The 72,089-nt window shown below is 40.2% G+C and overlaps 1 protein-coding gene across 1 annotated transcript; it reads right to left on the bottom strand.

Moving 5' to 3' along the window:
• Positions 1–17,874: 17,874 nt before the first annotated feature.
• LOC126259919 (retinol-binding protein pinta) lies at positions 17,875–67,458 on the bottom strand. Its single transcript, XM_049957013.1, has 8 exons — positions 67,258–67,458; positions 66,711–67,154; positions 63,904–64,063; positions 53,122–53,380; positions 44,017–44,127; positions 25,480–25,585; positions 18,469–18,538; positions 17,875–18,380 (listed from the first exon to the last, which is right to left on the bottom strand). The coding sequence occupies exons 2-8, from the start codon at positions 66,865–66,867 to the stop codon at positions 18,371–18,373; spliced, it is 873 nt and encodes a 290-aa protein (XP_049812970.1). The 5' UTR covers positions 66,868–67,154; positions 67,258–67,458; the 3' UTR covers positions 17,875–18,370.
• Positions 67,459–72,089: the final 4,631 nt, after the last annotated feature.

The raw sequence follows: 72,089 nt of genomic DNA, 5'->3' as shown, positions 1-72,089 counted from the left end.
GCTGACGTCACGGAGGCGATCGTCGGGGCTGATCTCCTCGCGCACTACCACCTGCTGCCGGACGTCGCGAACGCACGCTTGGTAGACAGCGTCACTGGCTTAGCTGTCACGGGTTTCCGTCGCAACACCGCAACGCACAGTGCCAAGTTGGTCCATGCTACGGAGGGTGAGTACACTGAATTACTGCTTAACTATCCGAACTTGACCAGGCCGCCCGGCGCTCCCAGGTTCATACCACATGACACGGTGCATCACATTCAAACGACTGATGGTCCCCCAGTAGCATGCCGACTTAGGCGTCTCGCTCCGGACAGATTGAAGATAGCGAAGGCAGAATTCGACGCCATGATTCGCGAGGGCATAATGCGGCCATCTAAGAGCCCGTGGTCCTCCGCATTACATCTTGTTCCGAAGAAGGGTGGAGCTTGGCGCCCATGCGGTGACTACCGTGCGCTTAACGCGCGAACGGTGCCGGACAGATATCCCGTTCCGTTACTGAGGGATTATAATCACGCTTTACATGGTGCCACGGTGTTCACAGTCCTGGACTGCGCTAAAGCGTATACACAGATTCCGGTGGCCAATGACGACATTCCAAAGACTGCAATAATAACGCCTTTCGGTTTATTTGAAAGTAAATTTATGACTTTCGTTTACGCAATGCCGCTCAGACCTGGCAAAGGTTTATAGACTCGGTTCTCCAGGGGCTGCCGTTCTGTTTCGCCTACCTGGACGATGTGTTAGTGTTCTCTGCTGACCACGATCAACACCGACAACATCTGCGAGAGATTTTCGAGCGATTGGAGCGTTACGGTGTCGTCTTGAACGTGGACAAGTGTGTTTTTGGGCAGTCAGAGGTGACAATTCTTGGCCATAAGATTTCTGCTGAAGGCTCTCTTCCTCTGTCCGAGAAGGTGGACGCTATCTTGCAGCTACCCCGACCAACTACAATCAAAGAATTACGTCGTTTTTTGGGGATGCTCAATTTTTATCGACGACACCTTCCTCACGCTGCGGAGCTGCAGGAACCTTTGACGGCGGCATTATCAGGCCCTAAAGTAAATAGCAAGTCTTTGATACAGTGGACAGAGGACATGTGTTCTGCGTTCGAGGCAACAAAGAGGAGTATGGCCGACGCGGCGCTTCTCGCACACCCACGACTCGACGCGCCATTAGCAATTGTCGTAGATGCGAGCCAGACGGCGATCGGTGCCGCGTTACAACAATGGTCCGACAACGCATGGCAGCCACTGGCGTATTATTCTCACAAGCTTTCGCCTGCACAGAGAAAATGGAGCACATACGACCGTGAACTCCTGGCAGTATACCAAGCAGTGAAATATTTTCGCCCTCAAGTGGAAGCGCGAACTTTCACGGTATATACAGACCACAAACCACTCACTTTCGCCTTCCGTCGGAATAGTGTCAACTGCTCTCCCCGTCAATTTCATCACCTTGAGTTCGTGGCCCAGTTTACTACCGACATTAGACATATTTCTGGGATCGACAACATTGTTGCGGATTGCCTTTCACGGATCAGCAGTGTTTCCAGTAACATAGACTTTCCTGCACTGGCACAGGCACAGAGAGACGACGAAGAACTCCTTGCCTATGTTAAAGACACGGCTTCAGCATTGCAACTGAAACTTGTTGATGTTCCGGGGGAGGACACACAGCTATACTGCGACGTTTCTCGCGGCCGACCTCGTCCCTTTCTGACGCCGGCTTTTAGAAGGCAAGCCTTTGATACGGTACATGGATTGTCCCATCCAGGGGTACGCCCGACATTCCGCCTAGTATCGCAACGTTTCGTGTGGCCAGGCATGCAAAAAGACTGCCGCGAGTGGGTCCAATCTTGTCTTCAGTGCCAACGCTGCAAGATTAACCGCCATGTACACGCACCGATCGGCGATTTTCCGGATACCACCGCCCGCTTTGCCCACGTTCATTTGGATGTAGTCGGACCACTTCCACCTTCGAACGGGCAAAGATATCTGTTTACGATGATCGACCGTTTTACGCGTTGGCCGGAGGCAGTGCCGGTGGATAATATCACAGTAGACACATTAGCTTCCGCTTTTGCAATGACTTGGTTGGCAAGATTTGGATGCCCACTACATATTACCACTGACCGCGGACGGCAATTTGAATCAGACCTGTTCTCACAGCTGGCCAAGTTTTGTGGTTACACCCACCATAAGACCACAAGTTATCACCCAGCAAGCAACGGCATGATCGAACGCTGGCACCGTTGTGTGAAGGCCGCGCTGATGTGCCACGAAGAAACCTGGACAACCGCACTACCAGTGGTCTTGTTAGGCTTACGGACGACTTTCAAACCAGACCTGGGGTCGTCAGCGGCAGAACTGGTTTACGGAGAAACACTGCGCCTTCCTGGTGACTTTGTAGACGCCGATGCCACGGAGACAGTTGCTACTGGCCAGCCGGATTTCTTGCGACGATTGAGGGACCATGTATCAAAGATTCGCCCTCCGAAAGCCACACGTCATGGCAAGCCGCCCACTTTCGTGCGCCAGGACCTGGAACAATGTCGTCACGTCATGCTCCGCACTGAGGGCGTTAAACCGCCTCTACAAGCTCCTTATTCTGGTCCATATGAAGTGCTACGGCGCAGTGCCCACACCATGGATATCCTAGTGAACGGCAAAACGACGACTGTCGCGTTGAATCGGGTTAAACCTGCATATGTTTTTCCTGACACCCCACTAGCGGCACCTCGTCGTGGGCGTCCACCTACCGCTGTTCCAGACACTGACGCCACATCTCCGGCGCCGGCTCTTCAACATTCGCCGCCCAACGCAGCACAACATCCGCCTCCTGACGTTGTTCCTCCTCCTCCGACGAGGACGACCCGTTCTGGACGTCGGGTGCACTTTCCGGCGCGGTATCTCGACGCCGACGCTCCGCTTCCGCCCGGGGGGCTGATGTAGCGACGCTGCCGCGCGCTAATTCAAGCTCGCCAGTGTGTGTGTGTGTGCTGTGCGCGTGTGTCAGTACAGTGATGTAGCGACGCTGTGTAGTTCCGCGCCCAGCCTCTAGAGGCGCTGTGTTTTATAACTTTTATATACGTTCTGTTTCTTATGATTATTATTCCTTGTTTTTTAGAGTTAGTGAGTAGTTCCTTGTCTCCCGACTTGTGTGGACGGATACTATTTTCTCTCCTAACTACAGAAGTTCCCGAGGATTGAGGATCCTCTGTATAGATCGGAAGCAAAATTTTATAGCCCCGAACTGTCCACGCATGCCGGGCGTCGTCAGATACGCGCCGCAATAAAGTTATTATTACTCAACTGAAGGTCTTCATTCTTCCGAATCACGTCAAGCAAAAGTCGGACAGCCACCAGTTTAGCTGTACCCGACAGGTTATACAAGGTACCGAAAACCTGTCAGTGCAGCCCGGGTGGGAGCAAAGGGCGTAGGGTGCCGGTCAAAGAATCACACAACACCTCGTTGGAAACGCCAGGAAATTTAGCCTTTGTCAAAAGCTTGGAGGGAGGCCAGATCGTAAAGATCAACGATTCGGGAAACAGCACTGATTCGCGAGAAGAAATCTGCAGCGACGTTACCTGCATCCTTGTTGAGAAACAAGGTCATGGGTTGCAGATCTCTTCTGCCAGTGGTTTGTGATCAGTGAGGACGAAAAATGAACGTCCCTCGACGTTGGGATGGAAATGTTTGATTGCCTCGTAAACAGCAAGGAGCTCTCTGTCGAATGCAGAATATTTTCCCTGAGCCGTAGATAGTTTCTTGGAAAATAAATGAAGAGGAGAAACCGTGTCGTCCTTGCGTTGTTGCAAAACTGCCCCCACCGCGATATTGCTGGCGTCCGTAGTGATGAATAACTATGCCGAGGGGTTGGGGTGGGCGAGTGTCACAGTGTGAACTCAGAGCCTTGAAGGCCTCTAGCATCGGAGCAGTCCAAGAGACGGGTTTGATACCAGAAATTTGTTTGCCTGATAGCACATCCGTCAGGGGTGGCTGAACAGCAGCGGTGGAAGGCAGGTGGGGAAGATAGTAATTGATGGTGCCGAGGAAATGGCGTAGCTCTTTGTAAGTAGCCAGGAGCGGCAGAGACGTGATAGCCTGCACATGAGATTTGGGAGGCTGTATTCCATCAGCGGAGACGGTGTAACCTAGGAAGGAGACTGATGCCTGGCGCAACTGAAACTTGCCTTTGTTGACCTCGACATCATTGGAGTTGATAAGGTCTGGAGGACCGTAGACAGATGACTTTCATGTTTCTCCGCTGATCTGCTGAAAACGAGAATGTCGTCCAGATAAGCAAAGCAAAACTCGAACTGTCGCAAGATAGAGTCAATGAAACTTTACCGTGTTTGTGCCACGTTCTTTAGGCCGAATGGCATGAAGTAGTATTGGAATAAACCGAGCGGCGTGATAATAGCCATCTTAGGAATGTCTTCTGGCGCCACGGGAATCTGGTGGTAGGCTCGTTGTCAATCAATAACACTGAAAATTGTGGCACCCGATAACATATGAGTGAAGTCATTGATGTTCGGCACTGGGTAATTGTCCACAACAATACGAGTGTTTAAGCATCTGTAATTGCCGCACATTTGAAAAGATCCGTCGTGTTTGGGGATGAGGCGGATTGGTGAAGACCAGTTGCTGTCTGAAGGTTGCAGAACACCTGCCGCCAAAAGTTCATTAATCTGTTGCCAGGCTGAACGCAGCTTGATAGAGTTGAGGTGTTGGACCTTATGCCTAATAGGAGGGCTGTCAATGGTAACTACTTGTGTGTCATTCCATTAGTGACGGAAGAAACTGAGAACTGCACATGAGATTGGTTAACATCCTGGCGCTGAGTCTTCGGACGAGTAGGGCGCGACGAGGTGTAGCTGTTAGCTTGAGTGGGGAAAGGTAGACAAAAGTCACATGTCTCTTACAGGAGTGTGGTGTGCACTTGTGTGGAGGGGTGTGTGTGCTCGCACAGCGCCGAGCGAAGGGAATGGGCAGCGACTGTCGGCTGTTAACCTTGCACTGGACAACCAGCACGGGTGAGAGCAGTGCTGGTGTCGCACGTGGGGCCACAATGGCTGCTGGGTCATGTGGCCTGTGAGTGAGAGAGGAGGAACTTTTATCAACACGCGCGGTAGGTGTCCGAGAGGTGGGCGTGGTCGCAAAACACGTGTATCATTAGCAGCACTGTTTGAAACACACGGCACTGGATGAGGCGAGTGCGACGGGGTAGGGTTGCAATGTCACACGCAAGTAAAGTTTGTGGTCTAACCTGCTGAGAGTTCGAGCTAGGCTCGGCTGAGCAATCTTGTTTAGGTGGCGGCACTGTGGACTGCAGTTGCAGAAGCGAGGTACGAGCCATGACGAGCTCGCTGTAAGTGGATGCAATGTGTTGTTTGAACTTCTCATTGTCCTGGCGGAGTTGCGTTGCCAAGTCATATTCTGACAGTAGGTCGGTAATGCATGTCACAATGTTGCCCGCGAGCGTGGAGCACTCGCGTATGATATCGTATATTGTGGTGGAAACAGAGCATTGGACATAGGTGTGGGTGCACGATATGTGAGTTTTCGTAGTATGGTGGAGCACTGAACCCTGCACGCCATTCGGAGATAGTTTGTAATGAGATAAAAAATCCATACCAAGGATCAGTTCATCAATGTCGGCAATATAGAACGTCCACAGAAAACGTAGAGAAGGAGATGGGGTCACTGTAACCTTTACTGAGCCTGAGGTAGGTAATGCCGACACGTTAACAGCTCGTAGAAGTGACTTTCTCTGTGAAGAAGCGGGTGGAGCCATCGTAGTAGGTATGATCGACACATCAGCACCAGTGTCAACCAGAAAAGCCAGACCTAACGCAATGTCAGTCACATAGAGACGACCACTGTGCTGGGCGGATGAGTAAACAGAGTGTAATGTAAGAGGACACCTGTTAGGTTCCCCGCAGGACTCTGTGTCTCTTAGTTCCTGCGGTTAGCGTTTGGGTATTGGCATGGCAATCTGCACTTCTTTGCATTGTCGCCGAACACATTGTGGTACCAGCAGAAAGGGTGAGCAGGGTGAGGAGGAGGTGGAGACTGCGACAGTGGGGGTAGCTTGTCCTCGATGATTTGTTTCAGTAAATAGACCAGTACATAAGGTCTGTGGGCGATCCTGGAGTGTTCAGACAGCAAAGAGAGTGAGCCGATGCTGCCAGGAGAAGAAGATGAGGTGACGGCAGAGCGAGTCCTGCCTCTGCCGGCCAAAGGTTGGTATGTGGGGGCAGCTGTGCTGACGAACGGTTGGAATGAACCGTTTGATGTTGCCGCAGCAGCGAATACAACTGGCCAGCAATGCGTAGGCGGAAGCCGATGGACTGGAACGAGTGTGGTAACAGATGGATCTGTAGATCGGGAGGTAGTTTGGCCGACCACACAGCCCATAGCTTGGCGTCAGGCATGGTACGCTCATTCACGAGGAATCAAAGATGGCACCAGACTTGGGAGGGGGTGTGTTCCTCCAGGTGCTCCTTGTAGAGAATCGTGATTATTAACTCTTGTGGCGAGCAGGCAAGTCGTTCCATTATAGTCTTCTTTGCAAACTCGTATTTTGGTACAGGCGCGGCAAAAGGAGCAGGTCACAAATCAAATCTGAGTGGTCGTGGAGGCGTGTGACGAGGCAGAGAAACTCTGAGCTGTCGTCAGACGCATGATGTAACTTGAACAGAAGCTTGATGAGTGCGAACCACAATGCCGGGTTGTCCTCGTATAAGGGCGGTAGCTTCGCCAAGGGTCAGGAGGGGGTGATGACGGTGGCTTCGGTGTCTCCTGCGGTAGCGGCTGAACTGAGGGTAAGTCAGAGGCCGGTGCGGTAGGCCCGATTTAAAACCAGGCGAGCGAATCTGTAGTAGCGTCAGCTGGCATAGTTGACTGTGTGTCACGAACATATGGCGTGGCAGGCACGGATGGTACTGTGCAAACGGGCAGATAGACGGCACATGACGGGGTCCTGGAAACTGGACCGTGAGTGATGAGTGCTGGATGGAAACGACCCGCTTCCGGAACAGGGCGAGAGACCGGCGCGGCAGACACAGGCGGTGCCATGGGAGCGGCAGACGGTTGAGCGACCGGAAATGGGGAACCCCGCAAGTGAGGGGGGGATTGAGAACGCCACCTGCGTGGAAACTGTCTGATGCATAACATGCCTGTAGTGCATGTGGCAGGCCACTGAGGCGAGGTAAGGGGTCTATGTTACGCAAAACACTGAATTGTGCATGTAAATTAGACACAGCTGGAACACCACATGCACGTAACGGATCCGGCGTGGTTTGTAGTAATGGTGGCATTGCACACTGCCTGACAGTATCTGATGTAGCATTCCAGTGGGTGGCTAAACATGCGTTCGAATGGAGATCACTTTGTTCTTGAAACACTCGATTTGAAGAGACACAATTCGAAATATTGTTAAGTTCACGTTTCACTATCGGATGGGCAGAATCTGGTGATGTGAAGCCTGAGTCAATTGTTAGCTCTAACAGTGTAGTTCTTGACCATTGAAAATTAATGAGGTTAGCACATGGCGTTGGTTGAGAATGCGAATCACTGTGCGTAAATGATGAATATGCCGTTGCCAAAAATCGCTCGTGTATATTTACACTTGAGACTGCGACTGTACAGAATGAAGTATAACAAAGAACTCACTAAAGTAAAGTTAAGGTGGAGGCTCGACAGAGCACTTAAGAGTTCACAGATACTAAGTTTCGTGGTTGATACGAACTATCAATGCCACACCTAAAATTAACAATGTGTGGCTTCAGTTGCCAGAAACTGCAGTTGTGTGTGAGAGTTGCTTCTGCATGAGTGTGTGTCTGTCGTCTATTTTGGCGAGGACCTTGCTGCCGAAAGCTTATTTGTGACAGGCTTTTTGTTGTGCCTATCTGCAACTCAGCATTATATGGTGAACAGCAACTTTCGTTTTCATAACATTGTTGAAATTGACAATGGGAAGAGAAGGCGAACAGAGGTACCAACTGAAAACTTTTAAGTATTACATATATTCACAAATAGTGAATAACATAATATACTACGCCTACATCTACATCTACATTTATACTCCGCAAGCCACCCAACGGTGTGTGGCGGAGGGCACTTTATGTGCCACTGTCATTACCTCCCTTTCCTGTTCCAGTCGCATATGGTTCGCGGGAAGAACGACTGTCTGAAAGCCTCCGTGCGCACTCTAATCTCTCTAATTTTACATTCATGATCTCCTTGGGAGGTATAAGTAGGGGGAAGCAATATATTCGATACCTCTTCCAGAAACGCACCCTCTCGAAACCTGGCGAGCAATCTACACCGCGATGCAGAGCGCCTCTCTTGCAGAGTCTGCCACTTGAGTTTGTTAAACATCTCCGTAATGCTATCACGGTTACCAAATAACCCTGTGACGAAATGCGCCGCTCTTCTTTGGATCTTCTCTATCTCCTCTGTCAACCCGATCTGGTACGGATCCCACACTGATGAGCAATACTCAAGTATAGGTCAAACGAGTGTTTTGTAAGCCACCTCCTTTGTTGATGGACTACATTTTCTAAGCACTCTCCCAATGAATCTCAACCTGGTACCCGCCTTACCAACAATTAATTTTATATGATCATTCCACTTCAAATCGTTCCACACGCATACTCCCAGATATTTTACGGAAGTAACCGCTACCAGTGTTTGTTCCGCTATCATGTAATCATACAATAAAGGATCCTTCTTTCTATGTATTCGCAATACATTACATTTGTCTATGTTAAGGGTCAGTTGCCACTCCCTGCACCAAGTGCCTATCCGCTGCAGATCTTCCTGCATTTCGCTACAATTTTCTAATGCTGCAACTTCTCTGTATACTACAGCATCAACCGCGAAAAGCCGCATGGAACTTCCGACGCTATCTACTAGGTCATTTATATATATTGTGAAAAGCAATGGTCCCATAACACTCCCCTGTGGCATGCCAGAGGTTACTTTAACGTCTGTAGATGTCTCTCCATTGATAACAACATGCTGTGTTCTGTTTGCGAAAAACTCTTCAATCCAGCCACACAGCTGGTCTGATATTCCGTAGGCTCGTACTTTGTTTATCAGGCGACAGTGCGGAACTGTATCGAACGCCTTCCGGAAGTCAAGAAAAATAGCATGTACCTGGGAGCCTGTATCTAATATTTTCTGGATCTCGTGAACAAATAAAGTGAGTTGGGTCTCACACGATCGCTGTTTCCGGAATCCATGTTGATTCCTACAGAGTAGATTCTGGGTTTCCAAAAACAACATGATACTCGAGCAAAAAACATGTTCTAAAATTCTACAACAGATCAACGTCAGAGATATAGGTCTATAGTTTTTCGCATCTGCTCGATGACCCTTCTTGAAGACTGGGACTGCCTGTGCTCTTTTCCAGTCATTTGGAATCTTCCGTTCCTCTAGAGACTTGCGGTACACGGCTGTTAGAAGGGGGGCAAGTTCTTTTGCGTACTCTGTGTAGAATCGAATTGGCATCCCGTCAGGTCCAGTGGACTTTCCTCTGTTGAGTGATTTCAGTTGCTTTTCTATTCCTTGGACACTTATTTCGATGTCACCCATTTTTTCGTTTGTGCGAGGATTTAGAGAAGGAACTGCAGTGTGGTCTTCCTCTGTGAAACAGCTTTGGAAAAAGGTGTTTAGTATTTCAGCTTTACGCGTGTCATCCTCTGTTTCAATGCCATCACCATCCCGGAGTGTCTGGATATGCTGTTTCGAGCCACTTACTGATTTAACGTAAGACCAGAACTTCCTAGGATTTTCTGTCAAGTCGGTACTTAGAATTTTACTTTTGAATCCACTGAACGCTTCACGCATAGCCCTCCTTACGCTACTTTGACATCGTTTAGCTTCTGTTTGTCTGAGAGGTTTTGGCTGTGTTTAAACTTGGAGTGAAGCTCTCTTTGCTTTCGCAGTAGTTTCCTAACTTTGTTGTTGTACCACGGTGGGTTTTTCCCGTCCCTCACAGTTTTACTCGGCACATACCTGTCTAAAACGCATTTTACGGTTGCCTTGAACTTTTTCCATAAACACTCAACATTGTCAGTGTCGGAACAGAAATTTTCGCTTTTATCTGTTAGGTAGTCTGAAATCTGCCTTCTATTACTCTTGCTAAACAGATAAACCTTCCTCCCTTTTTTTATATTCCTATTAACTTCCATATTCAGGGATGCTGCAATGGCCTTATGATCACTGATTCCCTGTTCTGCACATACAGAGTCGAAAAGTTCGGGTCTGTTTGTTATCAGTAGGTCCAAGATGTTATCTCCACAAGTCGGTTCTCTGTTTAATTGCTCGAGGTAATTTTCAGATAGTACACTCAGTATAATGTCACTCGATGCTCTGTCCCTACCACCCATCCTAAACATCTGAGTGTCCCAGTCTATATCTGGTAAATTGAAATATCCACCTAAGACTATAACATGCTGAGAAAATTTATGTGAAATGTATTCCAAATTTTCTCTCAGTTGTTCTGCCACTAATGCTGCTGAGTCGGGAGTTCGGTAAAAGGATCCAATTATTAACCTAGCTCGGTTGTTGAGTGTAACCTCCACCCATAATAATTCACAGGAACTATCCACTTCTACTTCACTACAGGATAAACTACTACTAACAGCGACGAACACTCCACCACCAGTTGCATGCAATCCATCCTTTCTAAACACCGTCTGTACCTTTGTAAAAATTTCGGCAGAATTTATCTCTGGCTTCAGCCAGCTTTCTGTACCTACAACGATTTCAGCTTCGGTGCTTTCTATCAGCGCTTGAAGTTCCGATACTTTACCAATGCAGCTTCGACAGTTGACATTTACAATACCAATTGCTGCTTGGTCCCCGCATGTCCTGACTTTGCCCCGCACCCGTTGAGGCTGTTGCCCTTTCTGTACTTGCCCATTGCCATCTAACCTAAAAAACCGGCCAGCCCACGCCACACAACCCCTGCTACCCATGTAGCCGCTTGTTGCGTGTAGTGGACTCCTGACCTATCCAGCGGAACCCGAAATCCGCCCACCCTATGGTGCAAGTCGAGGAATCTGCAGCCCACACGGTCGCAGAACCGTCTCAGCCTCTGATTCAGACCCTCCACTCGGCTCTGTACCAAAGGTCCGCAGTCAGTCCTGTCGACGATGCTGCAGATGGTGAGCTCTGCTTTCATCCCGCTAGCGAGACTGGCAGTCTTCACCAAATCAGATAGCCGCCGAAAGCCAGAGAGGATTTCCTCCGATCAATAGCGACACACATCATTGGTGCCGACATAAGCGACCACCTGCAGGTGGGTGCACCCTGTACCCTTCATGGTATCCGGAAGGACACTTTCCACATCTGGAATGACTCCCCCCGGTATGCACACGGAGTACACATTGGTTTTCTTCCCCTCTCTTGCTGCCATTTCCCTAAGGGGCCCCATTACGCACCTGACTTTGGAGCTCCCAACTACCAGTAAGCCCACCCTCTGCGACCGCCCGGATCTTGCAGACTGAGGGGCAACCTCTGGAACAGGACAAGCAGCCATGTCAGGCCGAAGATCAGTATCAGCCTGAGACAGAGCCTGAAACCGGTTCGTCACACAAACTGGAGAGGCCTTCTGTTCAGCCCTCCGGAATGTATACTTGTATGCCCATATCTTTACGTTTTACGATTGCCATTTATTATTACAGCTGTACTTATTTTAATTAATAACTATATTATATAATGCACTGTTTGTAAATATCTGTAATATATAAAGGTTGTTAAGGGGTACCTCTGTTTTCCTGCACTTCCCACTCTTAATTTTAGCTATACATACTTTATTTTTGTGGTAAAACTTAATAATATTCTGTCTTTTGTAAAATGTATATATATTTGCTTTTTTATGTAATACAACATAAGACTACTGTGCCACTCAGCTTTCATTTGTTTTCTCCCTATCCTTTACCTTAGAGTTCTTTCTATTTTTATTGTAATTCTCTTGTTTTTGATATATTGTACCAATGTATTTTATGGTTTTTGCTGTATAATGTCCTACCTGATAAGCTTTATTTTTAAGTAATTTTGCTTGTCGAATGTGTTGGGTGCTTCCTTGTGCTTCTATTCACACCACTTGGTGGCCATGTTTGCACATGTCATATTTTCTCACTCATTTGTACTCTAATGTTGCTATTTTGATACCATATTGTGGTTATGAAGCTTCCTACCTCCTTTGGTATGTTCATTGTAATTTATGTCCTTCTAAACTTTTGTCAATTTTATTTGGTAATTACTGAAATAAAAATCCACGTTCTCATAACTTTTGTAATATTTCTGCAGATATTCTGAAGATGAGATTATTCAAAACATGTCTACATTTGCTGAGTTGCTAAACATCACGTGACTTAAATTTTTCCTCCAGCGACCATAATAGCAGTGTATAAGAAATCTCTATATCTATAAAACGTTCACATGCCTCTTACTTTACTATACGTCACACCTTAAATTCATCAGCATCAGTTATTATGTGAACATGGCAACTATATTCCTGTTTACGGTGGTGGTTTCTCTGTGGTTTGCAATGACTGTCATCATGATCTGTTTACCTAACAAACTCAATGTCTATGTGAACATACATACTATTTTGCCAGTACTGGAGCTGATTAAAATTCTTTGAGTTATGAAATTCATCTGTTCTGGCTACACTGAAAGCCATCCAATACATGTGCCCAGCAGAGAAACCAGTTGACTCAATCCATGAAAACTTTGCCTAAATCTAGGAAAACTGGTCTTATTTTGTTGGTTAATAGTACGTATTGGATTGCATGGCAACGAACTGTTGATGAACTAATTAAAGAGGCTTGTATAATGCTTGCAGCGCACAATGTAAAGTCCATGTAGTGTCAAAGCAGGGCAAATTGCAGCTGGTACCTTCCCAAACATGGTGTAGCTCTTTCAGCCATTGTGTGGGAATATAGTCCTGACTTTCTCCTCAAATGTATCCTCCTCTAAAATACACGATTGTCTCCTCATGTGATAGGACCTATCGGTGTGAATAGACTGTGAGAAACAGATGCCAAATTAAAGAGTTCACCCAGTTTACTAACGGGATGGCAAGTCATAAATTGGATGGGAAATTACCTTCTGTTTTCAGCAATTATAACTTAATGTAAAAAAACTTAATATGTCTTGTTCTTTCTTTCCATCTGTTACAAAATGTGCTAGAAGTCTTGTAATTTGTAGCACTTAATTTTTAATCATATTTTTGCATCTCTATTCTTTTCAAGAACTTTTACTATGGTATTACAAGCATTTTTTAGTTGTACCATATGATTTGTTTGCTGTGGAACTTCACATTTTAGTGACTTGTTGATAATGATGTAGTGTCATTTGCCTTTGATAGCAACATTAACAGGACATGTAGAAGACTGCTATTCAGATGGCTCCCCAGCTTTTTAATATTTTAGCTTTCAAATACTTTAACAATTGTTTGTAGTAATATTTGCTATAAACGTAATTTACTAGTTGATTTACATTCATCTCTGACTATCTTGTGCTGTTATTACTTCAAACAAGGTGTTGTCCATTAGTTTGTGTTTACATCTTGCATTGAAGTTTCCTTGCTACATGCTTAACATTTCATGACAAACAGTTAGCTGTTGGGTTGGGTCTGAAGGCTAAGTGCCAATAAAGTTGTTTGTGCATTTTAGTAAGTTGTAAATTTAGTAGTTTTCAGTATTTCTTGCTGCTTGCTCAATGTGTGGCATTCAAATTTGCTGATTGTACCAGTGGTCATGTGAAATGTATGTCCTAGACAAGGACATGTGGAGTATTTGTGGTACTAATGTTAGTGGTGGATTATTGATGTTACCTAGTAGTTAGTTTGTTTATAGAGAGTAGAGTTTGAAATTACTGGAGTTAGCTCATAAAATGTTCTGTAGTAGCATAACTTATGTAATGTAGATGTATAGTCTTTTTTTAATACAGTTATAAAATTTTTACCATGAGTGAAAAGTGTGGGCTTTGTCATAGACAGGCGAGTACTGGGTTACTGTGAAAGATTTATGTGAAGTGTTTTCATTTGGGAGAATGCTGGGGTGGGGGGTGGGGTGGGGGGGGGGTGGGGGGGAGTGAGATACTCTCCTGGCACATAAGATCTATGCCCTTCAGGTATAGTTACAAAATGCAATGGAGGAACTAGACAGGATGAGGAGAGAGAAGGGGCCTGAAGAATGTGAAGTGGCAGTTGCTACGAAGGCAAGAGAAGGATATATTCAGACAGCTGCACTTCGTGTATGACCAATAGATTCGACCAACTGTCAGAGGTGTAGGAAACATGCAGAAGACCTCAACAGTTTAGAAGGGTAAATCAGTTGTAAACTCAAACAGAAATGATAAGATCCTGCTGTGAGGTAGTTCTCATGTCATAGGTGTAGCCCAACAGTTGCAGAGACTGTTGGGGACTGAGTATCAAATCACCCGCATTGTGAAGTCTAGTGCAAAGTTGCCTCTGTCTAGTGATGATGTAAGGGAGTTATGTAAGAATTTTACAAAAGAAGATCAGATGGTAATTTGCTAGAGTTCAGAATATTTTTTACAGGGGCAGAAGCATGACATAATTGGTGACCTGGAAGGCTGGAGAAGACTGTTGCTCAAAGTGGTCTCACAAATGTGCTCTTTGTGCAGCTGTTTCCGTTTCCAAATTATCTTCATGTTAAGACAGCTGTTAGGTGTGTTAACATGGCGCTCGAGAAAACACTGATGACAGAGAGTATGGCTCACACTGCAGTGGTCCCAGTTGATTTACTCATGGACCAAGTTTCACTAGGAATGGTCTGCACCTCAGTAAGTAGGGCAAAGGTGGGGTCGGCAAAGCTTATAGGTTACAATGTACAGGTGGTTGGGAAGATTCCTGTAGTGATTGGTGTTAAAGTTGCACCTCTCTTAGACTGAGGAATCTGCACACACACACACACACACACACACACACACACACACACACACACACACACACACACACACATTTTAAATATAATTACAAACTACTATGGCTATACGGTCCAGAAAGTAACAGATGTTCCAAAATAAAAAATTAACAATATGAAAAATCCAAATTTTGTTATATACATTTCAAACATACACTTATGCTATTTTTCTACATAATTGCCATTCAAATTGAGGCATTGATCATACCATGGCATATTTTTTTTAATACCATCTCTTTGAAATCTGCTGTCTGCGACTGCAACCACTGGTTTATATCGGCATGCAGTACAACATCAGTATCAAAGTGTTGTATAGCATGCCATGTCTTCATTGCTGGGAAGAGGTGGTAGTCACTCAGTGCCATATCTGGTCCATGTGGTTGACAATCACATGCCTCCCATGCAAAACCCTGTAGGAGCTCGCAGGTACAACTGAGGTGTATGGATGTACATTGAGGTACAAAAAACAAAATATTTGGACTAAGTTATCTCTGAGACTTGTTCTGTATCACCTACTTTAACTTTATCAGTGTCACAATCATGAAATGATGATTTTCACAAATTTTATCATTGATTTTCATCACCAGTTCGTCAGTCACAAGGCTAGGCTTACCACTGCAGTCCTCATCCTCAACACTGGTATGGCTATTTTTAAAGCATAGGCATCTTATGAATGGAATGAAATGTGATTTGATTGGCTTCTACATGAAGACTGAGCTGTGGCTGACTGTAGCTATTACAATAGATGACTGTGTATGACTTTGGCCTAATACTTAGTTGCTTTCAGTTGTTACCAATCTTAGTTTTCAGCATTATGTGTCAAAGAGTATCTTCATGCAACATATCAGTAAATTCAAATCATTTTAAATCCAAATGCACAGAACATTTCTATTACTACTGATCCTTGCAGTATACTAAAGCACTGTGCTGCATATGTTTGCCCAGTAATTATCCACATTTGTAATATTTCATTTCATATTGGTCAGTGATAAATGTTCTTATTAGTGAAACTTCTATATGAAAAAGCAGAAAGGGATAATTTTTACAGTTTTAGAACTATTTTTATGTCATCTGTGTTTCTTAAAGTTGCTGTAAAGGCTATATACATCAGGGCACTTGCTCATTTCAGTTCACATAATTCGCTGTATAAATGTACAGTTTTGTTTTAGAACTGGTTTAACAACTGAAAATGCTATATTCTCCTTCCTCTCTAAGGCACTGGACAGATTAAACAAAAAGTTGCAAATGCCATGCATCTTCTTTGATTTAAGCAAGGTGTTTGGGTTGATAAAAATATTACTGCAGATTTGGACCATTATGGAATAAGAGTAGCAGCTCACAATTGGTTCGTCTCATATCTTAAGAACAGATAGAAAAATGTCTATAAAGAGAAAGGCTGTGACATGGGGTTTGATTGGGGGAGGGGGGAGTTGTCGTCCCTCAGGGCCCAGTGCTGGGACCATTATTGTTTCTTGTATGCGTATATAAATTTTATATCTTTCAATATCACAGGTGATTTCGCAATATTTCTATTTGCTAATGACACTAGCTTGGCGGTGAAGGATGCTGGTTCCAATATAGGCAGTGTATCAAATAGTGCAGTTTGACATAAGTTCATGGCTTGCAGAAAATAAATTGACACTAAATCACAATAAAACTCAGTTTTTACAGTTCCTAACACACAATTCAACTGAAACTGATATTTGTATTACATAGGATGGGGATGTAATTAATGAATCTGAACAATCCAGACTCTTAGGTTTTCAGATATGTGGTAAGCTGTCATGGGAACCCCATGTACAGAATCTTGTTCAAAAACTGAATGCAGCCATACTTACCATTAGAACAGTATCTGCAGTAATTGATAATCCAACATTAAAATTGGTCTCCTTTGCTTATTTTCATTCGCTTGTGAAATATGGTAACTATATTCCGGGCCAAGTAGTGGTGTAAGTTCTAGTCGACCCCTGTTAAGGGGTCTGGGAATTCTGACACTGACCTTTCATTAGACATTTTCTTTGATGTTGTTTGTTGTTAACAACATGAGCTTATTCTCAAGAATTAGCAGCGTTCATTCAGCTAATACTAAGCAGAAATCCAACATGAATTTGGATTGCACTTCCTCAGCTCTTATGCAGAAAGGTGTGCAGTATTTTGCTATGTCCACTTTCAATGAGCTGCCATAAGAAATAAAAAATCACAGCAAGTCATCCATGCATTTTCAAATCTAAAGTGAACTGCCTTATGGCTCACCCCTTCTGTTCTGTTGGGGACTTCCTGGAAAAAGTTAAGCAAATTCCTCTATTACATTGTTGATTAGCTAGTATATATTTAGCAGCTTGTAAATCTGCCACAAAGTGTAAAAAAATCCATTTGAAGAAATAAAGTGTTACCTAGACAGACGATTTTGTGTATAAGTGCCATCATGGTAGCAGACCTGTGGAAAGATTTTGTCTTCCTTGATAATTTAGTGTTTGAAACAAATTTTTATGACACCACTGAGTTTTCACAGTGTAAGACATATAATGGTAAAAGAAAAGTCAAAAGCATGGAAAAACGTACCAGCTGAATTAGAAATAGAAAAAGATCTCCATTATTTTTCTTCAAAATTACAGAAAAAAGTGCTCACATTTACTGACTTATCCTTAGATGTTATTAACAAGTCATTATTTTTTGACTGAGATCTATTTAAAATGGCAGTCATTAACAAAGGAATGCACAATCATTGCTGAACACTTAAATCATATTTTTGGATTGCTTTTCTAACATTCTTAATGAGTGCTAATACTAATCACTTTGATGTGAAATGTGTCACTATAAATCACTGCAAACAAAAAATTCATTGTACAGACATACAACACTTTATATTAAAGACATTTAAAAAAGTAAAGGGAGAAAACCATTTGTCAAAAAGATCATTATAATTTAATGGTAATAACCTTAGAAAAGGCACAAGCTGATAAATAATTACAGCATAAATTGTTTCATGTTAGCACGAACAGACAAGTCTAACCACTATGAGATCACAAGGACTGCTGCTGGCACAGACATTTTTATGTTTTTTTTTTTGCTTTTTACTATGACTTAATGCCAGTGTAAAAACATCACCAGTACTTCATTGAAAGCTTGGCAATGTGTGTGACATATCACTACTACAATATCATTTGCAATAACTGTCCACTGGAAATTACTTTTCAGTAGTGATAATATTTGAGATCTGGACAAGTCTTGTTACTTTTATCAGATCCTATATCACAAGGTGTTGCATTAGTTGTGAGTGGTGCTCAAATGATAAAACTGCAGGTACTAGTATTTTCAACTCGCCCCTCTTCACTCTGAACTCTTCAGTAAGCAGTTTCTCTGAAATCTTGCATTGAAGATTGGTGTTCATGGGAGCTTCACTTGATTCTGTAAAGATGAATGTGAGTTGTTATTATAAAAGGCAGAAGCAAACAATTTTGCAGGCATGAATAATTATAATAGCATATTATCTTACTTGGTGGCCTTGTGTTTTTCATCCTGAACAAACCAGTCTTGGTTTTCCATCAGTTCACACTTCCAATATTCTGGAAAAGAGGAAAAGTGATTTTTTAAAATAAAGGCTAAATATGAGTGTTGGAACTGTTGTAGTCAGAAATATTTTAAAAATTTCACAACTTGTGTAGCCTAACATTGGTGTGAGACAGTTCTCAGTTCAAAGGAAGGTAAAGAGCATGCCATCTTCAATATGACAATGTCATTTACTACAGCACTGTGGTGTTCAAACAAATCTTCAAGTTGATGTTCACTCTAATATAAGCTATGATGAATGATTAATAAAATTTTGACAAGGACTACAGGTGTCTGTAAAACAACAAGTTTTCAGGTGAGAGAGAATATTATAATCTTAAATCAGACAACCCTGCAGGTAGAATAATTAGCCTCTTACTGCATTTTATGATATTGCTTCATTTGGTTTCAGTTATATTTGAGTTATGAACATTCATTGATTCATTTATGCAGAATGTAGAAGTTATTTTCCAAAACAATTTATACAAGCATCAGACACCATCCAATGAGAAATTTGTGGATAATGCTTTGTAAAACATTAATGTGGACTTCACTCACTAAACTCAGCTAATTATTATTGTTGTGTAGCCCACCAGTTATTAGAGGATCCCTCACTAAAGCAATCTAAGAAGGGTGAAATGTAAATACTGAAAACATGATTTCAATTATATAGTACCACTTTTACTTTTTATTGTCATTAGAAGTATTATTCCACCTCATGGTTCAAATGGCTCTGAGCACTATGAGACTTAACATCTGAGGTCATCAGTCCCCTAAACTTAGAACTACTTAAACCTAACTAACCTAAGGAAATCACACACATCCATGCCCGAGGCAGGATTCGAACCTGCGACCATAACGGTCGCGCGGTTCCAGACTGAAGCGCCTAGAACCGCTTGGCCACACCAGCCGGCTTCCATCTCATGGCTTTTACCTTGTAGCAGTATTAGAAATGGAGATTTTGCTGGCACAGAGCATTTACAGTGCCTGTTTACAACTTACAATAGACAAATCAATGAACAACTAATATGACTGAAGAAGTGTCAACTTTTTTTCAAAGTAACAGCTTTCTTTCTGATATGTTTCACTAGATGTAATGGGTACAAACAGGAATAGCAGGAAGCAATATAGTGATGGTTCACTGTTAATGCAGCATACAGATCGAAAAGAAGGAAACGTAAGGCTGAATGTCCAATCGATGTTAAGGTCATTAGACACAAGGCACAAACTCAGATTTGGGAAGCCATGTGCTTCCAAAGGAACTGTCTTGTTATTCACCTTAAACAAACTATGGAACTCACACGAAACCTAAATGAGGATGGCCAGAGGGGGATCTGGACAGCTGTCCTCCCAAATATAAGCCTACTGCTTTAAATATGTGCCACCTCACTTGATGGTGCAAATGAAGGTTCTGTGATCTGCCTTTCATTAATGGATGCACTGACTCATCCCACACTCCTGAAGTCTCTTCTCTTTGATACAATCTGCGAAACACGATCAATGAGTGAAACACAATAAAACAATGTTTGTAGCATATTATACAGGATAACTGTAATTAAAGTTCTATTTTCAAAGTGCTATTGAAAGAGAACTACTACTCAGAATGACATAAAATTTTAACAATACTTAATTGATGCAGAGGGTAAGTTATGGGACAGTAAAATTACCAATAGATGGCACTGTAAGCATCTTAATGGAAATGTGTTTTTAACATAAATGGGGTCAACTACAAATAACCAATGGTTTCAGTTGCACGTGTGCCATCCATACTGTTCAATATGCATGACTGCACAAATTCACCAGTCAACAGTTCTGGCATCGTTAGTCAGGTAAGCCCATCCAACATGGCTAGATCATACCACATTGGATGGGAAAAATTTGTCTTTAATTGTCTTGAGGCCACGAACCACATACGAAATCAAAATGACATTAGTTTTTAATTGTCCTGGGGCAAAAATACACATAAAAAGCAAAACGACATTGGTTTATAACTGTCGTAAGACTGGTGCAACACATGTTCAATATGCTGTCTACCATTTTCTGCCCAAAGTTGAAACCGAGAAACAGCATGTTCCACAACACATCGGAGTGTCTCAGGGGTCACATTCAGAATGTGTTGCACAATGCTTAACTTCAGTTAATCTACATTCATAATTGGGGCACTGAACACAACATCTTTCTGATAACCCTATGGCCCGAAGTCACACAAATTAAGATCAGGTGATCTGGGTGGCCAGGCTGTACGGAAATAACCACTGATAATTCTAGCATTTCTGAAATGCTTCTGCAGCAATTGAATCATTGGCTGCACAATGTACAGAGGAGCACCATCTACCATAAAAATAATCTTACCCACACGTCCATACTGCTGAAAGGCTGGAATAACATTTGTGTGAAAAAGACTCGTAGCATTTACCAGTGACAGTACAGGTAAAATGACTCACAGGACTCAACTCCTCCAAAAAATATGGCCCTATGAAAAACAATGCTGTCAACCTGCACCACACAATCACCTTTGCAGAATGAAGCAGGAAGCAACTCCAGAACAAGGGTGATTCTGCATGGATAGCAATGCAGGATGTTTCATAGGATTTTATTCACTGTGCTCACAGGCATGTCCAACATTCAGGCAGTTCCCCATGCTCTGCGGGTTTCTACATCTAAATCTTTGTGGATACTCTGCATCAATAACATGCTATTCTAATTTGACATCATTCTGGGCAGTGCTCCTCTTTCTATAGCATTCTGAAACCAAAACTTTAACCATGGACACCCTAAACACACCAGAATCAGTGTGAAAACAAAACTTTAAGTAATTAATGTGTGATGGCATAATACTTACAGCAACACTGATCTAAAAGCACATGCTATTTGTTCCATAACAAAATTTTGTAGTACATGAAACACCTGTTTTTTGCCTATACAAATGTTATTTTACTTGATTAACATGTGCATGAGTCTCTCATTCACTAAATCATTCACTAACACTTTGTGTTCCATATAACCTATCACAAAGAGACTTCTGGGAAGTGAAATGAGTCTAGTTATATATAATTATATAATTGCTTCCACATCACTTAATATGTGCACTTAGAAGTAAAGAGCTACTTTGAAAGAAAGGCACTGTTTTTTCTCTTACATTACTTGTATGCTGTTATATATATTAAGTCACCTTTCCTTTCTTTACCATGTGCCTGAAGTTATGTGATAACTTGTCTCCATATAGGTAAATCCGTTCAAATTCTGTGATTTCCAAATGATGTTCTATTACATGTAGCACATCTATAGATAACTCAGGACTTTTATACTTCCTCTACTGATCACAGAATCTTACCTTTACTATTTAATGCATTTTGACGGCAAATTCCAAATGTATGATTATTATCTATTGTGGTGTCCAAGTTGTTATGTTTGTTTCTCTAGTGATTAAGTGCTGCTATAGTTATCCAGGCTCTTTGTTTTTCATAACCATTTATCTGTATCCTTTTCAAAAAAATGCCCAGTGAGAATACTGGAAATCAAGTGACTGGGAAGATATTGCTTCTGGATATGAGTCATACACGTAACAGGGTGTATACATGGACAAGGAAAAAAAAACCAGATTTCCGTGTTAAAAATACATTTTCTCCCGGGTAAAAATACACTTTTTCTGTATAAAGTGACAGTACACTTTCCCTTGGAACTGTTAAAGTTATCAATCCTTTGAATGACTATGGTTTTATATCAAATGCTTATTAGGCCTACTAAAAACAAAAAGCTTTATGTTACGAAATAGTTTCACATTTCATGCATAGACTTCAGCTTCTCAAGCATGAGTTTGGAAAGTAGTAGCACAAAATTTTTGTATAAATTGGAAGCATCATATTCTTCCAGAATTTGTGTGATGTCCCCGTTTCTTCTCCTTCCTCATTCTAACAAACAATCTTGTCATCACTGATTCTGTAACTATTCCTGTCAGTGTCAAAACTCATTCTCTGATTAACTTCACTAACCCTGCCACAATCATCGGTTCAGTTTTCCCACGTCTATTCTCCGGTTAGGTATTATTACGTGTTCGAACAATGCGTTTTCCGTACTACTCCAACTGAACTTCAGCAGCTCTAGCTGGGGACAGTACAACTGGCCCTTACTAGTGTAACAATCTAACAGCCACACTTCTGTACCCAGAAGTGGGAGAAGGTACTACTCATACGCAACTCAACTTTGCAACTGCTCGAACAAATCTAATGTAAACAGTTGTGACGTCATGCTCATAAGATGCAATTTGTTGTTATGAAGCAATGCATAGTCTTCCTAAAGCCTTTGATACATTTTGCTGTTGTCAGATGCTTGCATGAGCACTGTGTTTTGTTGTTGTATGTGGCACATTTCCTTTGCAACTGAAGTTTTATTATCATTTTTTTCTCGTTCATGTTTTAGTGCTACAGTATTTTTCTGCAGTAGCAGGATACAATAATATCCTTTGTTAGAGTCTCGGGTCTTACCAGCCAAAATTACGAAAATTTAACTGAAAACTAAAACAATGAAAAATTCCAGGAATTCTAAAAAATTCCCAGGTTTTTCCCGGTTTTCTCCTGGATGAAAAAATTCCTGAGTTTTTACAGGATCTCCTGGTTGTCCCGTGTCGTATACAACCTGTGTAATCTTGGACCAGAAACTTTCAAATGTTTTTATGTACATTGTTTTATTTACTAGATAAAATATGGCAAAGAAATATGTAGACCGTACATGTGTGGTGCCACCTTGTGAGTGGCAATGCTTCCATAACACCCATATATGATCACCTCACTTAAAATGTAGCACAGAGGAATACCTCGACTCCCTTTAATCACTTACCTATTATAAATATTATTTTTCTTTTCTGTTCCATACAAAATACATACACTGTGCAGATATGAAATATTCAAACTCTTACCCACACTATTTTTCAAACCTTATAACATTATTATTCAGTGTAAAGCTTAAAAGTGGCTGACTAAAACAGTAGACATTAGTGCTACTTTGAGAATACTTATCCAACTGTTAATCAAAATAATTTTGCTGCTTGATTTGTATATGTATTCTCTGCCTGTCCCATCATTTATGTTACTATTGAAATTACTATAACTTTGATTCATAATTTGTAAATGCAATCTTATGTGAGTCTTTAAATAGGTGTTGTGTACAATGCCACAGTATGTGGCTGTCATACAGTCAGTCACCATTAGCCTCAGTCATACAAAATTCCATGTCAGTCTACAGCAAGATACAGCACTGTGAAATTGCATGTATATAATCATTAGTATGTACTGAGTAACAGTGATGGGCAATCACTGGTGCAGAGTTTTAACTGGGTGTTTACTGAGTGCGGACCATACACTCCATTCACTTGTTGGTGTAATTTCGATATATCATAATCTTTCAGAGTTTAATGATCTGTACTACTACAATTGTGAAGTTTAGTGCATAAAAGCTGTTCATCATCAACAAGGAACATTGATAATAACTGTACATAAACTTTAAAATCTACTTTAGCGGTCTTGAAAAGGTATTTAAAAGATATTCATAGCACCAAGAAACCAGTAACTGGACACAGAGAAGAAAAGGTCTTATGAGACATCCATTCAGTCAAGCTAGTAATCTTACATAGTCAATTAAGTGACGCCAGAAGGTCTGGATTCACACAACTGACAGACCACTTCATTAGGACTTGTCATATTGATCTAAGAGTAACAGAATCTTCACATTTGTGTGAAGACAATTATCTATGTTACTGTGCTCCAGGAATAGCTGAGCAGTGGACTCTCTCCTTTGAGTGATCCAGATTTGTGATTTCAATTTCCTCTTTTGTTTCACTTATGATGTATGTAGCTAGGAAAGTATCTAATGATTTTAACTGGACAAGGCATGTAATATCAATAACATCAAATATTTTAGAATAATATTAGGAAGGAATCTTAAATTAAGATTTTTGACAATACAGTTTACTGAAAAGGGTTGCTGCTCAGATATTTTGGAATAATGCTGTGATGAATTAATTGCATGTATGCACAGTGCAAAACACATGCAGTCATACATGTAACAATGGAAGAAGTGTGAGCAAGAGCTCTTTTACAAGCTTGTTTAAATTAAAGAAAGAGATGAACTAAAATATGTATAAACATTGTATTCTGCAAGTTACTACACGTATATCCTCTGACAACAAGTTGTGAATCACCTATTTCTTCCTTGGTTAAGACTACTTTCCCCCTTCCTTCTACTTGTTAGTCTCACATGAAACTATCTAGGATTCCGCTAGCACTTTAGTATTACTCTTGGATGAGCCAGGATTTCTACACTTTGTGGATTCATTCTGACCAAATTTTCATATTAAACTTAATAACAAAAAATTCCCAGAAATTATCTTAATGTCTGTATTCAGGGACTGGAAATTCCTGTTAGCATCATCATAAGCACAAGTGTTCATTATGAACAAGCCACTGTTCTCACATCTTCTTCTTCTTCTTCTTCTTCTATTTCTACAGTATTTATCAGTGTATTCAAACAAATAGCAGTAGCATATATATAACTTCTATATACATAACTTATTCTGAGATGGCACTAATGTCACCCAAAGTAGCAGTTTTTCAGCTAATTCTGTTATATTCATTTGTTGGCCAAGTAATCACAAGTAGAATATTGAATTTTAACAATAAAGTTTTGTTGATACAGCATGCAGGATTATTTTCTACCAAAAATGACACATTTGGAATTTAGGATGGTGAAATATGTTAGATGTACAAAGATAGACTGTTGCTTGATGAGGACTGTGCAGATGAATACCAAATCATCACTGTGTGTGCTTATGCACTATCTGTCAACTGGCAGCAAATGGCTAGTGAAAGATCACCATTCCTCATTTTTCTTTGTTGTTCACATATATATTCAGTAAAGGCCTGCTCTTGAGAGTAGTACAAATTTAATAAAGTAAAATGTATACCTTTCAGTTCCTGCAAGGACCCATCAGTACCTCCATATTCATGAGGCAGGATAGTAGGGCTCACCTCTTCATACAGTGCATCCAAAGAGCCATAGTGGACGTGGACCTGCAACATAATGAAAAAAAATAACTTCATTATTTTTATTGCATTTCCTGTACAACATTTCACTTTGCAAGCTCTTTTTTCTGATGTCCATAACAAGAAAATAAGACGACAAAAATTATTCTATGATAAATATTAGTACGTCTATGTACACCTGGATTAGAGCAACAAAGTGATTGAGAGCTAGTTGTCTGCAAAATAGCTACCATAACAGACAACCACCCAGATAATAACCTTTGTCACACCATCTATTTTGTTCACTGCAGTCATACCTGCCAAGGACAATTATGACCGCTGATATAATTGTTTTGATTAGTTTTTGCTATTTTTTAAAAATTATATACAAAACGATCTCTGCAGCTAACAGTGAAAGTGAGCAGCAGAGTGATAAGGCTTATGCACCTGCTGGGAAAACTCAGTTTTGCATGTTAATGAAAAACATGAAAACCCCTTCAGTGATGAAACAGAAACTGATGTTGAGGGTAGCAAACTAAAAGTAGAAATGCTAAACTCCAGTTTCAAATGTTCCCTTACAAAGGAAGTAGCAGAACAGAGAGAATGGTTATAGCTGTATCTCTCTGGGTGATACACAGTAATACAATCTAGCTGCTATTTCCTAAGTATTACTCCCAAGAAGTGAATTGTAAATATATATTTTACTAATGATATGGATATAATAGAGGGAAACATCCCACTTGGGAAAAATATATCTAAAAACAAAGATGATGTGACTTACCAAATGAAAGCGCTGGCAGGTCGATAGACACATAAACAAACACAAACATTCACACAAAATTCAAGCTTTCGCAACCAACGGTTGCTTCATCAGGAAAGAGGGAAGGAGAGGGAAAGACGAAAGGATGTGGGTTTTAAGGGAGAGCATAAGGAGTCATTCCAATCCCAGGAGCGGAAAGACTTACCTTAGGGGGAAAAAAGGACAGGTATACACTCGCACACACACCCATATCCAACCGCACATACACAGACACAAGCAGACATTTGTGAAGGCAAAGAGTTTCGGCAGAGAAGTCAGTCGAGGCAGAAGTACAGAGGCAAAGATGTTGTTGAAAGAGAGATGGGGTATGAGATTATTGTTTACTAACTTATGGTTAAATTTTTTGTATAAATCTTAATGCATATCTGTGTGAGGCTACTGCTGCCTGAAAGCTCATGTCATGTAACCCCATTTAAATCTTGTGTTAGTACACAATATATACTTTAGATCAGTGCTTCAGAGTTAGCGTATTTACTTCTTGCAGCAGCCTTTGTGTAAGCATATATATCCATTTTCAGTAGAGAAATTTGTTTCTGTTTTACGAACTAGTGGATCTTATGCCATAGTAAGAATTTAAGTGTTTCTTTATTCTCCTTGTTTATATTTTGCATATGTTCCAACCTCAGTAGTGCCACAATCGAGCAATTTTCCCTTTTTTGGGGGTCTGTTGGTGCTTCCACAGTTACTCCTCACTGCTTTGTCTGTATTTTTGAGAGCTTAATCAGATTTTTTTATGTAGTAAAGTTTGAGTATAGCCTTTGCTTGTTGTGAGCAGACACAAGTAGAATTGGCTGCTGTCCATACTGAAGGCTGTGTTGGGCACCATTGACAGGTTTCTGGCTACTTTTAAGAATTTTTAACATCATGCAGCCCCGTCAGCAACTGTGATAATTAAACATATAACATGTCAGCCTCAGTTGCAAATAGAAACCAATCTGGTTTCTATTTGCATCTGGTGACTAGGTTGTTGCTGCATCTTCTGATACACAACATCTGACCAGTTTGTCTTCACTCAAGACTCAGTGGCACATGTCAATGAGCGGAAGGTGAAAGAGGAAATGGGCTGCAGAGGTGTTCAAGATGTCTTGGAAACAGGTTTGAGATGGTATGCAGTGTTGACAATATTTCTGAGCCAGCACGGGATGCCTCTTCTGCTGGGACACTGGCCATTTTTCCTGCCAAGTTCAGACAAGTGCAGAGGGCGAGTATGCTAGACATTGGGAGCTCCAATGTTTGGCAGGTAATGGAGCCCCAGAAGGGAATAGCATGCAGGGTGGGAAAGAATGCCAATGTGGCTTTAGTATGATTACTGAGCTGCATGGGAGAGGGGAGGGGAAGGGGGAGGGTGGGGGATTGTCCATGACAAGGTAGAGGCTCTGCCAATGGTTATTGAGTGCACAGGGTGCAACCACTTGGAAATAATGACATGTTGGCACAAATGATCCCTGTCCTTTGGGTTCTGAGGCTGTTCTCATTTCCTTTCAGCAGATGGCTAGTTTGGTGAAGATAGTTAGTGTAGAATGAGGGTTGCAAGCTAAGCTGACTATTTGTAGCGTCATACCCAAGGTCAGTCATGGTCCTCTGGTTTGGAGCTGAGTGGAAGGTCTAAACCAGAGGCTCAGACAACTCTGCAATGGTATTGGATGCAAATTTCTTGACCCTCACTATCGGATGGAGTATTGTTGGATTCCCCTTAACCTTTGTATGCATACTCTGGGTCCAACGGACTCAGAGAGAGTTTTAACCTTTATTGCTGTGTGAAAGACTTAAAACTGAGCCCCCACTCTTCAGGTATGCTCTCTTACAATATTAAGTAACACATTGAAGGTACCCTTAGGTATCTATGCCACTAAGTTTTCTTAACTCATATTTTCTTCTTTCTACCACACATGTACATAACCTATGTCTGACAGACCCTGTGGTTTATGTTGCAGTGTCATTAAAGTAGACTGCGTTGCAATCAATAATATTTTACAGTAATTCAGAGAAAACATTATTTGCACACATACACAATGTTGTGATTCTGGATAATATATTGCTATAACTTGCAAATCTGTTCAGCAGTCAGACTGCGTACTACTGTGTTGTGCAAGAGAGTGAAATAGGCAGTAGGTAGTCACAAATATGTGAAGCAGTACAGAAATGTTATAGCAGTTTGCTATATGGTATCATTGTGTTTGACAGTCAGTAATCATTCAGAAGAAAGGTAAAGGTCATTTGTAACACTAAAAAATAACACGGAAAGCGGTTATATTCCTACAGTCCATGGAAGGAGAGAGTACTAAGGTTATTTGTTCGTATTATTATTTTTCAGATAGAGGATGAGGAAAAGTTGAACAAAGCAAAACTGAGCATAAGGAGAGCAATGACAGAATGTTCAGTGACTCTGAAAGTAAACTTTTGTCAAATGATCTGAGCAAAGACCTTAAAAGGTTTTGTTCTTATGTAAAATCAGTAATCAGTGCTAAATCGTCTATTGATTCACTCAAGTGACCATACTGGCATTGAAACAGAAGATAACAGAGGCCAAAATACTGAATTTTGCCTTCCAAAACTGTTTCACCTTTGAATATCATAACATGGACCCTCGTTTCAATCATCATATGAACATCGAAGAGGCAGATATTGAGGTAACTGACTGCACAACAGAAAAGCAGGGATTGATGATTGTGAAGGCTCTGGCAGTTGACCCTGAACATAGATAAATGTAATATATTGTACATAGATAGGAAAAGAGAAATACAATGGTGTACAAGTACACCATTGATGAAAATTTGCTAGTAACAGAGGCATCAGGACCAGATGAGATATCTATACTATTCTACAAATATTATGTGAAAGAGCTTGCTCCCCTTATGTCAGCAATTTATAGTAGATCACTGATGAAATGTAAAGTATGTAAGAAATGGAACAAAGTGCTAGTCATTCCCGTTTTCAAGATGGGTCATAGAACAAATGATCATAATTATAGGTCTATATTGCTGACATCAATCTTTCGTAGAATTATAGAAAGTGTTTTATGTTCAAGATTTATGACATTTTAGGGAACAAAAATCTCCTCTATGAAAATCAACATGGATTCTGTTAACAGAGACCTTGTGAAACTCTAATCCACCACACTGCAGACAATGGTGGACACTGTCCTGCAATGCCAAGTATCGGTCCAGATCTGTGACAGGATTCAAGACTTCCTTGCAGACAGAACTCAACATGTCATTCTCAACAGAAAAAATGGTTCAAATGGCTCTGAGCACTATGGGACTTAACTTCTAAGGTCATCAGTCCCCTAGAACTTAGAACTACTTAAACCTAACTAACCTAAGGACATCACACACATCCATGCCTGAGGCAGGATTCGAACCTGCGACCGTAGCGGTCGCGCGGTTCCAGACTGTAGCGCCTAGGACCGCTCGGCCACCTCGGCCGGCTGTTCTCAACAGAAGAAAATTGACAGATGTACATGTAATTTCCACACTGTCAGAAGGTCTTTCGGACTGTATACAGACGATGTGGTTATTTATAAGAAATTAGCAATGGCAGAAGTTCATATCAATTTTCAGAATGACCTGCAGGGATTGATGATTGTGAAGGCTCTGGCAGTTGACCCTGAACATAAATAAATGTAATATATTGTACATAGATAGGAAAAGAGAAATACAATGGTGTACAAGTACACCATTGATGACAATTTGCTAGTAACAGTATCTAGCATAAAAATCTAGGAGTTAACTACCCAGAGTGATCTTAAATGATATTACCACAAAAAACAAATAGTAGGAAAAGCAGATGCCACACAGATTCATAGGAAGAATCCTAAGGAAATGTAACTCATCCATAAAAGCTTAGGAGGCATTTGGTCAAACAATTCTTGATTATTGTTCATCTGTCTGGGATCCTGATCAGGTATAACTGACAGAAAAGATAGAGGAGATACAACAAAGAGTGGCACATCTCACCACAGGATCATTTAGTTGGTGTGAGAGTATTACACAGATTCTCAACAAACTACAGTTGCAGACATTAAAAGAGGTGTGCTGTGCACCATGGAGAGGTTTGCTGTTGAAATTTTGAGAGAGTTCTTTCCAGCACAGCCACATAAGACATTACTTCCTCACACTTACCTCTCATAAAATGACCACAACAAGAAATTTCAAGAAACTGGAGCTAATACTGAGGCTTCCTGGCTATCATTTTTCCCAAGTGCCCTTTGCAAGTAAAATAGGGAAGGAGAGATCAGTTAGTGACATCAGAAGTACCCTCCGCCACATACCATTTGGTGTGAAGTGTTTCTGAAAGCATCATTTGTGTCAAACTCAGCCTGCCCTTTTCTTACACAATATACTGCAAGTGCTATTTGACACAGCGCCCCACTGCAGACTGTTAATGAAGGTACAAACATATTGAATAGGTTCCCAGATATGTGAGTGATTCGAAGGCTTCGTAAGTAGTAGAACACCACAATATGCTGTGCTCAACTGCAAGTGTTTATCAGATGCAAGGCTGCTGTCAGGAGTGCCCTAGGGAAGCGTGAGAGGACAACTTTTATTGTATATATTCCTAAATGATCTGGCAGAGAGGGGAGCAGCAATTCTCAGCTGTTTCCTGGTGATGCTGTGATGTACACGAAGATGTCATTGTTGAGTGACTGTAGGAGGATAAAAAAGGAGTTAGACTATATTTCTATTTAGTGTGATGAATGGTAGCTAGTTCTAAATGCAGAAAAATGTAAGTTAATGCAGATGAGTAGGAAAAAAAAAATCCCTAATGTTTGAATAAGCAGCACTAGAGTCCTGCTTGACACAGCCACATCTTTTAAATATGTGGGCGTAATGCTGCTAAGTTATATGAAATGGAACAAGCCTGTTAGGATTGTGGTAGGGAAGGTGAATGGTTGACTTTGGTTTATGGGGAGTCTTTTGGGAAAGTGTGATCTATCGGTAAAGGAGACTACACATAGGACACTAGTGTGACCTACTCTTGAGTACTGCAAGTGTTTGGGATCTGTACAAGGTCAGATTAAAGGAAGATATCAAAGCAATTAAGAGGCATGTTGCTAGAGTTGATACCGGTAGGTTTGAATAATACCCAAGTATTATGGAGTATTATGGATATGCTTCAGGAACTTGCATTTGAATCCATAGAGGGAAGACAATGATGTTTTCGTGGAACACTGCTGAGAAAATTTAGTGAGCATTTGAAGCTGACTGCAGAATGATTCTAATGCTGCCAACATATATTGTATGTAAGGACCACAAAGATAAAGTATGAGAAATCTGGGATGTACATAGGCATATCTACAGTTAGTCCCCCCCCCCCTCTCTCTCTCTCTCTCTCTGTGTGTGTGTGGGGGGGGGGGGTTACAGGAAAGGAAATGACTAGCAGTGGTACATGGTAACCTCTGCCATGCATCGTATGTAGCTAGCAGAGTATGAACATAGATCCAGATGTAAAGGTAAAAAGAAAAACCCAGGAATGAGTTAGTTACAGGCTCTATGGATACTTTTAACAATTCTTTTATCAAAATGATGTGGAACAATCCAATTTACAGGATATATATATACAAAGTCATTGTCAACATTAATGAAGACCTTATTTCTGGTCTTATTCATGAACCTACTATATATATATATATATATATATATATATATATATATATATATATATATATATATATATATATATATATAATAGGGGGAAACATACCACGTAGGAAAAATATATCGAAAAACAAAGATGATGTGACTTACCAAATGAAAGTGCTGGCAGGTCGACAGACACACAAACATACACACAAAATTCAAGCTTTCGCAACAAACTGTTGCCTCATCAGGAAAGAGGGGAAGGAGAGGGAAAGACGAAAGGATGTGGGTTTTAAGGGAGAGGGTAAGGAGTCATTCCAATCCCGGGAGCGGAAAGACTTACCTTAGGGGGAAAAAAGGACAGGTATACACTCGCACACACACACATATCCATCCACACATATACAGACACAAGCAGACATATTGGTTTTTCGCTTTGTCAGGAAAGAGGGAAGGAGAGGGAAAGATGAAAGGATGTGGGTTTTAAGGGAGAGGGTAAGGAGTCATTCCAATCCCAGGAGCGGAAAGACTTACCTTATGGGGAAAAAAGGACAGGTATACACTCGCACACACACACCTATCCATCCACACATATACAGACACAAGCAGACATATTTAAAGACAAAGAGTTTGGGCAGAGATGTCAGTCGGGGCGGAAGTGCAGAGGCAAAGATGTTGTTGAATGGCAGGTGAGGTATGAGTGCCGGCAACTTGAAATTAGCAGAGATTGAGGCCTGGTGGATAACGGGAAGAGAGGATATATTGAAGGGCAAGTTCCCATCTCCGGAGTTCGGATAGGTTGGTGTTGGTGGGAAGTATCCAGATAACCCGGATGGTGTAACACTGTGCCAAGATGTGCTGGCCGTGCACCAAGGCATGTTTAGCCACAGGGTGATCCTCATTACCAACAAACACTGTCTGCCTGTGTCCATTCATGCGAATGAACAGTTTGTTGCTGGTCATTCCCACACAGAAAGCGTCACAGTGTAGGCAGGTCAGTTGGTAAATCACGTGGGTGCTTTCACACGTGGCTCTGCCTTTGATCGTGTACAACTTCTGGGTTACAGGACTGGAGTAGGTGGTGGTGGGAGGGTGCATGGGGCAGGTTTTACACCGGGGGTGGTTACAAGGGTAGGAGCCAGAGGGTAGGGAAGGTGGTTTGGGGATTTCATAGGGATGAACCAAGAGGTTACGAAGGTTAGGTGGATGGCAGAAAGACACTCTTGTTGGAGTGGGGAGGATATCATGAAGGATGGATCTCATTTCGGGGCAGGATTTGAGGAAGTCGTATCCCTGCTGGAGAGCCACATTCAGAGTCTGATCCAGTCCCGGGAAGTATCCTGTCACAAGTGGGGCACTTTTGGGGTTCTTCTGTGAGAGGTTCTGGGTTTGAGGGGATGAGGAAGTGGCTCTCGTTATTTGCTTCTGTACCAAGTCGGGAGGGTAGTTGCAGGATGCGAAAGCTGTTTTCAGGTTGTTGGTGTAATGGTTCAGGGATTCAGGACTGGAGCAGGGTATATATATATCCAAAAACAAAGATGATGTGACTTACCAAATGAAAGTGCTGGCAGGTCGACAGACACACAAACACAAACAAACATACACACAAAATTCAAGCTTTCGCAACAAACTGTTGCCTCATCAGGAAAGAGGGAAGGAGAGGGAAAGACAAAAGGATGTGGGTTTTAAGGGAGAGGGTAAGGAGTCATTCCAATCCCGGGAGTGGAAAGACTTACCTTAGGGGGAAAAAAGGACAGGTATACACTCGCACACACACACCTATCCATCCACACATATACAGACACAAGCAGACATATTTAAAGACAAAGAGTTTGGGCAGAGATGTCAGTCGAGGCGGAAGTGAAGAGGCAAAGATGATGTTGAATGACAGGTGAGGTATGAGTGGCGGCAACTTGAAATTAGTGGAGATTGAGGGCTGGTGGGTAATGGGAAGAGAGGATATATTGAAGAGCAAGTTCCCATCTCCGGAGTTCGGATAGGTTGGTGTTGGTGGGAAGTATCCAGATAACCCGGACGGTGTAACACTGTGCCGAGATGTGCTGGCCGTGCACCAAGGCATGTTTAGCCACAGGGTGATCCTCATTACCAACAAACACTGTCTGCCTGTGTCCATTCATGCGAATGGACAGTTTGTTGCTGGTCATTCCCACATAGAATGCATCACAGTGTAGGCAGGTCAGTTGGTAAATCACGTGGGTGCTTTCACATGTGGCTCTGCCTTTGATCGTGTACACCTTCCTGGTTACAGGACTGGAGTAGGTGGTGGTGGGAGGGTGCATGGGACAGGTTTTACACTGGGGGCGGTTACAAGGATAGGAGCCAGAGGGTAGGTAAGGTGGTTTGGGGATTTCATAGGGATGAACTAACAGGTTACGAAGGTTAGGTGCCAGCCGAAGTGGCCGTGCGGTTAAATGCGCTGCAGTCTGGAACCGCAAGACCGCTACGGTCGCAGGTTCGAATCCTGCCTTGGGCATGGATGTTTGTGATGTCCTTAGGTTAGTTACGTTTAACTAGTTCTAAGTTCTAGGGGACTAATGACCTCAGCAGTTGAGTCCCATAGTGCTCAGAGCTATTTTTTTTAAGGTTAGGTGGACGGCAGAAAGACACTCTTGGTGGAGTGGGGAGGATTTCATGAAGGATGGATCTCATTTCAGGGCAGGATTTGAGGAAGTCGTATCCCTGCTGGAGAGCCACATTCAGAGTCTGGTCCAGTTCCAGAAAGTATCCTGTCACAAGTGGGCACTTTTGTGGTTCTTCTGTGGGGGATTCTGGGTTCGAGGGGATGAGGAAGTGGCTCTGGTTATTTGCTTCTGTACCAGGTCGGGAGGGTAGTTGTGAGATGCGAAAGCTGTTGTCAGGTTGTTGGTGTAATGGTTCAGGGATTCCAGACTGGAGCAGGTCCGTTTGCCACGAAGACCTAGGCTGTAGGGAAGGGACCGTTTGATGTGGAATGGGTGGCAGCTGTCATAATGCAGGTACTGTTGCTTGTTGGTGGGTTTGATGTGGACGGACGTGTGAAGCTGGCCATTGGACAGGTGGAGGTCAGCGTCAAGGAAAGTGGCATGGGATTTGGAGTAGGACCAGGTGAATCTGATGGAACCAAAGGAGTTGAGGTTGGAGAGGAAATTCTGAAGTTCTTCTTCACTGTAAGTCCAGATCATGAAGATGTCATCAATAAATCTGTACCAAACTTTGGGTTGGCAGGCCTGGGTAACCAAGAAGGCTTCCTCTAAGCGACCCATGAATAGGTTGGCGTACGAGGGGGCCATCCTGGTACCCATGGCTGTTCCCTTTAATTGTTGGTATGTCTGGCCTTCAAAAGTGAAGAAGTTGTGGGTCAGGATGAAGCTGGCAAAGGTGATGAGGAAAGAGGTTTTAGGTAGGGTGGCAGGTGATCGGCGTGAAAGGAAGTGCTCCATCGCAGCGAGGCCCTGGACGTGCAGAATATTTGTGTATAAGGAAGTGGCATCAATGGTTACAAGGATGGTTTCCGAGGGTAACGGATTGGGTAAGGATTCCAGGCGTTCGAGAAAGTGGTTGGTGTCTTTGATGAAGGATGGGAGACTGCATGTAATGGGTTGAAGGTGTTGATCTACATAGGCAGAGATCTGTTCTGTGGGGGCTTGGTAACCAGCTACAATGGGGCAGCCGGGATGATTGGGTTTGTGGATTTTAGGAAGAAGGTAGAAGGTAGGGGTGCGGGGTGTCGGTGGGGTCAGGAAGTTGATGGAGTCAGGTGAAAGGTTTTGCAGGGGGCCTAAGGTTCTGAGGATTCCTTGAAGCTCCGCCTGGACATCGGGAATGGGGTTACCTTGGCAAACTTTGTATGTGGTGTTGTCTGAAAGCTGACGCAGTCCCTCAGCCACATACTCCCGACGATCAAGTACCACGGTCGTGGAACCCTTGTCTGCCGGAAGAATGACGATGGATCGGTCAGCCTTCAGATCACGGATAGCCTGGGCTTCAGCAGTGGTGATGTTTGGAGTAGGATCAAGGTTTTTTAAGAAGGATTGAGATGCAAGGCTGGAAGTCAGAAATTCCTGGAAGGTTTGGAGAGGGTGATTTTGAGGAAGAGGAGGTGGGTCCCGCTGCGACGGAGGACGGAACTGTTCCAGGCAGGGTTCAATTTGGATGGTGTCTTGGGGAGTTGGATCATTAGGAGTAGGATTAGGATCATTTTTCTTCGTGGCAAAGTGAATATTTTACGATTCAAACCAGCTGTGTGTAAAGTTCCATAAAACATGAGCTTTTCTAAGAGAGTATCATGATTTATACAATCAAACGCTTTGGAAAGATCATAAAAATACCAACTGCCAATATACCAGGTGTACCGGTATGATATGAGCGTTTTTTCGTGAAAATGAAACACTGATTTTGAATTGAAAAGTAAAAACATTTTATTCAAACTGACCATTGCTTCCTATACATTTTGACCACCTTTCTGGCAATTTGTGGACACCACGCCAATAGAAATGTTCGTCTTTTGAAGCAAACCAATCAGACACCCAATTTTCGACTTCTTCGTAGGAATCGAAGTGTTCCTCAGCCAATGCGTACCCCTTGATGAAAACAAATGGTAGTCAGAAGGGGCCAAGTCTGGTGAATATGGTGGGTGGGGTAGCAGCTCCCAGCCAACTGTTTTGATTGTATCCTGGACCAGTTTTCTTTGTGTGCAGGTGCATTGTCGTGTAAAAAAATTACTTTGCCATGTCTTCTGGCCCATTCTGGTCTTTTTTTGATCAATGCATAGTTCAAATTGATCATTTGTTGTCTGTAGCGATTAGTATTCACAGTTTCACTGGGTTTTAGAAGCTCATGCTGCACCACATCTTTCTGATCCCACCAAACACAGAGCGTTGTCTTCTTGCTGAATCGATCTGGTTTTGCAGTCGATGTTGATGGTTGTCCCGGATTAACCCATGATTTTTCCCATTGAGGATTCTTAAAATAAATCCATTTTTCATCACCAGTAACAATTCGATCTAAAACTGATTTTCTTTCATGTCTTTGAAGCAAAATTTGACAAATGGTTTTTTGGTTTTCCATCTGTCTTTCATTCAATTAATGTGACACGCATTTTCCACACTTTTGGATCTTTCCCATAGCTTTCAAACGGTCAGAAATTGTTTGTTGTGCAACATTTAGCATTGCTGCCATTTGCTTCTGGCTCAAAGTACCATCTTCATCCAATATTGCTTGCAATTCAGCGTCTTTGTTCTTTTTTGGTGGTCTTCCATGTTCTTCATTTCTTACATCAAAATCATTATTTCTGAACCATTGAAACCATCTTTTGCATGTTGCTTCTGATAGAGCATGATCACCATATGCCTCGACAAGCATTCAATGCGACTCTGCAGCACTTTTTTTCAAATGAAAACAAAAAATTACTGCTTTCCGCAGATCATCACTTTCAAAAATTCGACATTGTTGACATCATGAAAACATAAGATGTTGTTTGTTCCTTGACTTGATGTATACTAAATATCTTTGACAGATGTAGAGGTCAAACAAAACAAAAAAAACTTAAGGCTTGTTCACAACAAATGTTCCCTATCTACACATTTGTATCTTAACGCTCATTTCATACCGGTACACCTGGTACTGTTATTTATGAATGTGTAAATAGCATTCTCAGTCGAACAACCCTTTTGAAATCTAGACTGTGATGTGCTAAGTTCATTGTTTCCACTTAAGTGCGTGACTTTTTTGAATATTGCCCCAGTTTAATACTCATACCACAGAAAAGCTGACTGAAGTAAGTGTTTGTGTAACTGGTGTCAAGAAATGCAGCAAGTTATCATGGGTGGAGAGTCAAGTGTCAGAAAAGAAGTAACTCGGGTCATGCCGCAGGGAAATGTGTTGGACCTTTGCTGTTCATGTTGTTTATTAATGACCTCTACCATATCCTACTACTGGTGCACGCAAGAGTGAGCGCATTGAGTGTAGTGTCACGCATGAGTGTACTTAAGTCAGCCACCAATAGTATCACTGCAGGACGCCCACTAGAGGCCACCTATAGGAAGCGTGCCCAGGGCGCCTATATACATGCAGAGCAGTGCTGACTCACTCTCACTATGTTCTTTCAATTTGTGCCACTCACATCTGTTGTTTGCCTATTGCTTTTGTTGCCCCTTCTGTTTGATTCTTTTGTCTTGTTACTTGTGGAGTCACAAGAGGTTTAATTCAGTTACAGTTCAGAGGTTTATGAATGAAGCCATATTTGTGTTTCTTGGCTCAGTGTCATCTGAGACTTTTTGCAGATGATGCAGTTATCTATATCTGAAAGAATCTGCATAAATATTAAGTCAGATTTTGGTAAGATTTCAAAGTGGTGCAAAGATTGGTAACTTGCTTTAAATGTTCAGAAATGTAAAATTGTGCACTTGACAAAAGACGAAAATATAGTATAATGTGACTATAATTTCAATGAGTTGCAGTTGGAATGTGTCAACTATCACTAATAACTGGGTGTAACAGTTTCTATGGATATGAAATGCAGTGATCACAGAGGCTCACTTGTAGGTAAAACAGGTGGGAGACTTCAGTTTATTGGTAGAATACTGGGGAATGCAATCAATCTGCAAAGGCAACTGCTTGCAAATCACTTGTGCATGCTATCCTAGAATATTGCTCCCTTAACAAAAAACCATACCTAAAGATTGGAAAGTTTCACAGTCCACAACAGTACTCAAGAGAGGATGAGTTACAGATTTATAACACTGATGTCGATTGGCAGTGGTATTTTGGAACATTACTGCATATGAAGGTTATGTATTACTTTGAAGAAAACAAAATTTTGACACAGGCAGCAGGGATTCAGAAAATACTGTTCTTGTGAAACACAACTAACTCTTTATTCACACAAAGTAATTAGCGCTATTGACACAGGATCTCAAATTGACTCCATACTTCCAAGATTTCCAGAAGGCCACTGACAACGTTCTGTGTGTGCCACTGGATTCATAATTTCCTGTCAGAAATGTCACAGTATGTAGCAATAGATGGAAAGTCACTAAGTGAAACAGAAGTGACATCTGGCATTCCCCAAAGAATGCTATAATGTCCTTTGTGGTTCCTAATCTATATAAACAAATTGGGAGACAATCTGAGCACCTCTCTTAGATTGTTTGCAGATGGCACTGTCATTTACTGTCTAGTCAAGTCATCAGATGATCAAAACTAACTGCAAAATGATTTAGACATTATACTTATATGGTGCGAAAAGTAGCAATTGACTCTAAATAAAGAACAATGAGAGATCATTTACATGAATACTACAGGATATCCATTAAATTATTTCAGTTACATGATAAATCACACAAATATAAAGGCTGTTGATGCAACTACATACCTAGCAATTACATTTACAAGCAACTTAAATTTGACTGGTCACATAGATAATTTTGTGGGGACTGCAAAAGAAAGACTGTGTTTCATAGGCAGAACATTTAGAAGATGCAACAGGTCTTTGTAAGAGACTGCCTATGCTATGCTTGTCCATCCTCCGCTGGAGTACTGGTGTGTAGTATGAGTTCCTTACCAGATAGGATTGACAGAGTCTATCAAAAAAATCCAAATAATGGCAACTTGTTTTGTATTATTGCGAGAGTGTGTCATGGATACGATAAGCGATTTCAGTAGAACTTATTACAACAAAGATGTTTTTCATTGTGCTGAGAGCTTACCACAAAATTTCAAACATCACCTTCCTCCTCTGAATGTGAAAATATTTTATTGATGCCAGCCTACAAAGGGAGAAATAAGAGAAATCAGAGCTCATGCACAGATTATTTTTCCCACAGGCTGTAAGTGAGTGAGTGGCAGAGAAATATCCTGTAGGTGGTTCAATGAATCGTCTGCAAGACACTTAAATGTGCATTGCAGAGTCGTCATATAGATGTAGATGTGGGTGTAGACCTGAAACAAATAAGATAACAAGGGACATTAAATGTGTACAGAGAAGAACAGCACAATTGGTCATAGGTTTGTTTGATCCATGGGAAAGTGTCACGGAAATGCCAAAGAAACTGAACTGGCAGACTCCTGAAGATAGATGTAAACTATCCCAAGAAAGCCTAGTAGAAACGTTAAAGAACTCGCTTTAAATGCTGATTCTAGGAGTATACTAGAACTTCTATGTATTGCTGCCTTAGGGATCGTGAGGACGAGATTAGAATAATTACACACAAGCATTTCAACTATCATTCTTTCCACAAACTGTACATGAGTGGAATAGGAAGAAATCCTGCTAATTGGGACAATGGAACATGCCCTCTGCTATGTACTTCACACTGATTTGCAGAGTATCGATGTAGATGCAGATGAATTCAGTACTAAGCTGCACAGCAATCCCATCTTTCCATTTCTAAATCTCAATCATGTTGTTTTCTGATCTAGGTACAGAAATTAAAGCTAGTAGTATAAAGTATGCAGTAGGTATTTAATAAAACAGTGGAAACAGTAGATTTTTGAAGGTGTGGCAGTGTTCTTAATTTTACGATGTTAAACACAACTGAAGTATATAAATAGTAGTGTGTTGTTGTTGTCTTTTGTCCATGGACTGATTTGATCCAGCTCTCCATGCTAATCTATGCTGCACAAGCCTTTTCGTCTCTACATAACTGCTGCAGCCTACATCCATTGGGAAGCTGCTTACTGTATTCAAGCATTCGTTTCCCTCTGTAATTTTCAACCCCCACAATTCATTGATGCCTCAGTATGCCCTATCAACTGACCCCTTCTTTTAGTCAAGTTGTCACAAATTTCCTTTTCCTTCATTTTAAGTTAGTACCTCATTAATATTCAAACTACTCCTTTAATTATCAACATTCTTCTTTAGCACCCACATATTGAAAGCTAGAGGATTTTGCTTGTGTGAATGTGTGCGTGTTTTCAGTTTGTGAAGAAGGACTTTTTTGTTCAATAGCTTAAATGTTTAGCAGCCTCTTCATTGTGCCCGTCTGCAAATGAATACCTCCTCCATTTTGTGAGATTCAATATCTTGTGTGTTATTTAAGGATATAGACTGGGCTTTGTCTTTTTGCTTATTTGATTCTCTGTTGCCTTTATAGCATAACAAGCCAGGACCACCCCACCTGCTATTGTTGCACTCCTACTAATAATTTTTTTTCTATTCATTTTCCATTTCGAATCTAGTCCTCTAAGTAATGTATAGGAAATACATGCTCTAATCTCTCAAAACGTATGTCAGGTGATACATCATGTAAATTCATTAATCAGACTACAATTATTCATATGCTGATTACAACAGCACATTCAGTTTACCTAGTATGTATGTTAATTGAAAGTTATTAATATCTGAAAATTTTACTACAGTACAGCATATGGTATTTTGACTGAACTAATCTGCCATATTGAACACGCACATGTACAACCAGAGACCTAAGGCTCCAGACTTAACAGGAACATGTTTTAATTCTCCTAAAACTAATTACCTTAAAAGCTAATTAGTATTGATCTTTAGACACACCAAATTTTCTATTGCAGATTTTGCCATTGTACTCATTAGATTTCTCCTTTTATGACTATACTTTTGTCATCCTAACTTTTCTGGGCCAAATGACATTTCAGTAAGTAATAAGCCTCAAATTAAAAAGTTGCATCATTTTTATAATTTTAAATATGGCAGCTGTGATCATAAATAGTTAATTTTCAGCATATACACACAAAAGAGTTCCGTAACCTTTTACATTTTATTAACTCACTACATATTTTGTGAACCAAGTTATTGTTGAGCCATACAGTTCATCCAAATTAGTAAATTCTAACCTAGCAATTTTATAAACAAATATGTAATTTCCAAAATCCAAAATTTTTCTTATGCCGTGTTATTAATACCCATCCACCCAAAAATTTTCAGTGTGTGCTCCAAAATCACACAAGCAGTCCTGGGTGATCTCATACATGACTGACATCTCCCTCAGTATCTGCCACTTGTATTCATATGATGAACATCTTTTTTGTAACTTAACTTGTACTATCTTTTATTAACTTCTTTGAGTCAATAATTTATTCTGGTCACACATTTTTGTTAACATGATAATCATCTATGTATTAGTGTCGTATACCTGGAAATCTGGCGTATTCAATGACTGTAATTGAAAGCAAGCTTCAGTATTAAACTGTGAGAATTAATTATTTGAAAGTTTACTGTAGATAATTTGCTCATGTCATACTGATTAATGGGATGCTGAAAGTGCCTGCCTGTGAAAAATGTTTTATGTAAGGGCTGAAAATATTCATCATGTTGCTATTTGTGACCATTCACTAAAGCATGTGGTGTAAGTTATTGGAAATATTTCCCATGCAGCCATTTTTACAGAAATGTAATGAATGTCCTTTGATGAGAGACTGATGCAGAATAGAATTAACTGGTAGGCAACCTTTCAAATTCACTATTTCCTGGCTTGAAGCTACCCTGTCGTATTCTGTTGTGGTCCTTACCACTGTTTCCATCAATTGTCACCTAATGCTCCCTTTGAAACTCTCAGCAGCCTTTGACACAAGCTCCTTAATTCTATAATTTCTTCAGTTTGCCCTCCAATTCATAACCAATAAATTATGGTCAGAATTCATATCTGTCTCTGGAAATATCCTTTAAAACCTTGTTTTGAAATCATCTTAATATTATGTAATCTATCCGAAACTTACTGGTATCACCAGGTCTCTTCTATGTACACAACCTTGTTTCACACTTTTTAAACCTCGTGTTAGTAATTATTAAACTACGCGCAAAATACTACCAGGTGATTTCTTCTTTCATTCCTCTTCCCTAGTTCAAGTTCTCCTGCCAAGGTTCCTACCCATCTTCTTCCTATATTGTATTCCAGTCCCTCATCACAATTAAATTTTTATTCTCATTACTATTCAATGATTACTTTTATCTCATCCTGCAGTTCTTTAATCTCTATATCATCTGTGGAGCTATCATAGCACCTTACTTTCATTCCTGTGTTCTTACTCGTTATTATATCTACTACTGCAATTCTCCTATTTGATTTTGCATTTATAACCTTGTAGTCATCTTACCACAGATTCTACGCTTCCTACCTCAGCACTTCACTTAATTCCCAGTTTATCTAATTTCGACTTACCCATTTTTCTTTTCTAGTTCTTTAACATAGTTACTGGATAAGGGATCTAACATTCCAACCTGAAGAATGACAGTTTTTTTTCTCTTGATGACAATAGCTTCCTGAGTAGATCTGAATGGGGGACTATTTTGTCTACACAATATTTTACCCAAGAGGGTGCTATCAACATGAAGCCATATAGTAGAGATTCACATTGTTGAGAAATATGATGACTGTAGTTTCCCCTTGTTTTCAATCATTCACAGTACCAACATAGTAAGGCTATGTTGCTTAAGGGTACAACACCAGACCAGTCAATCATCCATACCAATACCCCGGCAACTATTGAAAAGGCTGCTGCTGCCTTGCTTCAGGATCCACATGTTTGTCTGACCTCTCCACAAATACCCCTCAAATGGCTTGGCTATCTGTACTGCAGAGTCACGTAAGCTGCTCCATCTCGGGAAGGTCCATGGTTTGTGACAGGTATCACAGTGTAGTAACTAACAGTCATTTGTCAAAGCGTTTTTGTACCTATTTCACTTTCTTAATGTGTTCCTTTACACACTCAACATTCATGACGATAAATACTGGTACTCCTTTATGATGAGATCTATAGGAAGTAATGATTAAATTAATGCAGAAAAAATATTGAAGTATTATGGAGAGAATTTGACAGTAGTCATAATTTTGAATAAACAGGGTGTTTTACCTTTAGACTGAATTACTCCTTAAAACAATATTGTGAGATTTGAAATTAAATTGACTGAAAAATTAAATTTCACAAAAAATAATAAAGATGCTTGATTAATGTTCCACACAGTAAAAATTAGTTGGTTTCCTTACAATACTGAAGAAATATGTTGAAACTTAATACACTAACTTTATGCACTATGACAATACAATATGTACATAATTTTCACTTTGATGGTGGCAGTAGTAAGAGTTTTTACTTTAAAATCTTACCCTGTTTCGAAGTTTTTCACGCATGAATCTACGGAATGTATTCAGAACAACATTTACATATACAGGAGCATTGATGAAGTCGAGTCGCCGGATTCGTACTGGATAGCAGTCCTGCAATAGTCAAGCAATCTGATTTAATAAGATATTCTCATGAAAATACATACAAATATTAAAATTGTACATAAAAGATTTACATTTTTTACAAACACTTAATTTCCAGGGCTTTTTAATGAGCGAAGATAAACTTTACTGTTAACAATTACTTTGTCTCAAATGAAAGTCTTCATATTGCAGAATAGATGATATTTTGATGCCAAACAGCAAGATGAGCAAGTAGGTGGACAAACAGATAAGTAAATGAGGGAGTAAAATGAAGCTGAAAAGAAATGGTGAAATTCATGGAGAGAAAATTTATTTAAAGATTATGATGGTCCACAAACATAACATATTGGTCCAAATATAAGCCACACCCTTAATTTTGAGGGGATAGGGAGGAGGAAGACAGAAATTCAGTGCAGAAAAATTTATCACTTTACCTATTTGCAAAAACGTGTTAACAATATGATCACCCTGAAATCACATTTTGAAATGCTGTAATGTAGATAAATTGCACAGAAACACCAGCCTTCAAACTACAGTGTTACTGATGTCACTTAACTTCACTGTTGGGATTCGTTTGGGGGAAACAACAAAATCAGACAGTGATTGAGAATGCGTACATTATTCTTTAGCCAACAGGTCCGCTTTGTCTTATTTACTCTTAGTTCTAGTTTCACAGTTCTTGGTTTACTTTTGTTGTTAAGCTCCCTGATGGCTAATCAAGTGAATAATCTTGTCAACTTGATCTCCATTTCTGTATGTTTTTGGCTGAAACGATGGAAGCTGCCTATAAATAGCTGATCTCAAAATTAAAAGATAAAGAATAGGCCTCAAGCAATGTACAGGAAACTTTACTTCATGTTGTGATATTAAAGGAACCCAGATAGAAGGACAGCTTTTGCACTTAGAAGAGGACCTACACAAGCAGATTAGGGATCTGTAAAATTGAGGTGCAGGATGTGACAACATGACTATATACCAATAAGTGTTGAATATGACAGTTTGCCCGCTGCAACTAATTTCATTTTGTCTCTGAAGTTGAAAATACAAATATTGAAGTTCCTTCTGGAGAAGCCTAGATTTGGTATTTACCCAAAGAGCATTACTAGCAATTTTACAAAGTTTTCTGTGAAGGGTAACAGCTTGGATGCCCAAGCAGTCAAAATGGCATCACATGGATCTCCATTTGAAGGCTATTGTGTATGTAAATCATTGGATTAAACATTGCAACAAGTGTTTCAGTTCAAGTAAATTGATGACAGAATTCCATCAGAATTCTGCTGACATCTGAGGAAGCTATGTCAGGTGAAACACTACACTAACACAACTATCACTTTCAGTGGAAACAGTGATGGTGACATGTAGAACGGGTATGTTAACTCTGTGCTTGCAGTAGCAGACATGGTGCACACTATAGTGAGCCAGGCGAGTACCTCGGCAGTGACACGGTATCTAGTGACATCCACATTGGAAAGACTGCAGCTATATGGCATGAACAACAGGTTTACATCAACGAGCAGCTTCGAAGTCGGATATACCAGATGGATGCAATTCAGAAGCAACTGTTAGCACTAACCAATAAGCACAAGGAGAGATAAAGAAGAGGGGCATCCAACCAGCCAGCAGAATCAAACAGACAGCCAGATGGTGCAAGGAGGACAAAATCACCAGGAGTGTTGGTGCTGCAGGTGTTTAGGTGATCAGGCTATGAGATGCAGACCTTCCTGCTCATTCCCAGTAGGTGCAGCATATTACACAGTTCCAAAAGAGCACCAAAGTGTAAATGAGGGAGTTGCCCCTCCTTCTGTAGATACCTGCAGTGACAATCACAAGTAGCCAAAATCCAGCACACCAGATGATTCCCCACCTGGGGAACTTAAGCCGACTAGTTGCTGGTCTTTTCATTTGACATCACAATGGGTGACTTACATGTTGATAATGATGAAATGATGATGAGGATTGCATTACACCCACTCCCAAAATGGAGAAAATCTCCAACTCAGCTGGGAATCGAACCTAGACCCACTGCACAGCAGTCAGACATGCTGACCACTCAGCAAAGGGGGATGGACCATTGGACCAGTTTTATGCAATAAACTGGCCACGTCAGCAAGTGTATCTGCTCACATTTTGCACCATTCTCATGTGAAAGACAGGAAAGCTGATCAGCACTACCTTATTGATTTGGGCTTGGATGGAAAGTACGACCACAGCGGCAGATGCAACTCTCCACCTTACAGCAGCTAACAACTCACCCATGACAATTTATGATGAATGTGAAGCAACAGTGAACCTAGCCTTCAGTAGAAGTTCAAATGAGGGTTCACACTGGCAGATGTCAGTGAATCGATATTTGGTGCAGACTTCATACAAGACCAAGAATTGGAAATAAAGCTAAGTATTGCACAAATTAAGGTGGAAAGTGGTGCTAATAATGTCATTGCCTCAAACCAATAATTTGATTAGTCCACAAGCTAGAAAAAAGACTGTTGGTCAATTAAAGATAGTACTGCATACTATGATGAATGAGATTAAGATGACATACGGCCAACCAATCTGTCACCAACCATGGCATTACACTGTTTCTCAGTAGCGAAAGTGAATTTTAAAGAGATGTTACAAGCGGGCACCATGCAAGGCTCTGATGGCCCATGGGCATCAGTGTTACTCCTAGTTACAAAGAAAAATGGCACCTGGAAGCCATGCAGCAATTACCACTGTTTAAACCCACAAACGATACTTGATTACTATCCCATTACTAACCTAAGGGATTTCATGAACATTTGAGCTGGAGCTACAGTCTTCAGCATTGTTGACTGCACAAACACTTATAACCATATGCCAGTTGCAGAAGATAGCATTCCCAAGACAGCTGTGATAATGCCTTTTGTTCTCTTTGAATACATATGTGTGATAATTGGTTAAAAGATTCAGCACAGTCACAGAAGAGGTTTGTACATGAAGTAGTATGGGTCTTACAGATGTGCTTTGCCTACTTCAACAATATTGATATTTTTCAAGACAGCCAAATTACATGAGGAATACCTTAAGGCAGTGTTCAACAGGATACATTAATATTGGTCTGGTGACCAATGGGGTAAAATGAATTCTGTGTCAAAAACAGGTGACTTTTCTAGGTCTCACAGTCTCAGCACACTGTATTTGTCCTCTCAAAAAGAAGGCAGAGGACATAAAGAACATTCCTTCACCTATGGATTACCAACAGTTAAGAAGATTCCTGGTGATCGTCAACTTTTATGAACATCACCTGCCCAGAGCAGCAGAGATGCAAGGCATCACTGACAGACACACTGGCTGCATCCCCTGCCACTGACACCCATAATGCAGCATGCCTTTGAAAATATAATGGGTAGTTTGCAACAAGAAATCCTCTTATCCCACCTGGACCATAATGTACCATTAGCAACAGTTGTGGATACCAGCCAACAGGCTATCAGGGCAGCTCTCCATCAATGTGTTGAGGTTTTCTCCCAGAATCTGATGGAGGCACAAAATAATGGGAGTGCATACGATCAAAAGCTGCAGGCCCTTTATAAAGCTGTACTACACTTTCACTCTTGTACTGAAGCTAGACTATTCACAATATACACAGACCATAAGCCTATCACTTTCACTTTTCACAAGATCAATGAACGTTGCACACCTTGGCAGTTCCATCAGCTAAAATTCAATGAGTAATCCATATCAGACCTATGATGCATAAGAAGGGCAGAAGATATAGCGGCTGATTTTTTTTTCTTTTTTTTTTTCTTCTTCTCTAGAGTTGGTGCATTTTCTTTTGCAATAAATTATGATCAACTTAGGGCAGCACTAGTTACAGACAAGCAGCTGCAACAATATTTGCAAGATGGTTCATCAGCTTTTTTTTTAGCTCAACAAGTGTGGTTGCTAGACGCAAAGGACCTTTTTTAGTGTGGCATGTTAACAATGCAAAGCTGACAAACATGTACATAAGCCAATGGGATAATTTACTAAAGCAACAAGTTGTTTCTCTCACTTTCACATAGACCTTGTCCATTCTCTCCATCATTAAATATTTACAGCTGTAGACAGATATACTCATTGGGCACAAGGAACACAAACCAGTCATATATCAGCAGAAATGACATCAAGGGCCTTCTTATAATGTTGATTTCCTGTTTTGGCTGTCTGCCTTGTGCCAGCATAGATTGGTGGAGACAATCTGAGGGACAATGTTCCTCGAAGTGTCTAGATAGAGCAGGTTCCAGCACAGTCATGTGCCAGGAACCATCCTACAAGCAGTGGGATTGTAGAACATTGGCATAGAACACTGAAAGCAGTGCTTCTGCGTCATAACAACAGCTGGTCAGCCATGCTATCACTGGTTTTTCCAGGGCTTCGCACAGCCTTTAAACCAGACATTGGAACATGTACAACAGAAACTGTTTATGGAGATACATTTCACCTGTTGTCTTGAGCTTTTTTTTTTTTTTTTTTTTTTTTTTTTTTCCCCCAGTGAAACTGATGCAAATGGAACCATAGCTACCTTATATGATGCAACAGATCAATCTCCAAGTAACTAAGCTGCACCTTTCATCAGTGCCCCATCATGAAGCACAGAGAATGTTCATCAACAAGGCCCTTAAAACATGCTCACACATGATTTTAGGAACAGATGTGGTACGCTCACTACTGAAACCATCACACTCTGGACCTTTCAAGAAACACAAAGTCCAGATAATGCACAATGACAAATCTATGACGGTATGTGGGTGCAGGTATATCTGGCATATTTGCTACCTCCAGACATACCTGCACAACAAGAAGATAGCTTGGATACTACACCAGTGACTTTGATTAAATTGGATACAGATACTGATCAGGCAACAGCAGCATCACCCTCGACTCAGCAAATGAGCCAGCAAGAAGTGCCGAAGAAGTCAGTAATCTATACAATGGTAGGTCAAAGGGGATGATGTAAATACACACATATCCCAGGAGCCCTGCTCTACCACAGGGGGCTTGAGGGGGGTCTGAAAAGTGTCAAAAGTCAGACAGGGATTGAGAACACATATATTATTTTTTCACAGACCAGCCACGTTTGCCTCATTATTTTTTGAAATATTGTATATTCGATGAATTGCAAACTGTTTTAGCATCAGCTGTATGGGTGTAGCTATACTACCTATATGTGACATCAAAGTTTGTGCCAGACTGGGACTTGAGCCCAGATTTCCTGCTTATTGCAAGCGGTCACCTTAACCACTTAGGCTATGCATGCATGCTTCCCGAGCCAACTCAAACTTCCATACATCATACTGTTTACTTCCTTTTCATAGTCTGATTAGTCTATGGCATAAGGAAATAGACAGCATGACGTGTGGAAGTTTGTTAACTTGAGTTTGTGTGTGTCTCTGTATATTTATGGCTGAAATGATGGAAGCAGCCTGTAGGTTCATTACAGGCAGTATTTTTGTCACTCTCTTCCCAAAGTATGTTATCATCACTACTATCCACAAAATTAGACACACAGCACATCATGAACCTTTCAATGACAGAATCTAGTGCTATTGGGCACCAAGGAGAGAGACTCCACTCATGATTTTTTAAAAAATTGACTGAGTGCATGACTCCATTCTAAAGGCCAGTTAGAGCAATAAATGTTTTATTGATGGTGACACCAAGCACTTGCAGTTTTGAAGTCATGCCTCTGGGCATATGGATTAGGTCTGTCTTCATTACAGTGCCTTTATTCTTTACTTCAGGTATGATATGAACTTTAAAGCCATCCAACATTAGCATGGCTTTTTTACTGAGCAGCACACTAGGTCTTTGATCCTAACAGTAGCTGGTCAGTTCATCATTAATTCTGTAATCATCTAGCTTTTATTTTGGCAGTGGACAAATATTCCTTAGGCATATTTCATGTGGGTGAAGTTTTGTACATAGGAATAACAAAGGGGGCATATTTTGTCCCTCTACAGGAACTGCTAACATCACAGTATTTCTTTGTTTTAAATTTCCAGTTGTTCTTAATGAGATACTTTTTACACTTTTATAGTTCACTGTCATATTGCTTGTCATGTTCCAAAATATGGACATTGTGTAGGCATTACTGATCTGGTCCAGAGGGTAAGACAGCCATGGCCACATTGGCTTACGTGCCTCACTACATTGACAAGTTTCTTGATAAAATCTTGTTGCAATCTATGTGCCAGTGAAGTACTTAGTCAAAGAGAGAAGTTACTTTATGCATAAACGTGGGGAATTAACCAGTACTCCCACAGAAATCTATCTGTGCTATGTTTAAGGTCTTCACAATTTCCAGTTCTTTAACTGGATTATTTGTTGAAAAATAGGTATCTCATCTTTCCTGTTATATTGTACAAAGAAAAGAACCCCTAATTTCAAGTTAAGAACATTTCCTAGCTTTTGACCTTCTGCAGGATTTACTTGATGAAACAACTGTTTGTGGTTTGTTCTCTACCGTAAACCAACAATGCACATTCGAGTCGTCCAATCCACACTTTGTGTTGAGTTTTTTATTAAATGTACACTACTCTTCACATAATGGATAACTTTGTGTTTGAAATTTATGCCATAACTGCATCAAATTCTGCGTTTGTAATGATTTTTTATTGATGTTATTACTCAATGGTGAAGAAAAAAATTTACTCTTTAGTTAGGGGAAAACTGCACTGCCCTGTCGTGTAAAATAATGGAAGTGGGAGCTGGATGGCAGTCACTAGCTAAATGAAACTTCAAACATCAGGGATGACTACATTGTCATATTCTATACAACTACTGACTTCCAACAACTAACAATATTGTTGCTCCATTTCCAGCTAAGAAACAAACACTACAGCTGAAGTTTCTATTATGTAAAATAAATTGGTATTTGTAGGGTCCTAAAGATAAACTGAAACCTAATTTTTTGGTAGAAAATTTTATGGAAAAAGCATGGTTTATAAATGCCAATATGGTGTATTGAATGCAAGGCTTTAAATGTACATGCCAAAGGGCAGATGTCAGCTGTTTTGTACCACCTAGATCAAACTGATTAGTAGAAATGGGATGTTGCATTCTAGATGACTTAAAAAATAATCACAGCTGCATTTAGTGAGGGGCAGAAGCAGGAACAAGTTAAATACTAATTAAACTGCATGTCTCTGTTCTAAAATATAAAGTTAATACCAGTTGCTAATGTGTAGTCTGAGTCTTATGTGGTGCTGTGGAGTAAAAAACCATTGACTGCTGGGGCTGGCATGTTGTTCCACTTATGTATATATGATAGCAGCATCTGGGTGGTCCCTGAGAGGACTGCAGTGACATATGGCACAGGGAGAAAAGAGTTGGGAACCCTAGAAGTTACAGCCTATGACAAGACAAAATGACACTAGTTGGTGCAAAAGGCCAGCATCATTTCTGAAACTGTTGCTATAGCCTCCATGCAGTCTCCAAATACTGTCTCATGGTCATGTAAAGTGTGTACCTATGATCGTGGTTAAAATTGTCACAGTTTATTCTAATTTCTGACATCTCCTTTATGATGGGAGTCCAAATATGATGACACATGAGTGGCCTGCTTTGGTAGGTTCCAGACTTTGCTATCATGCCTACATAAGTGAACACTAAGCTATAATAATACTCGTAAGATAAAAACAGTGAGAGTTTAAGATATGAAGAATAAAATTAAAAGCCTCCTTTTCTTAATCATATCTTTTCATTCATTTTATCAGAGGAAACATTAAAACATTATGAATCACTTGGGGGAAAACATTGCAAAATCTAGAAGTTTCAGATGGACTAATCTGAAAAGTTACATTGTAGTAGAAATACTTTAATCAATGCCCTGTCTCTTGCATGTTTTCTTATATTCATACCTCATTTGTGGACTTCAGTATCTATTTAACATTACAAAATGAAATTAGGACATAAGTCTTCCTTATTTAACAGGTGCAACTTGTGTCACAGTGATCTCATCTATACAAATACTGTATAGACTCATAAATAAATCATTCTTCAAGAGCACCTCTATGTCAGACATATTTCACAAAAACAATATTATGAGAAGGAAAGTTGCTACTCATCATATAGTGGAGATGCCGAGTCGCAGGTAGGCACAACAAAAAGACTCTCACAATTATGGCTTTCAGTCATTAAGACCTTTGCCAACAATAGACACACATACGCACATGCACACATACTCACGCAAATGCAACTCACACACATGACTGTAGTCTCAGGTAACTGAAACCACACTGCCAGTGTGGTTTCAGCTGCCTGAGCTGCAGTCGTGTGTATGAGTTGTGTTTGCATGAGTGTGTGTGCGTCCGTTGTTGACAAAGGCCTTAATGTCCGAAAACTATAATTGTGAGAGTCTTTTTGTTGTGCCTATCTGGACTCAGCATCTCCACTATATGGTGAGTAGCAACTTTCCTTCTCATAATACTGTTACATTCCATCCAGAATTTTCCACTGTTTGATATTTCACAAGAATCAGTATGTAATGAAACTAACAGAATAAGTGTAGTTAAATTTGACATTCCAGTGTCCAATTATAGATTCTCATTTTATTTATTTTATGTAGACATGAATTCTAGAAAGGAAGCAAGGAAGATTAACGTTTAATACCTACCAGTGATAAAGTTATTGGAGATTGCACAAGCTAGCACTGGAAAAGAATGGGGAAGCAAACTAGTCGTGACCGTTTCAAAGGAACCACCCTGGTAGGAATTTTAAGAGATTTGGGTAAATAAACAAAAACTTAAATCTGAATACATGAATGGGTGTGTGAGTCATCAACACTCTGAGTGTGAGTCCAGTGGCTTACTTCATCCACCGTGTATTCTGAAGTCACCGTATTTTGTGAACATTGTAACACATGCTGCACATGTTTCAGTATTTAGTGGCATTTTATAACAACTATTAACATGTAATTTTTATTCAAGCTAACACACTTTGCATAAGAATCATGTACAGAACACAACTAAGTCTACTGTAAAAGCAACAAAGATTACTAACCTGCCATGCATGAACAGCATTTCGTATGATCTTTATAGTTAGTTGTCTGGCATGACCAACACCAATTCCAGCTAGATCTATGATGGCAATAACACCATACACAGAAATGGTCTCATCCATCTCTAAAGCACGGTCAAGAACCATCATCCCTGTCTTGAACACATCATCCTGGCGATGCTTTGCTGGGTTGTGAACTGCAGCACGAATGATTACCACAGTGTTGTGATGCTCATTGTGCTTTCTCAGTGGTAGGAAAACACTGCAAAAGATATTAGAATATAATTTTGTGACAGTTTATTAGAAATGTGAGTGGAAATGTAGTATACTACATTTTAAACATTATTTCTTAATGTAACAAAGGACTGCCACATCAATTACATCATTCCTGTCAATACATTCTCTATATTCCTACAACCTGGTAGGTATTGAAAGTTCCTCTTTTTCAGCAGACCATACAATGTTTCTGTTTTCTATGGAGAGAGATATAAAGCTTTTGTCAAAAATTTTTTGAAAATAAATTCTTAGTTGCAAACGTCACAAATGTTTATGTTTAGGCCAACATCCTATAGCTATTGTGGACTGCCATAACAGGAAGATAACTGAAATGCTTGATGAAACAACACACATGGTGGAAAGGTACTCCAATATACACTTAGTGTGTTTGCTAGAGGCTTACTCAGGATTTAAAGGTAGCTTTGTTGCTGATTCTTGAATTCTTCCAGGTGAAATTTAGTAGTCATGGTAACATCAACATCAATTTTCAACTAGGTTCTAAGGTCATTCTTAATTCCTTTTAATGAGTAGCTAAAAAGCTGAAGATCAGGACAGTTCCATTTTTTAGATGCCTACATCACAAGCTAACTTGAGCAGAAGAAAGAAAATGTATTTGCACGTGAATCTGAAGAATTGGGTGTAGTAGTAGTAGGAGGGATGAAAAAAATGCACAGTTCTCATACATTAACAGATAAGAGAGAGTAACTGAGATGAATGAAGATTTTGTGGACTATTTCATCTAGCTTCAATCTCAAGAGTGAAAAAAGTATGTATACAGGAAATCAGAGCTACGTCATAAACAGACAAAATTTAAGAAGAAGACACTCAAGTGCAATCAGTCTTCAAAAATTTATCAGTATTTATCATGTTTATAATTAGCTTAGAATTCTAAGTTTCTACAGCATACAGGAAAAGAATTACTAGAAAATTAAAAACAAGTACAAGATGGTGAGAGGAATATTAACTTCTCATATAAAGCTGCTACTGGCCAAGCAAAAGCACTGACAATAATCCAGTATTAGAGAAATGTAGCTGAAGAAAGAAGGGAAAAATAAAGGCTACAGAAAGCACTTTATTTTCGGTACGTCTGTCACAAGAACCCCGTGTAGAGGGAGGATGATGATGATGATGTTTGGTTTGTAAGGTGCTCAACTGACCGGTTATCAGCACCCGTACAAATTCCAAGCCTTTGCTCAGTGCAGTCTCACCACTGTCATGAATGAGGATGAAATGATGAGGATAACACAAACACCCAGTCATCTTGAGGCAGGTGAAAATCCCTGACCCCGCCGGGAATCGAACTTGAGAGCCTGTGCTTGGGAGTCAAGAATGCGGCCACAAGACCACAATCTGTGGACTTTAATAAAGGGAACTTAAAAGGACTACATCAACTTCTTTAATAAAGGGGAATAAAAAGGAGTTCAGAATCTAAATGAGTACCGTGGTACATGGTGGTTGGTTGATAAGTCTAGTATACTTCCACGAAAGAATGGAACATTTTTGTTGCAGCTCCACAGTGGGCATGCTTGATTATTCCAACAATCATAAAAATAATTTCAACAATGTATAGCAAATAATTCATTATTGACAGCCATCTGAAATGGTCAGTATACTGACTGCAATTGAAAATGGAGAAAACCAAATTTCATGCTGTTGTTAAACATTTTCATTTGAAGGGTTAGATTGCTACACAAATTAAAACTGAGTTGGATGAAGTTCAAGTGGACTCTGCACCATCATTGAAGACCATTTACTTCTGCATTAATGAACTTATATGTGGTCAGACAAACACCAAAAATGAAGCATGCTCTGGCCATCCAACTGAGGTCACAACGAAGAAAACCAGTGACAAAATCCATGATATGGTAATGCAAAACCATTGAATAAAATTTTTTGAGATTGTTGAGACTGCAGGCATCTCAACTGAGCAACTGCATAATATCTCGCACAGAGAATTTGCTATGAAGAAGCTGATCACAAGGTGGGTGCCATGGTTTCTCACAATTGACCAAAAGTGTGTCTCGCACAATATTTCATCACATTGTCTGGTGATCTTTAGTCACAACCCACAAGACATTTATCACTAATCTGTGACTCCTGATGAAACCTCAATGCATCATCTGATACCAAAATCAAAATGGCAGTCAAAACAATGGACAAAGGCTGGTGAAAGAGCACAGAAGAAGGCACTGGCCATTTTGTAATTTCGTAAGCGCTAACAATGATGAAAACACATTAACTGGACTTTGAACTGGTTCCTCATTCAGCATATTTGACAGTCTTAACTCCAAGTTAGTGCTTTGTATTCCACACCTTGAAAGTTTGGTTTACTGGGAAGAAATTTCATAGACTGAGGAAATTATAGTTACAGCTGATGAGTGTTTTACAGAGTTTGACAGCACCTATTTCTCCAATGGGATGAAAAAGCTGGAGGATTTCTAGAACAAGTATATATCTCTCAAAGAGACAATGTCGGGAAGTAATGTGAGCTGTTAATGAAACGAACATTTTTCCTTGATTTTTTTACCAGGTAAGAAAAAAACCACTTAAATCAGGAGAAAGTTTAAAGATGCAAACATGCTGGTGGAAAATGATTGCTTTAAAAACTAATTCTGCATACCAAAATTAAGAAATAAGCATAACACCATACAGACTGCAAACGAGAAACCTATTTCAAGCAAGAAAGAGGAAGTGTAATGATAGAATGCATAGATACCTAATCCGTAAAAGGAAACACAAAAGCAAATAACAGACATAGGTGAATCAGGTGATCTAGTTCAGTTGCCTTCTTTTGATAAAGAACATTGATTTAAATACAGTGAGAAAACATTAAAAGTCAGTGGTGTATTTAAGAAACTACAGTATTCAGCATAAAATGTGAAATTTATGGTGGAAAGTGGTCAAGTCAGCTCTCAATTTGCAATAAATTATCAATCTACACAGCTATAAGATAACACTTCTGTAAGATATGTGTTATCTGTGAAACATATTTTCACAGTACTGAAAGCTATAAAGATGTTATCTTCTCTGAAGGCACAACACATGGCAGATCTTCAATTTTTCTCTTGTACGCAGTACATACACCACCGAGTTGGAACAACACTTACTTTAGCCCATACCCAAGAATGGTAATATAAAAGCATCATGTAATTAATGGATTATCAGGATGTTACCCTGAGCATCAAAAGCCTTGGAGGACATTATCAAATGAATAGCTGATGGACTACCTTGATGCTTATAACATACACGAGATATCTAAATCATGCTTCTGAGACAACAACAGAAACCACAATAGTACATGAACTACATTAACAAAATAATGAAACAAGCCATAGATAAACACAATGAGACTATTTTAATACATTCTGATTTCTGGTAGACGTTTAATAGTGTCAGTTTCAATATCTTCCTTTGAAAATGCATTATTTCAGGTTTAGTACTGTGGTTGAACAGTTACCAGAGAAACAAATATCAGTGAGTTGCTTGTTGATCAGAGAAAAGATAATGGAAAAATATACTATCTGGAATCCCCAAGAGTTCACTCCTTGGTCAGTTGCTTTCATTCCTGTATTATCATTGATATTTCGTATATGTTACAGTCTTGTAGTTATCATTTTATACTGACAATGTGCAGTGGTGTTTCAGTGCTAACCCCAAGAATATCACTTCTGCCCATTTCCACCAAATACGTGGGTGCTCCAGGCTGAAGCACCCAAAAAATAATCTTATGCATAAGCTGCATTGAAATTTCGACCCTCTAAAATATTATTTGTTCATTTCAAATGTGTTTGAGCAAAGACAATCAAGCAACACACTCCCCCATTCCTTCCCTATCTTTGGCAAAGTCAAGGGCAGTTACAACAACAACAATGGAAGTATAAATTGTGTAGGGAATCCCTATTTTCCAGCTTGCTTTGATGTTTCCTTGCAAGTAATGCACTACAATATGTCCGCTCAATTCCTCAACCATTGTTTTTCACCCACTCCATTCACCAACTGTTGTTTTAAGATAACTACTTGCCACTATGGGGCACTAGTAAAGAATAAGCTAGAACACGAAGACACCAATTGTGAGCAACTACCTAAATAGTTTCTTTTTTCTTCTGTTGTTTGTTTCAATAAGATACAGAGTTGTGTGGTCTATGACTGTAGTGACGTTTTTTTTTAATGTAACCTGGACTGTTATCATTTTGTTTGTTCTCTGAGAGACAATGGCTTGGAAGAATGAAAGAGCTTAGTTTGTGGACTGAGAAGTTCTGATTTTTAGAAAAAAGGAGTCTTACAGTCTTAATAGTAAGTACAAGGAAGAGGTTATGCTGACTGGATGTGTGGACCGAAAGCTCTTTACTGGCCAAAAATTTTCACAATTTTCAAACATGATCAATTGACACATGTGGAAAGCTACAACACAATATTGAGTATTTCTTCTTTACATATTTTTGAATTCAAACAATATGGATTAATTTGCAATATGTTTGTCATCTCCATCACAGGTGTATATTAATGGCATTGAACATAGTGAAAAGAATGTTCAGGCAAAAGATAATAAATCCAAGGATCTGTCTTCTGATGCTCAGTACTTTATTAGCAACAAGTTTAAGAAATTCATCAGGCAAGTCACACGACTATGGATGGAAAAAGACTGTTCCTTGAATTTCTTACAGCAAAAAATTGGACGAAGTGTTCTGTAGTGTGTGCCTGCATGTGTGTGTGTGTGTGTGTGTGTGTGTGTCAAAATTCTCAATTCCAATATAGTGCTTCCATCAGCAACTGCTACTTCTGCAGATGGGGATTCATATAAAGCATTTGTTTGAAATGGATTTTCCTAGTGGCAAAAGGCAATTAAATGTTTCATGGTTCATGAAAAATGTACACTTTGTCATTTTTCTGTGACTGCTTTGGCAACTATGAAACAAGGAATCAATATGTCATTTCTTAACTCAAAACATACATTAGGATAAATGAAAAATGTATGCAAGTGATCTTAAAGTTAATAATGTCCCTCTAATTTTTAAGTCATCAAAGAATAACAATTCGGGGTCAAACCAATAAAGTATCAAATATTCATCATTTCGAAAGAAAAACATTCTTGGTTGCAGGGGAAATAATACTTTTACTGACACATTTCACCCTTCTGGAAATCACCATAAAATCTACAAGAAAAAGAAAATAGTATTCAGCAGGATACAGGCTTATCCTGCGGAGCTATACTGGAAATCGAAGGATTTATTAGAGAACTTATTTTAATATACTGCAAAATTTGTATTCATCACATCTATAGAGACTGTTGTGCATACATACAGGGCAAAGAATGGTATGATTCAGCTACTGAGAGCTATAGTGTGGGAAAAACCACAAAAATTTACACCCAGTTCAATCCTTGCCTGAAACCCGAGGGTTCATTTCAAAAAAGCAGTGCTGGCATAGTTGCACACTTACAGGTTAGCAAACCGTGTACCACATTCTGTACACTAAACAATAACTCATTTGTATCACACTTACAAGTTTCCACACAAAACACATACTGTTTGCACTGTCAGTTGCCCAAGTAATCTGCAAACGTGCATCACTGCATTTCTTCAAACATAATATGAGAAACTGATACAATTATCTACTCTCTTAAAAACTTTGCTTTGTAAAAAGGAAAGCTAAATGTGAATTTAAGTAATTTAATTAATGTACATATAAAGCACTTTATGTAAATATCTGCTATTTAGGGCCAACAGTGCTGCCCTTCTTTGCTGGTCAAGTAGCTGCTGCATGTAGTAATGTGGATTACACACTAAAGTTCACCACTACATGAACAAACTAAGAGTGTATACCGACAATATAGTAACCAGTGAAATGATTAAAATAAAATTGTAGGGATTGTAAAATAAAATATAGTGGAAACATACTGAATTGTTAAGCTACTACAGTTATCTTGTGTGATGTTCTTATAAAGTACAACACATAAAGAGAGACATTACTCAGTATTATAAGCAATGTTAAAAACAGTTATAAAAACTGGTTGTGCATGGTTCTTAAGTTACATGTATAATGCTTACTACATGTGCTTTAAACAGGATGCTATTCAAATAAATATTTTAAAAAGTGATAGCACAGAGTCTAAATACGTGTGGTTTCTTGTAATCAGCTGATTGTTAATGACTAACTCTGTATGTATGTGCTAGTGCTTTACTATTTCAATTTCCTTAAGGAGGCTTAGCTTTCTGCCTTTTGGAGCATGATGCAGGATTTCAAGATATTATCACATGTGTGGCTGGCATCTGATTTCTTTCAAATGTTCTGCACATGCAGAATGCCACTTGACTTCACTCTTCTCAGTAAGTTCATGGAATCTAATTTTAAACATTCTGCCTGCCTGCCCTAAGTGCACCTTCTGGCATTCACAGAATCCCAGTTTATAAATGCCAGAGGCAGCATGTTAATCCCTGTATGGCTGGTCATTGTGTAAGTCATTGTGGATTGTGAATGCTATTCTAATGTCAGAATTTTTGAAGAGTTCTGCTAGTTGGTACAAGATGTTCCCCATGAAAGGAAGTACAATGAACTTCGGCTTTAGGACTCCAGATACACTACTACTCGATTACTTATTTCTGCCATTTTTTTGTTTAAATAGTTTACATACCACTTCAGGGTTATATCTAATATTTTGAGCCACATTACTCAGGTTGCATAGCTCCTGACTCATAGTTACTGGGGTTGGATTTGAAACTCCAGTAGTATTGTATCTGACACTTAACGTAAACCTACCATAAGTGGTTCAGTGATCCACAACTCCTCTTTGCATCCCCACCAACATAAATTAACTTTTTTTCAAATCTATGATTGACCACCTGTGTGACACACCTCCTATAGATTTTCGGAAAATGCCCCAGAAAGGTGCAACACGTCAATAAAAGTATTGCTTCCCCTGCAACCAAGACAGTTTTTCTTTTGAAATCCTTCAAACAGTTGCTGTGCCAGATATGCCTTGAAGTGATAAGAATTGCAAATATAAGATTGAGTGATTTGACAATTTTGCATTTTCATAAAGAAATGACTAAAAATATTGATATTATCAAAATTTCCAACAAATTCATAAGTGCAAATGACTTAAGAAGGAATATGTTTAACAGTGAAAGTTAATATATTGTTATTATTATTATTATCTGGTACATAAAGTCAGTCTTTTGTAATTTCTGTTCACAAAAAGCCTTGTACAGTTCTTTTTGAAACACAATAAACATTATTTGCTTTTAGGAAGATTTCTTAATTTTATTTCGTATGAATATTGTACTTTCTTTTAGTAATGTGTTGATAATATCGTTGCCTCTTACAATCATTGTGCATGTGAGTTGTTTAAAGTATAATACTTTATGACTACAGATCTAACTGGAATTTTATTGGTGAATTAAAAGTTGACGAGCAGGCTAATAACTTAATACAGAAAGGATCAAGTAATGTTACGATTACATATGTTGAGAATATTCATTAGCATAGCTTATCCTTATAACCCAAATCCACTATTACAGCAGCATCACAGGCCAGGATCTGTCACAGAGGCCTTTGTGTGGGCGGACATATGGTCAGTGTGTTGCTTTGTTCCCAAGATTGCCCCTTTCCTCATTTCAGACTGAGCTGACCTTAGAAACATATATCCTGTGAGTCCATATTAGTACATTTGTAACTGGGTTAGAACCCATTTCTCTTGCACTTAAGTCAGCCATGTTACTGACTGAGCTAGGGCATCCCAACTTATCCTTACAGTACCTTGCTTTTATGTGTGTGTTATGTCACCACTTGGTGAATAGAGTTTTTTATCCATCCAGTCAAATTATTTAGTCAATAATTGATTGTTTTCATTGTTAAAACAAATAAACAGCAACTCCAAAGAAGTATTATCCTCACAATAGCAAAAATAGGTAGACAGGTAAGTGTGACAACTGTCACATGTGGAGTTTATTTTATTATTATTCTGAAATGTTGATTTGGAGTATGTACAGAAGACTAGAAGTAAAACAGAGCTGTGCTCCATAATGCACAGGCTGACTACCGAGAAATGCAAAATTCAGACCTTACGTTGTATATTCGTGGAGTTGAGTACGTCTTTAGAATGAAGTGGAAAAAGATGTTTGAACTTCTGAGAAGTTAAATTGCTGTGCGGAATATAAACAATGATGTTATGAATGATAAAAACATCCAGTGGAATTGAAGAGCTTGGCTGATGTTCAGCATGTCAGGCATTAGTGAAGCAGACCTGATGTTGCAACATACAATGTGTTTCCTTCAAGATAAAACTGAAAACAAACAGTCCTCACTGCCTTCTGATAAAAGGCCTAGTTATGAAACTAGTCATAGAGCAATAAATTATTCTTTTGAAAATAGTGTGGATGATTGCAGTTTTCTTCCTAACTAATATTTAATTAGATGACCTGGAGTGAGAGTACTAAACAAAATACCCTGAAAAATATGCAGAAACAAGCTTCGCAGTACAGTTCATCGTAGAAAAAGGATTCATAAACTAAAAGGCTGTTGTATCAACTACTGTTGCTGAGGGTAGATGAAATGTGTGTAAATTAGAATGTACATTTTTGGCTATCTGGAAGAGCTAATCTCATATAAGTGGAATGAACAAAAATGAAATGAAAAAAACAAAAAATAGTTATTGACAAATTTCTACACCATTGTGCACTCTTTAGGTATTTGTGAGACATTATGTGAGTATGGCTTCTGTCCCTATCACCACCCATGGGTACGGCACCTTCAGGAAGGACACAATGTCAGCAGGCAGTTTGCAGGTAAGTACTCATAATTACTAATAAAGAATTAATTTTGTTCATTATAAATCTACATTTTATTTGTAAATGAATGGACAAAAATTCCAAGATCCATATACATGTGAATGAAAAGTTTTAAGATGTAAGCAACTTGACTGTCCACATTTTCTATTTACTGCATTATTTTCTTTTATCAGTGCTCCTCTGATAATATGAGGTGTGGTATCAGTGATAACCAACTTATAAGTTCTGTTAATATAGACAACCACCTTAAAAGTGCATGGTATCTCCAACTTCTTCACAATTTATTATCAAAGTACTCCAAGTACGTTCCTTCAGCAGCAAAAGGAAGGTACTTGCATAAGCATGGAACCTTGTGCTTACACCACAAACAGTAGTCCAGTACCAGAATGAAACCTATCCTGGACAAGAAATTAATCACAATAGTGTTGTTGTATGTCCCTCAGTATCACCCAGTCTTTCTTTGCTAGATTTTGATTTGTACATTTGGTCTGTAAAGTGCTGTGAAGTTGGTAATGATATTTCTGAAGACGAATGAAGTCATAAAAAAACAAGAATGATATGTTAATTTGCTAACACAAGTATTTATTCACCAATAACACATGAAGATGGTGAATCAGTTTCAATCATGTCTTTTGAATATAGCTGTGACTACATGTGTGCTGCTTTCTAGGGTTTTAAGTCACTGTAGGAAGTGTGTTGAGAGAAGAACCATGACCTTAAACCAACTCACATTCACTGCATTCAGTATTTACTGAGTTGAGTGAGAGTGGATTGTACTCGGCAGTTGTGCAGTTTGTAGTAATATAGTGAAAGAATGCAATGTTGCTATAATTTACTGTATTTCACCCTTACTGGTAAGTGGCAAAAGGGTTTTGTGGTTGTAAGTGAAGCTTTGATACAACATATTTAAGGAATGCTCTCTCACTGTCCTTGCACCAGCACCACAGAGCAGAAAATAGAGGATATTTGTAAAGTTAGCAAAGGTGATGAGCAACTAACTATGGTTGAAGTATTCCCCCTACAGTTTAAAATCAGTTGAGGAAATGCTCAGTAATTCAAATGTTGGTAGCTTTACAAGAAACTCTCAGAGTACTGAGATTGCAGAACGAGGAGCATAAAATAGAAGATGAAACTTCCAATTCACTTTTCACGACATGCAACAAAGAAAGTGATGCTTCTTGGCAAAAATCACCCCATGTGATGAGGCTTGTGTACGACTGCCAGGCCCCCCCCCCCCCCCCCCCCCCACACACACACCAGCAAGTCAGCCAGTCCATCAAAATTTACGTAAGTCTAACTTGAAGGCATATCAGATGGAGAGGAAAAGGATGGAATGTGCAAGCTAAATTGTCAGTACATATATTATTTGGTCCCTTGAACACCGAAGAAAACTGTATGGTACTTTCATGCTGACCTTACATGATACAGTAACTGCTTTAATTGTGTAGCTGTCAAGAGCTAACAAATACTGCTTCCCATTCATTATAAGGTAAGGATAAGGAACAATTTTAGCATCTGCAATTAACAAAGACAAAGGACAATATATTTCACCATATTCACTAAGCAAGATGTTTAAATTAAATTTCATCTGCAAACACAAATTACTCTGTATCATAAAATACTGTGTGTTGTGTGTTTCACTTTCTTTTACTCCAAAATTTAATTACAAAAAATTACTGAAACAGAAGTGTTATGTTAGATAAAAATTGGATATGACACTAACCCCATATCCAGCATATCCTGTATTTGGCGAAGTGTGGGGCAGCGGTTATCAAACCATTCTGTACACCTGCCACGCATTCCATAGAAGTTCGTTATTTTTCGACGTGTCTTCTCATGGTCATATTTGCATCCTCGCAAGAACCTTACTATGTGCATCGCATCTGTAATCACAATAATGTATGGTAAAGAAAGCTATTTAAAATGACAATTTACAAAATGAATTGAAAGGAAAGGTATTATTAATTTCCTCTCATTTCATCACCATTTCTTATTGTCATGTTTGTAGCCTTGCAAAAATTTTACTATTTGCTTCACATGTGGGGTCAGATTTTCATGGCTTTGCATCTGATATATTCTAAATTGTCTCTATTACCATAATTAGATACAATACTCTCCTGTTATTTTTATATGTACTTATATAGTCAATCTACTACTTTATTTTCTCTAAATTGATATGCCATAACCAAGCATGTGCAACTTCTGTATAAGGTTACATTACGCAAAAATGAAAAAGCAGTATGTATTGCAACAGTATTTCAAGAGTATGGATTTTAAATGCAGTATCAAGTAGAGTAATAAGTAAAATGAACATGTAAAGACTGCTGAGGATAACATATATGCAACTGAGACTCAGGAATTTTATTCAGGTATAAATTACACAATCATGGAAGAAAATTGTGCAAAATCAATTAATAGTATTAATGAAGTAGCCCCACATCAGTTGTGAAGTATCAAAAAATGGAATGCTTAAACATTTAAGCATTTGAAAATATGGTACCAGTATTAATTTTTACGTGTACATAGGAAAATCACAGATAATCTGAGTGAGTAGACAAGTAAGTAGGTAACTAATCTATTCAAACGTACTATTTGCTTACAAGATGATATTTCACATTAAAATATTTTGTTTCAAAATATTTTTATAAGTTATTCTTCCATACAATATTTATTGTTCCGCGGATGAATAAATAAATAAATAAAATAAAAAACACGTAATCTTGTACCTTCTTCAAATTACTACAGAAGAAAAACACTTGAAATAACTTGGAGGAGCACACTACAAAACTGCTGAAGCATCTTAACAAATCTCTATTTGCAATGCAAATTGTGTCAGACATAGGGGATACAAAAATGAAAAAGCTGGCATACTATGCTTACTTTCATTCCATAATGTCATATGGGATTACCTTTTGGGGTAATTCATCAAGCCAAGCTAAAGTTTTCCGGGCACAAAAACGTGCAGTAAGAGTTATATGTGGTGTGAACTCAAGAACATCCTACAGAAGCCTGTTTAGGGAACTAGGGATACTAACTACTGCTTCCCAATATATTTATTCCTTAATGAAATTTGTCATTAAAAATATATCACTTTTTCAAACCAACAGCTCAATTCATAGAATCAATACTAGAAATAAGAATAATCTTCGCAAGAATTTAAAGTCACTTAGTCTTGTACAAAAAGGTGTGCATTATTCAGGAACACACATCTTCAATAACTTGCCAGCAGCCATAAAAAGCTTAACAATCAATGAAATTCAGTTTATGAGAAGCCTAAAGGATTTATTGGTGGCCAACTCCTTCTACTCCATTGATGAATTTCTCAGTAAAACCAACTATAACTTCTGCACAATTTTAGTGCAGTAATGTGTTCATTGTAAATATGTGTGTGTATAAGTACAATCTAACTTCTGCACCATTTCAGTGCAGTAATGTGTTTATTGTAAATAAGTATTATAGTAGTTGTATTAGACGTTTATTACCTTATAAATAAATAAAAAACTTTTTTATTTTAAACTCAGTGCATTAGTATTTGTAAAATGACTCTTTCATACAGTGTTAATTAAAAAATGACGATCATTCCACTTGGGACCTGGGAATAGTACATTAGCTTATTCGTTTTAGTTGTAAATATTGTCATGTATTGTTGTTTTTCTGACATATTCTACATCCTGGAGGACCTCCTCACTACGGATCAATTGGAATGAAAGTAAATCTAATCTAATCTAATCTAATCTAACAAGTAGTCACAACGTAAAAACGTAGTGCGTCGAGATCTGATGTAACAGCAAACTACATCCTTGTAGTAGTAAGAATGTGGTTGATGTGGAAATTGGAACACTATCGCGCAGATCTATGAAGGCTCAAAATTTAATTTAGCATTCTGGTAACAGCTGCTACCTCCGGTGACAATATCGTGTGTATCTGGATCAACTTTGCGCCACTGTTGAAATGGCTTTGAGCACTATGGGACTTAACATCTGAGGTCAGCAGTCCCCTAGAACTTAGAACTACTAAACCTAACTAACCTAAAGACGTCATACACACATCCATGCCCGAAGCAGGATTCGAACCTGCGACCTTAGCGGTCGTGCGGTTCAAGACTGAAGTGCCTGGAACCGCTCGGCCACTGCTGCCGGCTGCGCTACTGTCTGTAACAATTCAACAGTATTTCGTAGAGCGTTAGAAGTTTGACTTCCTATCTCGTGGTTATGTGTAAATATTGTATAAGTAGTATTTTGAAACTACGTTCCCTGAGCTTTCATAACGCAATATCTCGAAAACATTGCCAAGAACGGGATGGAATCTGTACATTGTTATTATCCTGGTACAATGTTCCAGCAGTTACGTTTTCAATTTTGTATGTACGTAAAAGAGAATACGGTATTGTATTCTTACCACGATAGCGGTGCACGAATATTACACGCGCACGTACCAGGATCACTAGTATTCACATAACATGACTAACTCTTAACACAGCAATCTGCTGTCAAAGCTGGCGGTGTTCGGCACGCAAGGCAGCCAACTTACCAGTGTGAGCGTTGAGGTGAGGCTGCGTGAGTAGCCAGGCGCGCACCTTGGCCACTTCTTCGGGCAGACGATCTTCTGCCTCATTGAGTACCTCTGCCGCGTGTCGGAGCGCATCTCCATCCAGTGTTGTAATGTAGCCGTCCTCCACAATCTCCATGACTGCCACCTGCTTCCGCTGCGGACACTACACTCTGGGGTGACTGCCTGTGGGCGGAGCCGAGATACACCAGGTTTAGAGTGCAACAGATAAAGTTCCGCGCTGCAGCAACAAGTGTTTGCTGACAGCCTGCCCTAGACGATTATGATCCTCCTGCTGGAAGTGCTGCTAAAGGGTGGCGATTCAAAGGAGTACACACTGTCAGACTCCTAACAGCATCTCTGCATATGCGATACTGTCTCTCGTTTCTATCGGACGGAGGCTGATCGAGTTCATTGATAAGATAGCTAAAAAATATCACAAAGGAAAGCAACTGTATTAATGTAGAAAAGCAATTAAAATGAAAGCTAAGCGTATTTAGTCCCACTGAGAGGCGATAGTGCAACTCACCCAGGTCTGTACCTCTGCCTCTACAGTGCCAGACTGCGCTCGCTTGGGCTCTGCGCTGTTATACTTTACTACACCGTCCTTCGTTGGCTCCGCTATTGTTCTTTCGTCCCGCCTTTCCCATGTGACCAGAAAACTGTATCCGTAATATTGCGAACGATAACGAACTGTCGGCATCGTCCAATTAGCAATTCCGCGCTGGTACAGTCTGAGAGTCGCAGAAACGGAGCTTCGTGCGCGCGCATGCGCTAGTGCTTAATGTAGTGGGAGTGGGAGACGGGGCAGAGTGGGACCAATTAGACAACAGAACAGCGCTGCAGGGCCGGCAGACACCAGTGGAGGAGCGCAGCTGCTTACTTACGGGTCAGTTTGTGTTCGTTGCACTGTGACAAGAGTTCCTTGGCATGGTTACTTACTATGTACGGTCACACGATATTCGTCAGTTCCCTGAGCGATATATAAGATTTAGTAGCTGTGTGCAGTTACATAGCGTTCCGGAAAAAATCAGACACATATTGACAGATGATACACTAGGGGCCATTCTGAAGAAGAAATGTCGCGTATTTATATTTTCTAGTCTCAGCGGTTCCCATGATTGTAGAATGTCATCAGTGGGGATGGAACAGGTGATAGTATTTGTCTACATATTGTGTTTTATTGTCAGTTTACCCTGACAGCTCACGTTCTATAATGCCACAGTACTTTTAACGGCTCGTGTGGACAAAGTTATCAAAGCTGCTTTTCACATTTGTCTGTCGTCCCTAACTAACTTTTGCAAACAGGGATATGACGGAGAAAGGTCGACAGGTCTAGTCACTCAACAGCACAACTACGACCAATTCAAAACTCAGATCAGATTTACAAACGCAATCACATTCCAGCCATTGTTGCCAAAGGAACATCCTCGAAGCACTTGAAAGCGCACGGGAAATAGATTCTGCAAGATCTGCATGTGCTATCCACTCTTACGTTTGTTACATTTGTCACAAACCGTTGAGATTTAAGCCGTTTGTTAACATGACGCCTTTCCTGCGAGAATATAACGTTTTATCACCCCATCCGCCCTTCATGCCTGTGCTTCACTACTGAAACAAAGACAAATGTTAAGTCACTAAAAGGGTACACTGTCACCCATCGTCAGTTAAATAGTCCTATTTCCACACAGGGTGCACCAAGCTCCATAACCGAGGTGCCAATGGCGTGTTTTAACTATACAAGATTGTCGATTTTTTTATCTACTGACACGGTGAAACAACTATAGAAAGGAAATTTCCCGAAACTGAAGAAATGAAGTTTCGCACATATTTAATTCCTCGGAGTTTTCGTTATCATACAGTTGCAAAGTACTAACAACGCGAAACGCGTCAGTAGTTTACACTGCACACCATTAGGAGCTCCGAAACAGATTAATCTCTACCCTCTCTCGAGTAATTAAGCTTGCTCCTAGAATCACGCTACAACGCATGACTCAGCGAGGCGGAAAACTTCGAGCTGTCACAGTTGACAGCTCAAATGCTACCAGAATATATTTTTCTTGTCCAGCATCGGTGCAGGTCAGCATGGTTATTTACAGATTTGGCACGGTTAATTTAAGGGGTGTTCGGACGCCCTTCCTTTCGCATCCCCCCCCCCCCCCCCCCCGCCCCTTTAACCACATGGAATAGTATATCTGTACCGCAGCTGTTTGCGTGAACTGAAAGCGAGCGAAAGTTTTCTAAATGTTTGCGAATCGTGTAATTGAGGAGGGAAATGCATTCCAGTCTGATGTTCACCGAGTGAGACGTGGGAAACCGCCTAAAAACCGCATCCAGAATGGCCGGCTCCCTTCCGGAAGCGGCTCTTTAACTCGCACGGTTATCCGGGCGGGTTGCTTTCAGAATACCATTATCACCTGCTGTTATGACGTAAAGTCTACATCAGTTTAAATTTTTCGAAATATTGGATGATGTTCATTTATTGCTGCGATCGATTTCGAAGTTCTGATGGCTCCATCATCAAGCACATGCTGTGATAAATTGTTGCGCAGCTGCAGAGTACATATTTACACAATCATGGAATTTAACTGGCAGCATCAACCAAAATACCAAGTCAAGTAATGTACGTGCATACTTGAGTAGCTCCAACTTAACTGAAAACATTAAGCAAAATGCCAGTTTGAATACTCAAATCAGGCATTTTGCTTAATGCTGCCAGTTAAGATGGAGCTACACATTATACTTGTTTATTGTGTTTATTACTGTCCATGATAGTATTCTATTTGTTGTTTTGGTTGATATTACCAGTTAAGTTTCGTGAAAGTACAGATACGTAAATTACTTTGCGAGTGATGAGCAGTTTGTCAGACATGTGGCTGATGTAACAATCAGAGCTTCGAAATCGATCGTGATAAATGAACATGATCAAATACAGCAGATTGGAAATAATTTCAAAGAAAAGAGAATAAATAGGTATGCTACGCAATAACAGTATATCAGCTAACGTCCGCATCTCGTCAGCGAAATAGAAGACATTTTGATCTGAAGTAAATTTTCTACCAAGCGCCACTATTTTTACTGTTTTTAAGTTAAAAATGTCTATGGAGAAGCAAATTTGTGTAAACGCTCTAAAAAACAATATTCCAACATCAGTGTTCATTGGTGAGGCAGGCCCACTTTCATTTGCTACTTTATCTGTTCCCAGATAAGCTTCCGGAGAAATTAACGAATTTCTAACTCATGGCCAAGAGAGAGATTCTTTACTAGTGAATGGTTTTGTTTATCGCCGGCGAAAGCTGTGTAATGCCTTTGCATGACTATCAGCTTATATCAGCCACTTGAGACTGAGATAAGTGATCTTCTGTTCATTGGTATGCGAGAAAGAGCATGTCAGAACGTCATAAGACGTACGAGGAGAGATAACCTCCCACTAATTTTTACTACAGAATATAGTTTGGTTGCTATCAGGTCAACTATGCTTTAAACGGCAAGCGAACAAATACTAGGCGATATATGAAACACAAGCAATTCTTGACTACGAAAACTAGGGTGTGTGGCAGTACAAGCTCGTATGACAATCTGCCGACATTACTGCTACGCAAGGAGTCACTCGATAGCAGTATCTACATGTACATAAGTACTCTGCAAGCCACTGTGAAGTGCGTGGCAGAGGGTACGTCGTATTGTACCAGTTATTAGGATTTTCTCCCTTTCCACTCGCGTGTGGAGCTCAGGAAGAATGTTTAAATGCCTCTGTGCTTGCTATAAGTAATCCAATCTTGCCCTCAAGATCCCTGTGGGAGCGATATACAGGGTGTTGTTGTATATTCCTAGAGTCATCATTTGAAGCGGGTTCTTGAAACATTGTATGTATGCTTTCTCGGACTAGTTTACGTCTATCTTCTAACGTCTGCCACTTCAGTTTCTTTAGCATTTCTGTGACACTCCCCCATGGCTCAAACAAACCTGTGGCCATTCGTCTGCGCTTCTCTGTATACGTTCAATATCTTCTGTTAGTTTTATCTGGTACGGATCCCACACACTTGAACAATATCCAAGTGATTTGTAACCAACCTTTATAGACTAATTGCATTTTCCCTGGATTCTACCAATAAACCAAAATGTACTACCTGCTTTGCCCGCGACTGAGCCTAAGTGATCATTCCATTTCATATCCCTACAAAGTGTTATACCTAGGTATTTGTTATGTGTTGGTATATTCCAGCTATGACTCATAGGACATTGCGTTTTTTTTTCAAGTTTATGTAGTGCACAGTCTTACATTCCCGAACTATTAAAGCAAGTTGCCAACCTTTACATCATTTTGAAATCTTATCAGGATCTGACTGAATATTTGTGCAGCTTTTTTCAGATAGTACTTCATTATAGCTGTTTATGCAGCTTGTCTCTGACAGTACTTCATTATAGATACCTGCATCATCTGCAGAAAGTCTGAAGTTACTACTAATACCGTCCACGAGGTCATTAATATACAAATATCGAAAAAAGTTTTGCATCACCTCAGTTCCGACAGTTCCTGAATCCGTACAGAAAATTGGAACAGAGATCAACGTAAACATCATTTCCACCCTTTTTATTACTCATGAAAACCACACATTGCATGCTGTACCACCATACAGTGAGACCTTCAGAGGTGGTGGTCCAGATTGCTGTACACACCGGTACCTCTAATATCCAGTAGCACATCCTCTTGCATTGATGAATGCCTGTATTCGTCGTGGTATACCATTCACAAGTTCATCAAGGCATTGTCGGTCCAGATTGTCCCACGCCTCAACGGCGATTCGGCGTAGATCCCTCACAGTGGTTGTTGGGTCACGTCGTCCACAAACAGCCCTTTACAATCTATCCCAGGCTTGTTCGATGGGGTTCATGCCTGGAGAACATGCTGGCCACTCTAGTTGAGAGATGTCGTTATCCCGAAGGAAGTCATTCACAAGTTGTGCACGATGGGGGCGTGAATTGTCGTCCATGAAGACGAATGCCTCGGCAATATGCTGCCGATATGGTTGCACTATCTGTCGGAGGATGGCATTCAAGTATCGTACAGCCGTCACGGCGCCTTCCATGACCACCAGCGGCGTACGTCGGCCGCACATAACGCCACCCAAAAACAGCAGCAAACCTCCACCTTGCTGCACTCGCTGGACAGTGTGTCTAAGGTGTTCAGCCTGACCGGGTTGCCTCCAAATACGTTTCCGGCGATTGTCCGGTTGAAAGTATATGCGACTCTCATCGGTGAAGAGAACGTGATGCCAATCCTGAGCGGCCATTCGGCATGTTGTTGGGCCCATCTGTACCGCGCTGCCTGGTGTCGTGATTGCAAAGATGGACCTCGCC

This window comes from Schistocerca nitens, chromosome 1 (genome assembly GCF_023898315.1).
Source record: "Schistocerca nitens isolate TAMUIC-IGC-003100 chromosome 1, iqSchNite1.1, whole genome shotgun sequence".
NCBI classification, from domain to species: Eukaryota; Metazoa; Arthropoda; class Insecta; order Orthoptera; family Acrididae; genus Schistocerca; species Schistocerca nitens.
Note: the sequence above shows the minus strand (reverse complement) of the source record. Positions and strands in the feature narration are given on the sequence as shown.

Coding starts and splice junctions, on each gene's coding strand:
- LOC126259919 (XM_049957013.1), bottom strand. CDS start 66,867: ATGGAGATTGTGGAGGACGGCTACATTACAACACTGGATGGAGATGCG. Junction 53,381..63,903: donor CAGGATATGCTGGATATGGG/GTTAGTGTCATA, acceptor TATCTTTTGCAG/TGTTTTCCTACCACTGAGAA. Junction 25,586..44,016: donor GTGAAAAACTTCGAAACAGG/GTAAGATTTTAA, acceptor ATTATGTTGCAG/GTCCACGTCCACTATGGCTC.